The sequence below is a fragment of the Panthera pardus genome, unplaced genomic scaffold, assembly GCF_024362965.1.
Source record: "Panthera pardus isolate Hobbes unplaced genomic scaffold, ASM2436296v1 HiC_scaffold_20, whole genome shotgun sequence".
NCBI classification, from domain to species: domain Eukaryota; kingdom Metazoa; phylum Chordata; class Mammalia; order Carnivora; family Felidae; genus Panthera; species Panthera pardus.
Window position 1 is genome coordinate 74,801,143 of NW_026526766.1, and position 72,089 is coordinate 74,873,231.

Consider the following 72,089-nt stretch of genomic DNA (forward strand, 5'->3'; position numbering starts at 1 on the left):
TAAACAACTTAGCTAATTCCTCTGATTATTTTAAACACTAACTCACAAATGAGGTGGGACAAGAGTACGTTAGACGCTCACACAAGCACTTTCGGCATGCATGTGAGTGCTAGCGTGTTTGTGCTATTATTTGTTTACAGGGCTTAGTATCCAAGGGAGATGTTGTATTGTCATTTATCAAGAGTGGGGCTTGAGTTTGACTCTGGTTTAAGTTTTCCATGATCTGCTCACTAAATTTCTTCCTTTAGGCAGCTCTTCCACAACAGTAAAAGCATTAAGTGACAGCTTCCATCTGGCCAGTCCCAAGTTACTTTTCATATAATTCATCATGGTAAGCTAGCTCCTAACCTAACTGGACCCAGCTTGACAAGCCACGGCTTTTTATGAGACATCATTGTAACTATCTTAGGATCTTAGAAGGAAGAACTCCATAATTATCTTTTATGGAAAGACTCAGGACACACATTTTGAAATTGCATGCCCAGGACTTTATGTGCAGAAGAATCAAGGTTATCATATTATCCAATGTCCCTGGCAAGTCCCTAGGACTATATTTCAGCCTAAAAGATGTTTTTTGTTCATCTCAAAGGTCAGATTTGACCACATTTATTAAATTACAAACTTGCTTGTCTTTTGTCATCAGAAGATGGTATGAATTAAGGCTTCCTTATTCTGGTCACAGTACAGATTAGAGCTGTGCTGAAAACATCTAAAGTAATTAAAGTGACCAACAACACCGAACAACAACAATAAAAAACCATAATAAACACTCACTGCCCTTGGGGGGGGCACACTATTTGATACAGCACAGAAATGTACCATTTGTTAAAATACAAGACAGACCAAATATCAATCCCTTTCTCAAAATAAATCAAGTTGTCAGTAGATAAGCCCCCTTGCCACCAAGCTTGCCTACTCTGGTTCCCAGTACACTTGTCGTGATCTATTCTTACCACTTTTTCAATCAAAAAATTTTGATGGGTTTTCAATGCCTTAGCGAAAAAGTTCAAATGCCTTAGAAGATGTGCAAAGTCTTATCCAGCCCTATATCGTGCTGTTCTTCAGATCCCCATTTTACCACCAAACAAAAAACAACTAAATTTTCTTGTATAAACTATACTTAGTCACATACCTAAGCTTGTGCAAATAAGTAACTCAGCCTCGAATAAATAAATAATCAGCCTTGAATGCCCTACTCTATTTGTCCACATAATGACATCACTTTTTATGATTTAGCTTAAGTATCAAATCTTTTGGGAAGAGTGAATTTTATGGGGTGTAAATTATATCTCAAAATACTATTAAAAATAACCAAACTTTGGGAACTCTTTTCTGATGAACTCCCATTCTTACCTAACTCTACCACATACAGTCAGGTACCTACAAGCAGATATCAACAACACACGTGCACACACACACTACCAGTTTAAGGAATCATAACTGGTCCTCCTCAAACACTCTATATACCTGTCTTTTGTATATGAATTCACTTATTTATTTTTCATCTGGACTTGGCTGTCCGATATGGTAATGACAGGCAGCTGTTGAGCATTTGAAATATGGTGGTCCAAAGAGAGATGTTCTGGGAGTGTAAAAATCTCACACTGAAGTCTTGGTAGAAAGAATAATGTAAAATGTCAGTAATAATTATAAATGATTACATGTCAAAATTAAACTATTTTGGACACACTAGGTTAAATAAAAATATTAAAATTCACTTTATCTTTTTTCTTTACTTTTTAATGCGTCTTCTTGAAAATTTAAAGTTAGGTTTGTAGTTCCTATTATTTCTTTTGGACAGCACTGATCTGGATTGTGAGCCCCTTAAAGAAAGGGATAGTGTCTTGTTTGTCTCTGCATATGGAATCTGGCTCATTGTAGGTGCCCAAGAGTACTCGTGTGCATAAGGTGAGTGAATGAATATGATTAAGTCCTAAGTGAAGAGTGCACATACTGAGAACAATGAGAATATTAAGGGAGAAGATACACACACAGTTTCCATGTAAGGCCAAGAGTGTCTGCTCAAAGGAGGGGAGACTTGAGTCTTAAAGCTGGGAAGAGTTTGGATAATAAAGAAGAGATTGTTGTGTGACTCCCCAAGTACTTCTCTCTGAACTTAGGTTTCCCACATGAAAATAAAAGGACAGGGCAAAATGGGCTTTGATGTCAATCCATCAAGAATCTATGATAAAGATGATATCCAACAGCCAATGGTGACTACTCCAGTTGGAATATGTATGTTACCCTTGATTTCATGTTTCTGATTAGCTCCCAAGTTGTGTAGAGGGTCCAGTTGCTAGTAAGATTTTTTATATACATGGGGTTGGTTCAGCTGATGAGCTGGACAAATCAATCTAATGCTGCCTCTACTTGAACCGTCATGTTCACAGTCTGGATTCACAAAAGCGTCTGTAGGCTGTTCTCTGTGTCTCTGATTGGACTATAAGTGGCCATGTGACCCATGACAGCCACTGGCTCATGACCCAAAGGTGATGTTTTCTAACTAATCCATTCAGACAGACTACCACTAAGATTCAGATTTGAAGATACACAAGAAGATACTATTGCTATTTGTAAGAGAAATCTCTCCTAACCATAAACATAAGTATATAGATATATAGATATAAATATATATAATATGAATTATAAAACAATGTTAACAATAACAGAATTTACTAAAAGTTCATACTGTATTAGGCATTTCATGTCACTCACATTATCTCATTCAAACTCCACAAGAATAAAGTTTGGACTGTTCTCTCATATTTATAGATAATGTAAGTGGCTCAGAAAGCAGAAGCCACTTGGCCAAGTAGTGGAAGAATAAGAACCCATGTCTGTTTTACTTGTTTTTGCCACTATATGATGCTATCTTTAATGTCCCAGATGTAAATCTGGTCCACGTTGTTCTTATTTATGATTTGATAAATTGATCCTTTGGGTGGAAATGACCTACACACAGAATCTCCAACTCGTTCAAGAAAACAGAACCTTGGAACCCCGGGTTTCTAGTAGCAGGGCCCCTCACTTTTCCTCTGGGACCCTGGACACTGCTGGGTCATTCACGCCCTCTCGTGAAGCCAGATCTTTAAGTATCACCTTAGATCTGACCCTTATGTCAGCGAAAAGGAGCCTTCTCAGCTCAGCCCTTCACATTGCAGAGCCAGCTCTTTCTTCATGGGCTCCAGGAATTTATGTTCAACTTTTATTTTTCATTTTGATGGTCATGCATAGGCTGACATTGTGAATTAACACATAAAAGAAAGTGAAAATCTCGTTCTGAACCACATGTCCTAGTCTATAAATGGGACCCTTTCCTGGATGTGTGGAAAATATAACTGCTGTGTTTTTCCTTCCCTCTTGGACTATGAGTACAAGGGTCCTTCTTTTAGAATGGGCAGGGATGTCTATAAGGAGCTTTCTTTATTCCCTCTGACTCTATTTTTTTTCCAGATTATAATTTATATCTGAAAACATTTACTATGCTTTAGAGACATTTTTAGAATTATGAGGGTGGCCTCAGGCAGAATATTAAATACCCTGAATTTTTTTAAACTCTCAACTTCTAAATTTCTATCCTTAGCTTCCAATCTGGACCCTGACCCTTTCACTATCCCAGAAAGCTGCCCTTGTCCCCTCTTAAATGATACAGGAATTGGCAGTTCTGATATCTGTCATTGGTACGTTGCCTCCTTCTGGAGATCACAATTTCATTCTGACTGAAGACTTTTGTGCCTTAAATCAGAGAAGCAACTATTTCCAGGTTGAAGGAAACAGACACATGCAGACTGTATATTTGGGGAGAGGGGAGGGGTGGCACCATACAGTTATTTTATAGGCAGCCTCCTACCTCATCTATAGGCACAGAAAGGCAGAGGAGACCCCTATTGTATAATCTTTATGGGAAGCTGGGATTTTAGCATTGAAGAGATCCTAGACCAATTGCTCTAGTTAATGTGCAATTCCATTATGCAATACCTTTGACAAAGGAGCATCAAGCCTCTATTTGAATACCTCTAGTGCTAGGGAGATTACTACTTTAAAAATCTGGCTGCTACTAGTATCTTGTGCTTCTTATCATGTAGTAAAGTCTTAGAGCCCATGGAGTGCTGGGAGGATCTCAAATCATCTGCAGTGCTCTGTATTCGCCCTCCAGACAGATCACTTTCTAGGCGGGGTCATCATGCCTGGTGCAAAACTGAATAGTGAGAGAACAATATGGGGTTCACAAGCAGTTTTATTCACTCCTGGTAGGATGAGAAGGGATTTTGGAGATCTGAGGCCAAAGACTATTATGTATAAAACATCAAAGTGTGATGGCTAAGGATATGGCCCCAGAATCCAGACAATCTAGGTCTGAGCCTGGCTCTACTGCTTGCTATCTGCATAAAGTTGGCCCTAATTTCAACATCTATTAAATGAAACTAAGAATACTATTTGTTTTTATGGGGGTGTTGAGAGGACTTAATACACGTAAAATATTGAGAACACTGCCTAGCACATAGTAAGCACTCCGTTAAACCTTTGTTATTACTGTTGTTGTTGTTGTTGTTGTTGTTGTCATATTATTATTATTACTCTGGCTCAACCACACGCTAAGGAATCCTAAATTGCTAAGTGCAAAATCGCCTCCTATTGGGAAACAACACTTGGGGGTCAAAGGCTTCCATTTGCAAGGATCTCACTGTGTACTAAGTTGTTAACCTTCACAGTGCCATCTGCTCCTCTCCAACATCCTGTTGCTTAGACTCGTTTTATCCCCCACATTACAGATGGGAAACCTGAAGCCCAGAGAGGTCAGATGCTTTTCCCAAGGCCTCAGCTTAAATGTCACATCTTCAGAGGTAGATGCTTTCACACACCCAATACAAAGCAGCCACCCACTCCTCCTTCACTGTTATGCAGATTATATCATCTGCATATTATTTGCTGGCATCTGGTATTTTCCTTCTGTTTTTGTTTATGATTTTGTTTATTTTCCACCACTGCCTAGCTAGAACATGAGTTCTCTATGTACAGTAGCCCCTTCTGTCTCCCTACAAGAATCAATCCCCAGTACCTAGTTCATTGCAGGCCTTTGGTAAACATTTGTTGAAGGAATATGTGAAAAACAGCAGGAGGCACAAAACAGAATCAAACAGTTATTCTGTGAGAGCCACTGAAGGAGCTGGTTTTGCATTCTAGTACTTGTCCTGACCTTGGGCAATTGACTTCCTGTCTCTAATTAGTGCAGTGGGGAATAATATCTCTACTTCCTTGTAGCTGTGGTGAGGAAAAATAAAATGAAGTTTATAAACCACTTAGCATAGTGCCTGCACATCACGAGGGCTCAATAAATGCCAGCTCTTACTCATCTGAGGAGACAGGATTTGTGGGGTTTGGGTCAGGATCTTTTCTGCCATGGTCTTTGCATGTGTAGGATGAATAATAACTTTGATGGGCACTGGGAAGTTCAATAAACTGGAAAACCATCTTTCTGTTTCCTTTGGCTACTATAAATTTGACAGTTATCTTTTAATGGAGAACTGAACCAAATGTTCTGATTATTTCCCTTCCAGACCAATGCTCCTTTTCAAACCAAGTCTCTCAGTTCCACCTCATATGTAACCATTTATTTCTCCCCACCAGTACAAGGAATGTATGAAAAGGAATCCTAGCACACTACACTTAGTGGAATTGCAGGGAGGGCTTGGAAGCTGCCTGATGTGATTCCTTCCCATGTCAGGGAAACTGAGGCCGAGAAGGGAAGGGATTTACCTCACATGACCCAGAGGACAGGCCAGAACTTGAACCCAGGTCTATTTGATACATTTTCTGCCACATTTTGCAGACATTTCTAGAGGGGAAAAAAAAAAAAAGGAAAAACAGAGCCCAAGCAATTATGTCTCCACCTCATCAGCCCTCCATTCTCCATGACCACTTCCAAATGAAGAACAATGGCATTTACAGGAATAAACTTACTTTTCCATCTTAGACTGCCATTCAGGGACTCCGGTTCCTAACATGTTTATATAAAAGATTAGGCTACCCTCTACTCTAATTGGTCATTTTTCCACTGAGACAGCAGCATCAGTGTTGCATGAGCTCGGCCTGAAGCAGCAGTCGCACTGATACATGTATGTTTTAATTTATCAGGGCCAATATAGAAAGAAAACTGCTACTTACATTTTGTTTTAACCTCACCATTTAGCCATGGCTGTTTGAGAGAGGACATCACTTACTAAACAAACCTCTTGGTGGCATCAATAACTTTTTAGATTTTTTGTAAGAGGACTTCATATGACACTCAATTCTCGATTCCCCAAAAACACAACACAGCTGTTCCTTTGCTACTCGTCTCTCAGCAGGAGCTGCAAAATCATATTTAATCAACTCTGCTTTAAAAGCCATCCAATTTCCTTTAGGGCTCTGGCGTGCTTCCCCAGGCCAGGATGGCCCCTGCTGACATGTCAGCAGCAGCCGCCCAGCCCAGGCAGAAGGAGCTGCCATTTCTTGAGCACTTACTCATGTGCCGGGCTCTCTACCGGGTACTTCACATTCAGGATTTCATTTAATCCACCTTGCAGTCCCATGAGGTAGGGATTATTCTCAGATTTAAAGACAAGGGAACTGAGGCTTAGGAATGTGAAGTCATTTGTCCAAAGTCAAAGCAACAAGGGAGAGAATTGGGATTCAGCCAAGTACTCTCTAATTCCAAAATCGGAGCATTTTTGACTTTTCAGTCTGGCTTTCTACATAAGGAAGTACCACGGAATTATATAAGGATGAGAGCGAGCTAATGTGATCAGCCCATCAAAGCTGTCAACAAGAGTCCCTGACAAATGCTATATGTCCTAAATTCCCTTTAGCTCACAGCTTTGTCTGACTGCAATTAATTTTCTTTTAGAATGGGAATACCTCTTGTGTCATCTTTTATTCAACAATCCTTGATGATGACCATAGATGGTCCACTCTCCAAAGTGAGGTAGAGGGATATAGAGATGAAATGGATATGAATCTTGCCCTCAAGAAGCTCAGTCTAGGAATAGACATGTAATAGCAACATAAGTCATTCTGATGAGAGGTAGGATGTGATAAGTATTATGAGTGTACCAAAGCACTACACAGTCTGAGAAAGAAAACCTACTGCAGTCAAGGCATCATATTAGACTTTATGGATTGGTGTAATAGTCAGGATAATTACCACTAGCTGCTGTGACATACAGCCCCCAAATTTTTGTAGCTTAACATCAAACATCAAAAGAATGTCTTCCTCAATTTTTTTTAGAGTTAAGTAGTGTTTTCTTCTACACAGTGACTCAAGATACAGGCTTCTTGCATCATGAGGCTCACTTTGAGAGTCCTATGCTTTCAGCCAGGTGAGCAGGGAAGACAGAGAGAGTGGAAGATGGGGTAGAAGTTTGAGGGACCAGGCCTGTAAGAGGCTTACTTCATTTCACTCACATTCCAGTGTACAGACTCAGTAACATGCCCTGAAATAACTGCACTGGAGAATGGGAAATGTGTTCTTCCTGTGTACTCAGGACAGAAGGTTCACTGAGCACATAGCATTGTTTCTGTCAGGGATATTGACATAAATACTGTGGAATTGCTAATTGAGCAAGTTGAGGGATAAGCAGGATGTAGACAGTGTAGGGGATGTTCAAGGAACACTTTGATTCAAAAACATTTGCTTTGGAAAGACAGTTGATATGAGATATGGAAAGGCCTGGAGTGACAAGCATTTCCCAAAATGTGTTTTCCTCATTGTTAGTGAGTACAATGTTAAGAATGGCTTGAGTGGGCAGATTTTTGAAAAGCTGGCTTATCAAGTTGTTATTGTTTTAATTCCTATAGGAGTTCTCGAGATTTTTGGAAACAGGTATGGGAAGTCAATTATAGTAAACCTTTTTGACCATAAATCTCTCTTTCACAGAGTATTTTGTAAGATTACTGTCTTGTGAAACATGTTTTGTGTAAGGAATCTTAGGCGATGAAGAGCCATTAAGCAGGAGATAAAAGTGATTAGAACTGTTTTTTAAATATATAAGCCAGAGATGCTTTTCAACTTGATCTGCTGGTAATGGCTGCCACAGTGCTTTTGGGAGAGGAATCAGGAAATCTCATCTGAACTTAGCTGTGATTGATTAATAATGTCTGCTGTGCATTTACAAATGTAAACATGTGATGGCTAATTTCATATGTCAAACTAGCTAGGCTGTGGTGCCCAGCTGCTTGGTCAGACAATAGTCTAGATGTTGGTTGATGGTATTTTGTAGATATGATGGACATTTATAATTGGTATCTTCAAATAAAGATTACCCTTGATAATGTGTCTCACCCACATAACTGAAAACCTAAAGAGCAAAACTGAAGTTTCCCAGAGAAGAAGGAATTCTGCCTCAAGATGGTAATATATAAATCCTGCCTGAATTTCCAGCCTACTGGCCTGCTTTACAAATTTCAGACTCAGTAGCCCCCACAATCATACAAGCCAATTCGATACATATAACCCATACATCATTTTCCTTCCTTGCCTCAGGTGAAGGTAGCAAGTTGGGTAAAAAGAGAGTGTGGGTATCTGGAAGTGGTGTCTACACCAAAACAAGGAAGGAATTCAGTAAAAGAAAGATATGAGTTCTACTTTGAAATTTTGTGCTTTAGATGTCAGCAGGGCAGCCAACCCTTGGAAGCACATTCATTCAGACATAAAGAAAAGCCAGCATTATTTCCAGTGCGTGAACATATTCTGGTGATGAGAGAACGATTCCTTTGGAATCTCTGACAGATAGACCTGTGTGCCCCTAACAGTTTCCTGAGGCTGAAATCTGTAAGAAATGCCTCCATTGACATGGCAGCAAAAAGAGCTACTTTGTTCTGAAAGGCAGCAGGTGTCACTGGGGCTAAATGTCCAAGACACACTTGAGTGAGGTGTGAATTAAAAGAGAGAGAGTAGAGTGAACATTGAGCAAGGAGGAGAGGAATGTCACTAGGGAAAACCTAAGTGCAGCTGAGTCACTGGTCATGACTGAGGCATGACTAGGACCTCCAGGGTGATGGATGAAGGTCTCACCACTAGGAGAGTGGGAGTGATTTATTAATGAATGTGTGCATGCTGAGCCGCTTCTCATGTGGTCATGAGAACCACAGGAAGCTCTTTGCTATAACAGCTCAACAATTGTATATTGATTTCCCATCATGCTGAAGGCACTCACCAGGCACTGGAGCTGTACAAGGGAACACATGAGTCCAGCCTTGTTGTGAATTGGTCCTGTGTTCTGAAAATACCCTGAACCTGACTCTAACTCATCACTCATGGGTGTAATGAGGTAGCGTTGTTCTTAGATGCATTCAGTTAAGGATTTATTGAGATCCAACAATGAGACATATACTGTTCTTGGCATGAGAAACAGATTAGTGATAAAAAGGGACCTTACCCTCATGGAGCTAACATTTTAGAAAATTTCATGATAAATAAGTATAGTATATGACAAGATGAGGTATATTTGAAGAAGGAAAAAAAAAAAAACTAGCTGTATCAATCATGAGAAGCCAAATTATGATGCAGAAATAAACAAGCCTGAGATCTCAATGACTTCTTCTACAGGGCTAATATCCATCATGGACGTTTCCACATCTTCACTGTCTTCCTCACTCTAGGATCCAGGTTGACTGAGCAACCAAAATCTGTAATATTGCTGGTAGCCTTGGCAGAAGGGGAAAAAAAAAAAGAGGTTGTGCTGGGTCCCGCATCGTCAATATAATACTCAGCCTCAAAGTGAAACACATCACTTCCAACATAACTCACTGGACTGAATGGATTACTTAGATTGACCTATGAAATCAGGAAGCAAAGTCCTATCATGTGTCTAGATTGAGGGAAAATCTATAAATTTGGCAAATGACAATACAGCCACTGGGTCATAGTAAAAACATTGGCTTTTCTCATGAATAAAATGAGAAGCCATTGGAGATCATGAACAGAGAAGTGAGTATAGAATGAAACAGACCTATGATGAGATCTTGACTCTGACTCTGTGACTTGGGATACTGGGAACTGGCATACAAGAGCCTACCTTACTGTGCTGGAATGGAGATTAAATTGGATATATGTGTAATGTCTGGGATGGGATAAATTTCTGTAAAAAATGGTGACATATTGATTTACTATATATCAGTTTGTCTCGTTAAATAAAAATTGATTTCTTCAAAAGCAAAAGCCATGTCTTACTCACCAATGAATTCCCAAGGTCAACACAAGGTTTGACCCACTTTATCTTCTTATCATGTGTGCTTAATTCTTCAAAGGATGGATGAAAGTAGGGGTAAGAAGCAGATAGTATCTGCGTGTATGTTCTTTCTCCTAAGAATTCACATTTTCTTGAAAAAAGGGAGCTACTGTCTTGAATACGAAAGGTTAGGATAACAAAACATAAGCCATGGTTAATGATTAAGCTATGGCATTCCAACAGCAGAATCTAGCAGAGGCATGTTCTCTGTGGCCTCATGGCTTGGGGAACTGTTTGGAACAGGGTCAGCTGTCACCTTCCATTTCTGAAATAAGATATGACCTGCCCATAGCTGACATATCTGTCAGCCCCACAGACTCTTCATTCAAAGAGAAAGGCAGGCTAGCAGCAGTAGCAATGCCTAGAGATAGAATTACAAGAAACCTGAAAAATCTTGCTCTGAGTGTGTGTCACCACTATGAATAGAGGCTCCAGGGTCCAGTGTCAAGCTAATGCACAATGGGGAAATTAGGAATTGTTTTCTTATACTCACTGCATGTGTCACCTCTCACTGTGTGCAGTTTCTTTTCCCCAATCCTCCCATCTTGATCTGGCAGTAATGTTAACTTTGATCCATCCAATAGTCTCTTTTCTACCCTCATCCTTGTTTTTTCTCTAGAGACAATCATCTTTTGTATTATTGAACACATTCAACTAGTAACTAAGAATTTAGAGAGATAAGTATATCATAAGGTAAGCAATGATGATCATACTTCTTAGTTTACTTAGGACACTCATGGCTTTTGCCTAATGCTCAGGGATAATTATTAATAGTATCTTCTTTCGTTCTCAAATCTTTCTCAGTTTTGGATATATGTAGGATCATTAATTATAGCAGAACTTTATCCCTTTTTTGGGGTCACAAAAAGACCAAAAGTTATCAAGCCTTTCCAACAGAGTAGTGGTAGAGTTATCTTAAAGGTTCATATTATATTAGAGCCATCAATGTATTGGTGGTCAATCCGAATAAACCCCGAGGGCCCCAGGAGGGGAGGGGATTGTCACAACACATCCAGTAAGGTAGCAGTCCATTATGTTGCCAATCCCAACTGAAGCTTGATCTCCCCATCAAGTTCAGGTGTCACATTCTTCCCCCCTGGGAGAAACAAAGTAGTGGTGATAAAACACCCAGCCTCAGGTCTCTGATGACCCTTGGTTCAAACCTTGACTTTGCCGACTGATTTATGATAATTACCTCTTAATTTCAAGTTATTAACAAGAATAATAGCACATGATTTAGTGAGATTGTTGTAAAATTTTTTTTTCAACGTTTTTTATTTATTTTTGGGACAGAGAGAGACAGAGCATGAACGGGGGAGGGGCAGAGAGAGAGGGAGACACAGAATCAGAAACAGGCTCCAGGCTCCGAGCCATCAGCCCAGAACCTGACGCGGGGCTCGAACTCACGGACCGCGAGATCGTGACCTGGCTGAAGTCGGACGCTTAACCGACTGCGCCACCCAGGCACCCCAAAGAACTACCTGTAAAATTTAATCACATAATGGGTGAAACTGTTTAACGGTTTATTGATAATAATTTAGAACATCTATTAATATTATTGATAAAATAAAATTTACTTTTGATATCACTGCAGATATAAGCACCTGCAGTCTAGAAGTAGGGAGTGTGTGTTGGTGGATTTGAACTGTTGAGGCAACAGTAAACAAACTCTTCATCTTGGATCTGAAATATATCTATGGCATCAACTGGTCCTCAGAATACTTTATTTTGATTAGGACAGGAGGGGTCTTGGATATGAGAAAGAAAGACAAAAAGATATCTGAACACAGTTCAGGCATTAGAATAAGTGATAAGATATTCCCCAGACCTGAGATCAGCATTTACATAATAAATAAATGAATATGCTACCATACCACTGCAAAATAGGCAAGATCTGAAAATGATGCAAGCTGTCTTGGAGAAGTTAGTGCAATTTCTTTTTAGTGTTTAGTAGGAGTTTACTGTGTATATGAGAACAGATCACTGAGAGTGGTCACAGAAGTAGAAGCAGCTACCACTGCAAATGAAAAGGAATTCAATCATGTCCAACTGTTCACAAAAACAAGTCAAGGTGAAACAAACTGAGTTCAGTCTGCTACTATTTTCATAATAGTTGGGTATGCTGAGCCAAGTCCCCGAGGCTGGTACTGTGGGCCATGTTCCACATGTCCTGCACAGTGCTGCAGCAGGGTGGGAGCCCCATCACCTGTGAGCTGGGTCAGGATCTGAGACTCAAATGGGTGCATTTAACTCATGAGCACTCCAGCCCCAAGCACAGCATTTCAAGCCTTGATCCTGCCTCTCTGTGACTTTTTTCCCCTGTAAGTTACAGCCCAGCTTGATATTCTGGAGAGCACACCATGGAGTTTGCTCCTAGGGGCTAAGGCATTATCTCAAATTTGGACTCACCCTCTTTTGGGGAATCATATTTGCCTAGGGAGTTGGAATTTGTATTAAGGAAATGCAAGGAACCACTGGAGACAGACTTCAGATTCTGGTTTTGAGACCATCTGAATTAAATCACTTGGAAAACATCTTTAAGATGCCGATTTCTGGGTCTTCTCACTATCTAAAGGAACCTATCTCATTGGACTATTTGAGATGGGATCTGAAGATTTACAAACTCACATGGTATTGTTTTCCTCATGAATGTTTAGAAACCACTAGGCTAGTGGCTTAATGAACAATTCAGTGTAAAGAAGGGAAAATAACCTTCATCAAGACCCAGTAATGGTAGGTGGCACTATCTTCATTTGACCATTGAGACAACTGAGGGTCAGAGGAATTACTACCAGCACGAGACACAAAGGATTTGGTTACAAAAGAGGGAAACAATTGCTACCTTTCAACTGAAGTGGCAGTAAGATGCTTGCCCCAATTCCCATCTCCCTGAAGCGGTAAAGAACATTTCCATGGCCTGGGGAGGAAAAGAGGATTTAGGATGGAACAACTTGTTTTGACTACTTGGTGAAAATTTTTATTAAAAATATGGAAAAAAAATGATAACCAAGCACAAAGTAACTGTACCACCTTGAATGTGGCCCCTGCCACATCTGATGATACCAAGAAGTCAGAGCATTTTCCAGGGGCAAAACTAAACTGTCACCTCAAGTTTGCATTTTAATTCACGTTAAAGGAATTGGGGAAAACTTAGATTTTCGGGAAATAGTAGCTCACAGGTTACTGAGCAGACGGCAATTTCCCCTCTGCCTCTTGCCTAAAAACACACATCGGGTGCGTCACAAGCAAAGCCCCGCCTGGTTATAGCTCTATTACTCAGTCCTGAAGCATTTGCTTCTGTATTTATCATGCAGCTGAGAGTATAAATATAGATCTTGGACATTTGTAGAGAGGAGGTTTCAGGAGACTGGAGGGGCAGAATATCAGCACAGAATCTGAAGAAAGAGCATTAGTTTCAGGAATAGGTTTGATTTATAGAAGTGGACACTTGGGTCCTTTGTCTTGGAGCACAGGACTCATCGGATCAGTTGGTTTCTTGCCACTTTACAGAAAGCAACCACTCATTCACTCCGTTCTTATTCAATCCCAGAGAGCATTACCTGCTCATTTAGAGCAAAGAGTCTCAAATTTTAATGTGTGTACAAAGCACCTGAAGATCTTGTTAAAATGCAGATCATGATCCAACAGGCCCGAGATTCTGCGTTTTTAACCAGTCCCAGGTGACTGCATGCGCACTAACTGATGGGCCACACTGAGTGACCAGGACTTAGAGCACGGTCACCTGTACAAGTTCACATCCAAACTTTACCACCCTCCAGCTATGAGACCACAGACACATACCTATTTTAAACATTTGTATATAATGTTCACAGATAACGAGAGTGCCTAGCACAGGACTGTTTTAAGGACCTAATAGTGGTAGGTCCTATAGTAATCCATGCAAAGTGCTAAAATAATTTCTTGTAACATCATGTTATATCAACAGACGCTTGCTATCACTATAACCAGGCATTTATTGCATGCCTATCAGATGCCAGGGCTCTAGGAAAAGACATAGAAGATGTGATTTTATCTTCATAGACCTAATAGCCTGGAAGTGGTCAGTAAAATGGATGGGCAATATATAGACACAGAAATCTCCCATAAGTTAGGATGTGGACTAGTACATGGTGTGATGATAGGAATACTGGTTATGGGGTCATGAAGCCTGGGGACTCCTTTCCCTTTGTCATAAAAGATTTTGTGCAAGCTTCCTTCCTTTTCTGGAATGCTGTTTTCCCATTCATAACAGAATACCAGACCGTATAATCCTATATTCCAAGTTGTGACTTACTAGCTTTATGATCTTGGTCAAGTTTGTTACACTCCTAAGCCTTATTCTTATTTATGAAGTTGAGATAACAAGATGACAGTTGTGAGAATTATATATTAGTATAAAGTATTGAGATCATTATCTTGCATCCTTGAACACTCAATAAGTCTCCTACCTCAGCCACCTCCTTCTCCTCCTCATCCTTTACTGCCTATTTTTTTCTTATTCTTTCTTACTAGCTCTATGACCATAGCCAGTTCACATTTGCCACTACATAAGGCTTTCTAAAATTGCTTAACTATATATGGTGTTTATTTTCAACCTTTATTTAGAGTGGTTCACAAAGCCAATCAATTCTTTAAACTAGAGATCACCAGATTTTTTTTTCCTGAAAAGGGCCAGACAGTAAATATTTTAGCGTTTGCCATAGACAATATGTAAACAGATGATTGTGGCTGTAATCCAATAAAACATTATTTACAAAAAAAGAAGGTAGGGTGAATTTGGCATACAGGCCACAGTTCACTCACCCCTGCTTTAAAGACACTGTAAATGTTCTGTGATTTATGAGAAAGTAAGTTTCTTCCAACACAAACCTTTGGTCCGTATAATGCATGATGTTGTAGGAAAGTACATGGCTCTGAGCTCTTCCCCAACCACCTGCAGCCCTGCCTTTACTCTAAGAACTCCACAGCCTTAGAACCACAGAGTATTACTTTAGAGGAGGGATTCAGAGGTCAAACCTCTCCTTTTAACAGCGAAAGTAAACAGGTCCACAAAGGGGAACTCATTTACTCAGTTAACTGCTCCAGGGACGGAGCTAGCACCAGAACCTTAGTCTCTGACTTGAAATCAGGAATTATATATATTTTTCTTTTTAGCTTGAGAAGAGGAAGAAATCATTTCCTTCAGGGAAACACACACACACACACACACACACACACACACACACACACACACACACGCATGCGCACACACACACACCTTCATTTCCACTGGGGTTTTAATACAGAAATGGATTTTTTCAATCTTTCTGCTAATGGATATGCCATAGTCAGACATGAAAACACTACTATGTCTGCCTAATGGAAATACCAGTTCCCTGTCCTTGTCACTTGGAACTCATAGTAAAGGTCTCCTTTCATTTCTAGCAAAACAGAAAAACACCCTCTCCCTCCTCTTACATCTACTCAGGTTCCAGAATCATTTCTCTGGCAGTAAATCAGTAGTGAATGAGATGGCTAATTCACAACCATCCATATCCCATCCCCCAAAGAAGAAATAGGAACAGAAAGCCTTGGAAAAGAAACAGGCTTCCCCCTGCTAGAACCTGAATGGAAATATTTTCTGTTTTTAATGTGCCATTTTTCATTTCTTTATCCTGGCCTTGCTGAGCTGTGCTGGGGTAAAATAAATAAAATAATAATTATACCAAAGTATGATTTATTGAGCATGTAGTATTTAACCAGGCATTGCACTAAATGCCTTTAATCATATGTGGGAGCATTATGAATCTCATTTTAAAGATGAAGAAACTGAAGAACAAAAAGAATAGGAAGAGGATTATTGGAGGCTCAAATTCTGCCTCCAGATAATAGACAGGTACAAAATTTTGACATAGAAATTAATGATGTAAATGCGCATGATTCCATTTACTTGAAATGTCCAGAAAAGGTAAATGTGTGCAGATAGAAAACAGGTTAGTGGCTTCCTGGGGCAGGGGGCGTGGACAAGGAGTGACCATATTGGCGATGAGGATCACCCTTGGGCTGATGGAAATGTCCCGACATTGAATTGTGTGATGGTTGCACACCTCTGTAAATTTACCTCCAGTCATGGATTGCACAGTTGAAAAGAGTGAATTTTATGGTAAGTAAATGAAATGTCAATAAAGCTGTTAAAAAAGTAGTTATGTAGAACAGAAATCAAAAAAGGCTTCTCTCCACTCCTCTCCTATGGGCATCTTCATTTCTCTTTACAGCCACAGGAAAGTCCTTTCTCACCCAGGGTTTTTAGCTCCCATTTCTTCTTTGGTGACAGGACATGGAGGGATGAGTGTTGACCTCTCCTACAATGCTAACTTATCTCCCAAATGATAATCTTGGAATTTGAGTGGGTGCAAGTAGAGGAAGACAGTGCTTCTTTCTTTTAACAGAAACAAAAGGAGACTTTTACTACACATGGACTATGACAAGAATGGAAGATCACTTTTCCCATTAAATGGATACAAGCATATTTTAATAGATGTTAGAAATAGTTATTGCAATAAGCTCATTTATGTATTTGTTAATTTGCTCAGCATATATTCATCAAATCCTTGTTATGTGCCAAGCACCTTTCTTAACTCTGGGAATAAAACAATGAATACCATAGTCAGTACCCCTGTCCTCCTTGATCTCAGGTCCATGAGGCAACCTTATGGTTCTCTTTGTGAAAATCCTACCCTTTCTCTGGCTCTGACTCCATTTGGAGTTAATCTCTCCCAAACAATCACCCACATCATTTTTTTAAAATTATTGAATACATTTTACATGTAACACTGTGTAAGTTTAACCCCACGCCATTTTATCTGCCTTTAATGACTCCAGTCATAAATATATAGCACTGGAGTTATATTTGTTCATTACCAACCACCAGAATCACCTTCTCTATAAGTCTATAAAATCCTCACCAGTAGATGCCATGATTAGTGCATCTCTCTGTCTCCCACAAGACCCATTATAATGTCCTGCACACAGTAGACAACTCAATAAATCTCTTATATGATTTTTTTAATTTGTTCATTAGCTGATTATAATGTATAGCTTTCTAGGTGACAGGTACTCTTCTGGGCATTAGGAAATTTAGTAGTGACCAAGACTTACAAGGTCCCTGCCTTTTAAGAACTTATGTTGGCTTAGAGGAGACAATCAATGAACAAGATAACAGAAATAGTGAGGTCAGATAAGGAGTATTATAAAGTAAATAAACAGAGGGTGAATCACTGGGATGGGCATTAGGAGGCCACTTCTGCAAGGGTGGACAGAAAAAAACCTCTTTGATGACTTAGCACTTGATATTAAATATGAAAAATGAAAGCGTCAGTCTTATGAACAGGGAGAAGAATATTCTAGGTAGAGGAAACATCAAGTTAAAAGACCCAAGGCAGGGATGCCTGGGTGGCTCAGTCAGTTAAGCAACTGGCTCAGGTCATGATCTCACAGGTCATTGGTTTGAGCCCCACGTCGGACTCTGTGAGGACAGCTCAGATTTGGATTGGATTCTGTGTCTCCCTTTCTCTCTGCTCTGCCCCCAACTCCTGCTCTGTCTGTCTCAAAATTAAATAAACATTAAAAATTAAAAAAAAAAAAAAAGACCCAGAGGCAGGAAAGAATTTGGTGTGTTGGAGGGGAGGAAAAAAAAAAGAAGAGGAGGGGGGGGAGGGGGAGGGGAGGAGGAGGAAGAGAAGGAGAAGAAACAACCAGACCAGTACCTGGAGCCTAGTAAGGAAGGAGCTCAGAGGAACAGGGAGGTAGTCTGGGTCAGATCACTAAGGGACTTGCAGGCCACTATGAGGAGTTCAAATTTCATTCTATGTATGACAGATGAAGGGTTTTAAAAATCAATGTGACATAGATCCGCTTTATATTTTAATAAGATCCTTTGTGGAGAATATGTGGGTGTAGGGGAAGCACTAAGGCACTGAGACCATGAATAAATAAATACTTGTAGTGTAAAGTTTCTTGGGTGTAGACTGAAGACCCAGTCCTGGGTCTGGAGTATAGAGAAACCTCAGTGTTATTCGACATGTACATCAGAGTTTACTGTTTTCAAGCCCAATATACTGGCATCAAGTCCTCCTCATTAATTTCATGCATCTTCTTGTGCACGTCTGAAATTATATACATGTGTCACAACCAAGAGTCATCAGGGAGGTCACCCAGAGTTCTGAGGATCTCATGATGGTGTGTCATGTATTTAGGAGTTTCTGCATCTTCCTCCTTTTCCAGGGAATTAGGTGCACTTCATATCACCCTGGCCTAACTTTAGCTGCAGCTCTTATTATTTCCCTTTTATGCTCAAACTCTGCTGGCTTTGGCATTCCACACACTTCCTGTCATTAAGAGGAATCCATTTAAATCCGAGGAGCCTCATTAGAACAAGTATTTTATGGGGGCAGTATCCCATTCCATGCATCTCAGGATGAGAGAAAGATAGAGGACACTGATCTGGGAATTAAGAGACCCGGTTCCGTTTTATACTAGGCTATAATTCGTTATCTGACGACACCCCTTCTCCACGCCCCAGTTTCCCTATTTGTAAAATAAGAAGATTGAACTTGATGAGCTGTGAGGTAGATGTTTCTTTGCTATTCTTTAGAATGTGCTTCTCTTGTTTCCTAACCAGACTTGCTCATGATTGTGCTTCCTTCTCTGTAGTCTTTAGGGCTGTCAGGGGTCATGGCATATTATATTACTTTTAGCAACTACAACAACTCATTGCAAGAATTCTTAATTTTTTTTTCCATCCAACTATCCTGCCAGTGAGCCATGAACTCATTCATTCATTTCAGAAATAGCCTTAGAATGTCTATTGTTCAGGGGCACCTGGGTGGCTCAGTTGGTTAAGCGTCCAACTTCAGCTCAGGTCATGATCTCACAGTTGGTGAGTTAGAGCCCCACGTCAGCTCTGTGCTGACAGCTTGGAGCCTGGAGCCTGCTTCAGATTCTGTGTCTTCTTCTCTCTCTGCCCCTCACCTGCCTAGGTTCTGTCTCTGTCTCTTTCTCTCAAAAATAAATAAATGTTAAAAAAATTTTTTTTGAGAATGTTTATTGCTCATCAGACACTGCTAAGTGGTGGGGATGTAATATAGTATAGGATACAATCTCTGTACTCAAGATCTTCAAAGTTTGGGGAGACAAGGAGCAGACACATCCACAGTATACTGCAATGATTACTACGATGGAGAGAAGCTTAGGATATGGAGGAAGTACAAATACATACTCAAGTACAAAGTACAATACTCAAGCACAGTATAGTGCAATGAGTACTATGATGGAGAGAAGCTTAGGATATGGAGGAAGTACAAATAAGAGGCATTAAAACCAAGCTCAGAGCAACCCAGGGAAAGATTCCTGAATGAGTTGACCCCAAGCCCCAATCTTGAAAGCATAGAAGGAATGAGCTAAGTGAATAGGCAGGGAAAGGTGCTCCAAGAAGAAAATGCATGTGACAATGAGCCAAAGGTAAAATAATCTATAAGGAGGCCAAAACAGCTAGAGGATTGGGTGGATGGTAGGAGCCAAGACTGGAGATTTAGGCAAAGAACAGGTCATAAAGGGCCTCAGGTATGATGCTAAAGAATCAGAATGAAAAAGGGTTGAAGGAGGAAAAGAAACCTCACTACTTACTGGATTAAGTGGGGCAGCACTGTTCACGTGTGATGTGAAGTGTCCAGCACATTGAGGCATGGCAGCCTTGTAGTAAAGCGTGAGGTTTCCTTGAGCAACCAGATCTAGGTCTGAAATCCATTTCCACCACTTACCAGACATGTGAACGTGGAGAAATTTCTTGACTTCAGCAGGGGCCATCTTTCTCATTTGCAGTAGGGTTGTTGGAAAGATTACATATGTTGATCTTTTAGTGCAATGTTTGCACTTGAAAAAGATTTAGTAAACGTTAACTCCTAATGCAAATTAATGTCATGCTTTCCTTCTCCTTCTTCTTCCTCCCTTCCTTTTCCCTCTCTTCCCTCCTTCCTTCCTTCCACAGATTCCTAGATTGACAGACAAGGATGAGATTGAAAATCTCATGCAGTCCAAGCCCTTGCATTTTCCTAATATGCCTACTGATGACACCTTATTTATTTGGTTCATATGTATTTAGTTGTTCCTCCATTCAGCCAGGACTATTTACAACAGTATGGTTCAGGTGTGCAATGATGAGAGTGAAGGGAAGATAGTCAAACCCAATAGAATTAGAGGCTGTAGGTTCAACTCAAATCTTCCCTAATGATGATTCTTCCATGAAGACAGAAGACCAAACCTGACCCTGTTCACATGGCTGGTTTACTTGACTACATGGGTGAGAAGAGGAAGAGAGTGGTTAAATGCAAGGGCTTCCCAGTCAGCCCTGGGCATTCATTTTGGCCCTGGTTAACTGTAGGATGCAGGCAAGTTATTTAACCTTTTGTAACTTTAGTTTCTTTATGTATAAAATAAGGTTATATGTTCTACTTATAGCAACCTGGAGATCCTACAAGAGAAATGTGTAAGTGAGCTTCAACATATGGTGTATGTTACTCTCATCACTTTATCAGTGTTACAATGTTGAGAAGTATGTGTATCAGAGTTATTATTAGTAAAGTATTATTAGTGTCATTAAATTATAACATAAATTTATTGTTAGTGTTACTTAACAATATTATTTAGTATTAGTTGATGATTATTCCAAGTATTTTTGTCAGTGTTCTTATTATTTGTGTTTGTATTATTAAGTAATACAGAAGATAAAATACCTGTGTCAAAATCTATACATAGGCTGATCGATATTCCCATGGTGAAGACCAACAGCTGGGCAGGCTGAGATAATCTTTTGAGAAGATGGACCAGGACCAGGTTTCATCTTCTCTACAAGGTCAATCCTCAGCAAACCAGACTCGAGTTTACTGCTGTATCAAAAGTCATCTGGGGTGGTCTTGTTAGGAGGTGGGGGCCTAGGAAGAAGATTGGCAAATGTGCTGGCTGGATGTGTGGGGCTGCTTCAGGTGGGTGGCCCAGTCCTGGTCCACTTGGAATCATGGCACCTGCCCAAATCAGAAAGCCTTCACAAAGAAACATTTTCCTGTGAGGAAAAAGCCAGTGGGCTCATAAAGGAGGAATGAAGGGCAGGGCTTGGCTATCTGGGTCAGGAAGGATTTGTAGGGAAACAAACACAGTAACTCATGAGACATTAGAGGAAATTATCTTTAAGAGTAGGGCAGGCTTGACTTAACTCATCTTTCCATGTGGTTACATTTTATTGGTGCTTGCTGGGTGACAAATCATCCATTTTTAGATTTTATTTAGCTTTAGTTTTGATCTTATGAGTTAAGAATGACTAATACCCAAAAGGGTATGACCCTGGAGAAAAGCATGCTGGGGAAGCACATTTCTGGGTGCATGTTCCCTCTGTGCCTAGAGACACATATTCAAATAAAAATCAAGACTACTGTCCCACCAGGAGCCATTACTTTGGAAAGTACAACAGGGCTTTTGAATACGTCTTTGTTTGCCATTCTTATTCAAGGTTATCCAAAGAGGAATCTGCTTCAAGAGAGGAGAGAGTAGTAAATTTAATTGGAACTTTCAAACAATGTTCAGCCCAAAGCTAAAATGCTCAACATCGAATAAGCATTTAAAACCACTGGCCAACAAACACAATCAGTGTCTTCAATACGCGTCACTTCTTGAGTCTCAGTGGCTTGGAGAAGCAAGTACGAGGGATGAGAAGTTCTGTTCTTGCTTAATTCCATTAATGGTCAGGCTGCTGGGGAAGAAAGCTAATCATCTCCTATCCTTTTCTGACTATTTTTCTTGCTAGAGTTATGCCCATAAGAAGTCAACCCTCTATGACTGAAGAAGGGAGCATTTTGCATATCTATTTTTGAACTTTGACTTGCACATGCTGTGATGGGCTAGTCAGAGGTTAACCCTAATCTATGGGGCCCCTTCGTTCCTCTCAATGATCCTGGAAGGAAAGCATAGTTATGGCTATTAGCATCTCCATTTTCAGTTGGAGAAACAGATTCCCAAAGAGTTAATGACATGCCCACTATAATACAGTAAGTTAGTAACAGAGGCACAATAGGAACCAGAGTCTCCTAAATTCTAGAATCTATACCATACTTGTTTGAGCAGCCAGTGATCTTTTTCACATTTTCAAAAATTAGAAAAAAATGTTTAGTGACCACACTCTGCATCTGGCTTTATTTACCTTGACCTGTGGGCTGAGTTGTCCACAATCTCTCCTCTTTCTGAGCCACATAGAATTGCCAGCTGGTGACTTCTCAATAAGTATAATAAAAGCAGGTATGTGAGAGTTTACAAACTGAGATGTTTCAGCAAATCATTTGCTGTGATTAATTGCATCCTTAGAGTCCAAGGATTTTGAAGAATGAACAAAGCTTAACCCCCTCATTTTATTTTACAGAAAGGGAAACAGATTTAGAGAAGAAGATATTGCTTGAGGTCACATACTCTGGACCCCTCAATGTCCTCCAAGAACTGATGAGGTAGCTGATAAAGGAAGTTCAGAGAAAAGAGATAAGAAAAAAGAAGTATGAGGGTTCCTTTTTCTCCACATCCTTGCCAACACTTGTTATTTCTTATTCTTTTGATTCTAGCCATTCTGGCAAGTGTAAGGTGGTATCTCATTGTGGTTTTGATTTGTATTTCCTTGATGATTAATGATGTTTAACATCTTTTTATGTATCTATTGGCCATCTGTATGTCTTCTTTGGAAAAATTCTTTTCAGGTCCTCTGACCATTTTTATTTAAAAAAATGTTTTAATATTTATTTATATTTGAGAGAGAGTGAGAGACAGAGAGAGAGAGACAGAGCACGAGCAGGGGAGGGTCAGAGAGATGAGACAGAACCTGAAGCAGGATCCAGGCTCCAAGCTGCAAGCTGTCAGCACAGAGACCAACAAGGAGCCCGGCACAGAGCTCAACTCAGAGCCCGACGCGTGTGGTGTGTGTGTGTGTGTGTGTGTGTGTGTGTGTGTGTGTGTGTATAAAAGAATGAGATCTTGACATTTGCAGCAACATGGATGGATCTAGAGGGTAAAGTGCTAAGAGAAATAAGTCAGTCAGAGAAAGACAAATGCCATATGATTTCACTCATATGTAGAATTTAAGAAATAGAACAAATGAACAAAAAAAAGAGAGAGAGAAATAAAAAAAAAAAGATTATAGAGAACAAACTGGTGGTCACCAGAGAGGAGGTGGGTAGGGGGAAGGTTGAAAGAGATGAAGGGAATTAAGAGTACACTTACCATGATGAGCACTGAGTAATGTACAGAATTACTGAGTCATTATATTGCACACCAGAAACTAATATGACACTATATTAATTATACTTCAATAATAAAATAAAAGAAGTATGTACTTCTATAAAGCAATCCCTGACACTTCTTAGCTGTGCAGCCTCAAATAAGTTCCTTAGACTTTTTGACTCTCAGCTTCCTGGGTGTTACATGGTATTAATAATAGAACCTACTCCATAGGGCATGTGAGGATCCAGTGATGGCGTGCATGCAAGTCTCCGAGTGCAGGGCCTATTCTGTAGCAGGAACTCAACACACAGGGGCTTAATAAAGGCTTACCAGGTCAGAGCATGGGGAGCGGGAGTGGGTTTGTGAGTTAAGGCAGTGCTGGGGGGAGCTGAGGGAGTGATTTATGTCTTCTGTTCCCACACTTGGTTCTATTTGGGAAAACAGAGTGGTGAAGATAACAGGAAAAAGGGGCATGTCCTTGAGTAAATCGTCTATTGTTGCCCAGATGTCACTCTGGTAACAAGGAAACCCCCTGAAATCAGTTTGTCCACAGCTCTGGATATGACTCTCCAGGGCTTTCAGTGGCAAGTGCAGGGGTTCCGAGAAGGAGCCAGGAATGAGGCAGTCAGGGATGGGAACATTTATTTCTTTGGGAGTCTTCCTTTTCGGATGTTCTCAGAGCTTTGGATGCACTGAAGTGATCTTCAGGCTAGAATTTAGTCCTGGAGGGCAGTTTCTGTTCCACCTTGCCCCTGTTTATCTTAGTCTGTCATGGGGCAAGATGCCAACTTTCCTATTCAATCAACTGATTAGACTCAGTGCTTTTTATAAATAGCTTCTGGAGACCCTTTTTGAAACTTCCCTTGGGATTTCTAAACTCTCCTTAATAAGGACAGATTGCAAGAGAAAAGAGTAGCAATTTGCTAAAGGCAAATGGATGGGATTGAAATAGGGGAATAGACCATACATAAAAAATCATAGTAAAAGTGGGAATTTGGGGATGGCCATATGCTTAGGAAAATTTTCTAATTTCACTTTCATAAATGATCACTCAGATAGGATGTGGCTTCGAGTGGCTCCTTCATAACAATGATAATTTTCCCACATCAGACAATAAGATTAATAGAACCATATGGAAAAAATAACCTTGTTTGAAAGAATTCATTTTTTCAAGCACATTTAGGCACTCATTCGGTTTTAAGAAGGTACAAGCAATCCTTATCTAATCAGTTACAAACAATCCTGACCGTGGCAAGTAGTCATATACTTCCCACCTATATCTTTGACACTGGTGTCCTCCCGTTAAGGGTTAGTCTTCAAGTTCTAGGATAGAGTTAAAGTAGATTTGTTCTGCTTTAGGTGGGCAGACTTTCACATGAGGACACAAATTCACAGAGGATGGATAAAGTATAGAAAGCTTCAGTCTCCAATGCTACCCCCTGGAGCTCACTAGAGACACAACAGGCAGCAAAGGGGAGGATTCTTAGCCAAAATGACACCTTAAGGATTACCATGTCTTATTTCTTATCAGTCCAGACAAGATTTGGCAGTTCAAGCTGCGGGCAGTGTAAGTGGAAATGTCAGACAGGCTAAGGATTCTTCGTTTCCTGATCAGAGAGGAGACAACTCTTTGAACAGAAGGTCTCAGCAGGTACAAGAACAGCAGTACAGGCCTGGTTGCTTTGGCTGTGTCACGAGAGAGCTCTCAATCCTCCTCTGTAGGGCCTCTCAATAGGACCAACTAGGTGCAGTCTGGCTCTTATCAGGAGTAGCCACATGCAAGCAGTGGACAGACAGCAGGCCCCCAGACAACTGCCCCAGGGATACCTGCTAATCTTTAATCAGAAATCAAATCAGAGTAACATATATTTTCTGTATAAGAAGCAGAGTAACCAAACCATGCCCCTAGATAAATATCATAATTAGCGCTTCTGTTGTTAAAATTATTTCCCTTCATATAATATTTCATACCATATTCCAGTGTTTATAGCAATCTTTAAAAGCAGATGTAATAGATATGTGAAAATGCTCATTTTGCAGAAGAGAAAATGAACTGCTGAGGCAAAATGAATCTACCAAGATCTAGAGCTGTTGCAAACTCTAGGACTTTGAACTTGTTTTGAAATATACACAAAGTGTCAGGGCATTTTAACTGCATGGATTCCATTCAGTCACATAATTCCCTCATTCATTCATTCCTTTAGCAACTATGATTTGAATACCTGCCTCATTGCAAGCACTGTTCTAGGCACTTAGGGGATGTCACAGAACAAGATGGACTGAAACATCTGTCTCTGCAGCCAGATACAGAATAAAACATGTACAACGTCTCCCCTACCATCATGCACCTTCTTGTGCGACGTGACTTCCAAATCAGCATGATTATTGTCTAGGCGGGGCGTGACAACAGACAATAATAATATGAGTTTAAATACTAGATAAAAGGTGGTAAGTGATCTGGAAAAAAAGAAGCAAGGTAAAGGGGATTAGAAGTATTGGTAGAAGGGAAGTTAAATTTTAAACAGGATGATCATGGTGGATCTCATTGAAAAGGCTAATTTGAATTTGAAGGAGGTAATGAATAGAGTTATCTGGGTTAGAAGCTTTCCAGGCAGAGCACATACATAGCAAAGGAGGAGTCTGGCATGGGTGGAGTATGTGGGTGAGAGGGAGAGTAGCAGAAGTTGAGGTTAGTGAGATGATGGGGGCCAAGTCTTGGGGGGCCATGTGGGTCACTGTGAAGACTTTAGCTTTTACTCTGCAACAATGTCTGAGCCTCTGCAAAGTTTTGAGCACAGAAATGGCATAACCTTATTTTTTTGTTTTTAAATGATTCCCTTGGCTTCTGGTTTGAGATTAGGTTTAAGGGGAGCAAGAGCACAGCAAGAAATCCAAAGGAGGTATGTGGCAAGGACAATGAAATATGTTCATGAAACCTTTCAAGTCTGTCCTAGACACACAAGAAGACATTCTCTACTCTCTGTGGTAAGGTTAGCACGATGTGACCAAGTTTTGTCCAGATGTGATGGCACCACTTCCACGCCTGCCCTAAAATCTGACATATGATGTTCCAAACTCTGCTGCTTCTGTAGCATTCATGAAGACCCCATGTTGAGAAGAGAAGCAGTGAAAGATGGAAGGAGCCTGGGTTCTCAATGAAGGCATGGAGCACGGCTGCTTCCTCCCACACCAACCACACTGCACTGGGACTTGAGTATGTTTGGAAAGTATGAAAAAGAACAAAGAATTCCCAATCCCACTCTATTTATTTCAGCCTTGTGACTAGTGATGGTTAGACTTACTTCCTGTTTTGATTTTCTAAAACAAGAGTGCTATGCCCAGATTGGCTGTACTTTTTTCCTCCTCTCAGTAACACCTGCTCAAAATCACACCAGTACTGCACACTTCTCAACATCACAGCATGCAGCAGTGACCTGACACACTTAGGGCAATGCTGGATGTGGAAAATAAGACAACAATACAACAACAAAAATAACTAAATTAAAACAAATTTACTTTTCCTTTTTTCTTTAAATACTAAATTTGTGGCAGTATTTTCTTAAACATTTTAGCGTTTTTACTATTTGTTAGCATTGTTTAAATAGAGCATTCACTATTTCAATCCCTGAAAAATATTTAGACACCTGACTGCTAGCCTTTTTCTTTCTTTCTTTCTACCTACCTACCTACCTACCTACATATGTCCATCCATCTACTTATTTATCTTCTTTTATCTTCCATCGATTTTGTGATGTTTTATAAAATATCATTTATTAGACAATTCTTGAAGCCATAAATCTAACTGGCCTAATGACAGGCAAACAGTAAACTCTGCCCAAAGATACTCTCCCTTTGGACATAGGAAAGGGGAATGAAGGTTCATATGCCTTCGGTCTGACAGGTATTTCCCCGAAAGTATTATTTAAAATGCCTCATCAGGGGCGCCTGGGTGGTTCAGTCAGTTGAGCGGCCGACTTCGGCTCAGGTCACGATCTCGCGGTCCGTGAGTTCGAGCGTCGGGCTCTGGGCTGATGGCTCAGAGCCTGGAGCCTGTTTCCGATTCTGTGTCTCCCTCTCTCCGACCCTCCCCCATTCATGCTCTGTCTCTCTCTGTCTCAAAAATAAATAAACGTTAAAATAAATAAATAAATAAATAAATAAATAAATAAATAAATAAATAAAATGCCTCATCAGCCGCTTTGGGATAACTTTCAGCAGGTGGGTGGTTAAGGAGGAGGGAGCCATAGGGGCACGTGGGTGGCTCAGTCGGTTGAGCACCCAACTTCGCCTCAGGTTGTGATCTCAGTTCGTGGGTTCAAGCTACACATCTGACTTAGTGCTCACAGCACAAAGCCTAATTGGATTCTCTGTCTCCCTCTCTCTGTCCCTCCCCTGCTCGTGCTCTCTCTCAAAAATAAATAAACATTAAAAAATTCTTTAAAAAAAGGAGGAGGGAAGGGAGCTATAGCAGCATCTCCCTCTGACTAATGAGTTAATAGACTCAAAGTAACCTGAGTGTCACCATGCCACCAGGCACAGCTCAGAGAGTTCTGAGGGACAGAGGGTCACCAAGAACCTCCACATCACTGCAGATACTGCCTCATTTTAAGCTGGTGAGACTGGAGGCTGACACTGCAAAACCACCCAGAGCAAGTGAGAGAAGCACAAAGGCCTGGTGGTTTAGGAAATGAAGTCTGGATTCAGCTAGAACTGGGTGTGGAGCCTGCTGTTGTCACTTTCTAGATTGTAGTCCTTGACAATGCTGCTTAATCCCTCTTACTCTTTGTGTCCTTAAATACCAGTAATGGCTATAAAAAAGTTATTAGTACAATACTCTGTCTTATAGTAAGAACTCAAGCTGTAACCACAGTGGTTATTCTAGTGCCACTATCTCCTGATTCAGAAAGGAGCATCCCAAGGGCATTGTTAATTTCATTTGTAGATCTGTAAGACATCACATTTACAACCCCAGCATCTGCTAAATGCTCTCAACAGGAAGTGATTGTGAGTCCTCCTTGCTGAAGGTTATAACAGAGCTAGGCAAGGAAGGGTCTTCAGGGGTTCAGATAAGGAAGGTGGGCTGGTTCCTGAAGGCAGAGAGGAGGCCACCCCTGGCCATCTCCTGAGTTTGTCTCCATTCATATAAGTGGGTATGGGAGGGAGCAGCAGCCTTGTCCTCTCCACACATCCTCCTGCCTCCCAACATGGCCAGGGATGGACAGATGGCAAGACAGGCACATGACAGCCAGGGTAGCCTGGTCAGTTATGTATCATAGGTAGTCTGATGAGTTTCCTATCAGAGGCAACGCAAAAACAAAAACAAACAAACAAAACCTAAAATAACAACAACAACAACAACAACTAAAACCCCCAAGTTTTTCATCTTCATCTCTGTCAACTCTGTGGTGTTAGAAATGATCTTCCTCAAAGATTTTGAAAGGGCGGGCCTACGCCGGCCAACTCCATCTTGTTCTGTGTCCTTCACCTTGACCACACCTCCTCCCCTTGAGTAACCCCCCCCCCCTTACCTGCCTAACAGGACTCGGACCCTTCCCCAGGACCCTTCGCCAGCCAATCGGCTGAGGCCATAGCCATTACCTCACCAACTGCCCCTAGGCCCCAACAAAACCTTTGTTCTTTTGAAACCCGCTCTCTCTCCCTGGTATGTCACCGCTGTGTTGGTGCAGGTAGGGGATTGAGCTCAAGCTAGCTCGAATAAAGGCTCTTTGCTTTTGCATCTGACTCGGCTCCCTAGTGGTCTTTGGGGATCACGAATTCTGGGCATAACAATTTCACATATTGTACCTCTTACAGGAAACAGGGATTTCCATTGCATCGGGCAGGTAGGTTGGTGGAAGAAGAAAGGGAACTAATAAATTATACACATAATAAATTATAAGCTAGCGCTTAGTGCTGATGAGGTTTGGGGGTGATGGTGGGATTTGTGGGGTTTGGAGCTAACAGCCAAGAAAGAATTCTTGAAGACATCTTTGGTGCAAAAAGGTGATTTTATTAAAGCATGGACACAGGACCCATGGGAAGGAAGAGCTGCACTGGGGTTGTGGGGGTGATCCTTTTGTAGAGTCAGGAGAGATAAAGTCAAGAGTTTCCAAAGAGAGTTTCTTATGCTAAAGACTCACAGATTTTTGGAGGCCTAGCTATTGTCAAGCTAAGGTTGTTTTTCCCTCTGGCAAAGCATTAACATTAAGACAGTAGGGAGTTACTGGATTTAAGGCCATGGATGGGATTGCCTTTTTGTTGTAAGCTGGAAGAGACTCTTATCAGCTTAACCATTAGTTTTTTTGTCCTTCCCCTTTTTTGGGTAGCCTGGAATGCCTGAGGAATGTCATGCATATCCCATCTTAGGGGGAGGGGTGCTGTTAGCCTATACTTTGCCCTCAGCTTCCCCAGGCTTCCTCCTCAGTGCCACTCACTAATGTGCATCTTACTTATATTATCTCATTAAATCTTTACAAAAGGGGACTATCCCCTGTTTAGGGATGAGGGAAGTGCTTTGGAAAAATTACACAGCTCAGAAGTGTCAGAGCCCAGAATCTACCCAGGTTTGTCTACTCCAGTCTCCACCCTTATCACTCCAGATCTAAAGCAAAGGCTGTGGCAAGTGGGGCTTTCAGCGCTTGCTGTTAGGACCCAGGAGAGAGGCCCCACAACCAGAGAGCCTGTGTCTGGCCTTAGACTGTGTAGGAGGAGAAAGCGCACATCTGTTCATCTTCAGCACGCAACACTGAAATTCTTGTAACAAGAGTCTGGTTGGAGCTGGTGTTCTTCTCTGTGCGTGTGTTTCAAGAGAGAAACACACCAGGTTCCCAGGGAGGCCACTGATGAACAACTAGTCTTTCCCAGAACTGCCCCTCTTTCCCAGCCTCCTGTGGAAGGAATATAGTAAAGTGGTGAGGCCAGAGGGACAGTCTATGTAGACAGCTTCTTTGTGTCTCTATTATCATTAGGCTTTTGCTGATACCTCCTACAGGGAGGGAGGTCTGTAAATCATCAGGTGGGCCCTGCTATAAATGGAGGAGAGGATTTTGCTCTATCTCTGGTTAGGTCCCAAGCTGCAGAGGGGCTTGGTGATATACCTGGCTTAATACTAGTGTTTTGAAATATGTCATCATTTCAGCCTGTGAGGCAGATAGGATCATCCTCATTTCACAGAGGAAAAGAGAGAAACCTGGAGCCTAGAGATGTTTGCTTGTGAGTCTCCTACAAATTTCAGACTAGAATCCAAATCTCCTGATTCCTGGGCCAGCGCTTTTCCAACATGGGATTTTAGGCGTGGCACTAAGAGATCAAAAGGCCTTCAAGGCTTGAACAAAGGCTCAGGGAATGGGCTTTCAGCTAGTGGACAGTCCCTTTCTAGACTGATATTTTGAAGGGTTAGTAATGACTCACAATTTATGAGCCTCTCTTCCCTGTGTTCTAAGTAGTGTATAAACATTCTGAACTTGCTTACCTCAAATGCAGGATCAAAACAACAACAACAACAAAATGCTTGATTATGCTTTGGGAGGAGACTTGAGGACAGCACATATATAGGCAGGGTAGTTCCATAATTAATCAAATCTTCAGAGGTCAAAAGTTAATAGTATTGGCCATCCACAGTTTAGCCATAAACTCAGACGTTTGAAAAAGCTCCTGACAATGGAAATATCCTTGTCAAAAAACTACAGCTCCAAGACAATGTGCTTTGCTGCCCAGGGCAAGCTGTAGCCTATGGATTATCACAAGGCTTTACACAAAGAGTCTGGTGAATATTTGTAGATGGAATTTAATGAATGAAGAGGCATAAACCCTCTGGCTCTCCTACCAGGTCTCATGAAATCTTATTAAATACACTTTAGGTACCAAGCTTTGTTATTTGCTTCTCTCTCTCTCTCTCTCTCTCTCTCTCTCTCTCTTTATTCCCCCAACAGATTGATATAATGATTTAGAAAAGGAAGAGGAGTTGGCAGAAACAGTGAAATGTCAATAGAAGACTTGACAGCTTGAAAATAGGAGAGGAAAAAATAAAAGCCAAGCAGACAAAGAGACCTACCTCCCCCACGATATAACATTGGGTTGCTGAACCAATGAAAACTAAGTTTAGGATCATCAGAGATGTGCACAGACTATTTTAGACTGACTTTTGCCTACGATAGTTTACTTAGAAATGTTTGACACTGGGGCACCTGGTGGCTCAGCTGGTTAAGTGTCCAGATTTGGCTCAGGTCATGAGTCTCACAGTTCGTGATTAGACAGTTCGTGATTTCTAGCCCCACTCTGGAGTCTGCTCTCAACACTAAGCTGGCTTCAGATCCTCTGCCTCCCTCTCTCTGCCCCTCCCTTGCTCTCTCTCAAAAATAAATAAAAACAGGGGTGCCTGGGTGGCTCAGTCAGTTACGCGTCCAACTCTTGGTTTCAGCTCAGGTCATGCTTTCATGGCTTCATGGGTTCAAGCCCCAGGCTGGGATCTGCACTGGCAGCACTGAGCCTGCTTGGCATTCTCTCTCTTCTTCTCCCTCTGCCCCTCCCTCCCTCACACTGTCTCTGTCCCTCTCAAAATAAATAAATCTTAAAAAAGAAAAATAATAGGGGTGCCTGGGTGGCTTAGTCGGCTGAGCGTCTGACTTCAGCTCAGGTCATGATCTCACAGTTCATGGGTTCGAGCCCTGCGTCGGGCTCTATGCTGACAGCTCAGAGCCTGGAGCCTGCTTCGGATTCTGTGTCTCCCTCTCTCTCTGCCCCTCCCCTGCTCATGCTTTGTCTCTGTCTCTCAAAAGTAAATAAATGTAAAAAAAAATTTTTTTTAAGAAAAATAATAATAAATAAAAACATTAAAAAATAAATAAAATTTAAAAATTTTTGACACTTAAAAAAATTAAAATGTTGGACATTTTAAAGAGGGTGTCAAGCCTCAGTTATCACTTAACAGAAGGGTCTCTGTCTATGAGAAGGTATGCATGAGCTTCCTCTGTCCATTTTACCGGGCTTCCCTCTATGTGTACAACTTGGAACTATGGAAGACCGAGACCTGGAAGGCCCATATGGCATGTTTTATATCTTGACATTGTTTTCTATTCTAGATAGCATGGTGAATTTGCAGTCAGAGGCAATGCAAAAACAAAATGAAAAAACAAAACAACAAACAAAAAAAAAACCTCCTCTTTTTCATTTCTTCTCTTTAAGTCCATCATGGTGTGGCTATCAGAAAGAACTTGCCCCACAGATTTCCTTTATTACCAGCTTTTACAGTGAGTGGAGTGGGTTTACCATGGTCTAGTTTGGCTTCAAGATCTGGTCTTACATTCTTTATTCCTTTTGTGACAAACAAAATACTAAAACAAAAACCAAACCAGCAAACCAAAAACAAAAATGAAGGAACAGACATGACTTATATATAAAGATGATTAGATACATAGATAGATAGATGTAGATACAGATATAGAATGATGGCTGTTAGCAATGAATGACGAGCAAAGTAAAGAATGCAAAAGATAGAAAGAAGCCCTGTTTCCATGCTGGGCTCTCTGATCCCTAAGTCTATAGCATGTATCATTGGTCAGTCTCTGTCCACCTGAAAAGCTGTGTATCAGCTGAGACAGAAATTCAATGTGTGGCTCTAATCTTTCCCATGAATGAGTGGATAAATGACACTCAAGTGGACCACTGGGGGCCATAATAGATTAACTGTGCTAAGCCATGAGGGTTTCTTGAGAGTTAATCACAAGAAGGAAGTTAAATATTGTCAATAATGGACATAATGATGGAATAATGATGTCAACGGTGTAAATAATGATGGCAATAATAAATAAGAATGACCTTTTATTAGACATCTCGTCTTTGTCTGAAAGCACTCTGATCACTTTACCTGCACTCTTGCAATTAATCCTCACAAGAACACATTGAGAGAGAAGTCATTAACTGCACATTTTTGATCAGGACTTGAGGTTCAAGGAGGTTAACTCAAAATCCCAATTCACACAGGTAGTAAGTGATGGGGCTAGAATCCAACCCTAGATGTGTCTGTCTTCAAATTCCAGTCCCAATCCTCCCTGCTTTCCCCCCTTTTCCACCTCTATCCTCTTCATCCTCCAGTCTTTAAGGCTAGCTAACTCCACAGATATCCTCTTTGATCCATTACTTCCTAATACATTTTTTTCAGGAGTAAAAGGATTCAAAATAATGATATAAGTTTGTGAGCACCTACTTTTATAAGGCACCGTTGCATAAAAACTCACAGTTTACAAAAGAATGGAGGAAATGAGCATGTATTTATTAAGTGCCTGTGATGAATCAGGCACTATATATGTTATTATATTCCTCTTAATTTTCTCAACCACAGTATGCATCTCACTCCCATTTTACAAGTAAAGGGACTAAGTTTAAGGATGAAGCTTATCTAGAATCACACATCCAGTGGAAACTGACTTGGATATATATTCACCAATCCAGGCCAGGTAGCTGGACCAAGCTATATGCAACCTGAACCTCAAGACATCGGGGCTTGAAGAGCCTCTGTGCTCAGACACATGCCCAGCCTGAAATGGAACATTTTCCAGACATTCTTGTATTGCACGCGAAAAGTATAAATTCTGGAGGGCACTTTGATGATAGTTTTCATATACATGAAGGAGAGTAGATGTTGAACAAAACATATTATATTTTTACAAAGAATAGGACAGATACTAAAAATGCACATCTCTAGTGATCCTTGTGAGATATAAGCCTATCGACCCAATCAAAGGAGGGACAAGGAGACTCCAAGCACAGTGAAGTGAGGCTTTAATCAAAGTTCTTGCAAGAGCAGGTCTCTGAGGGACAGGCATACTCGGGGCAGTTACAGCAATTCATCTCCTTGCATGCAAGTCCCTGCCCTGGTTCCCCAGGGGCTGAGTACTACAGAGGTTACTGCCTTACCCAGATATTGCCTATGCCCCTGTAAGGCAAAAAGTAGTCTGACTGGAACAAATGTGCATTCCCTGAGGCAACGCAGAGACTTTCAGTCCCTCCTCCCTTTGTTCTTTGGCACATGCTCACTGCAGAGCCCACGAAAATGAGCTCATGAAATGACAGGGGTAAGAAGAAGCAGGAAGTGAAGTGTCTAAGGGTTTGGGACTCCATTATGGAGGGGGGAAGGTTCATAAATATTTCCAATAGGTTGTAAACCTACTGTTAACTAGACAGCACAGCTTTTATTTGGTGTTTCTGAAAATGAATCATCTCCCTTACTTCTCACAATCCTCATCATAAGTGCTTACAAGAATAATAGTAAAATATAATAGCATACAGTAAAAATGTAAGGGGACCTGGGTGGCTCAGTCGGTTATGCCTCCATCTCTTGGTTTCGGTTCAGGTCATGATCTTGTGGTTCTTGAGTTCGAGCCCCTCATCGGGCCTTGTGTTGCCAATGGAGACCTGTCTGCGATTCTCTCTCTCTCCCTCTCTCTGCCCCTCCCCTGCATGTGTGCTCACGCTCTCTCTCTCTCTCTCTCAAAATAAATAAACTTAAAAAAATAAAGTAAAAATATAAATATCATAAGTAATATCATTAGTAAAACATTGTTGCCATACCATAGAATAAAATTCCGCCATGAAAATGATGAATTACATTTACATTTGTAGACATAAAAAGATGTATAATATGCAGTCCAGTAAAAAAGTATTTAAAAAACTATATATTCGATGCTAAATAAATCCCTATCTCTGAAATGGAACTCCCCTTCCCAAAATACATATAGACCTGGAAAAAAAGGACTTATGACCTTAATTCTAGTTTGCATTAGATAGTAGAATAAAGGATAATCTTTATTTCCTTCTTCAAATTTTCTTGAAGTTTCTGAATTCCATTCTGCAATAGTAACAACTTGTAGAAAATGAATTTAAAATTTTGTATGCCTATTGTTCGATGTGAGCACTGTTAAATTTTTCTAGACTTAGTTTGCTATACCCTAAGATTATGAAAATACTTACTAACCAGCATTTTCTCGCTTCTGTAATCTTGCTTGCTTAACACATTCTTCCCCTTCCCCCTTTTTCTCCCGCCACAAGTAACGGACAAAGCCTTCCCGCCAAAGGACAGACAAAGGACGCCCAATCAGAGAACAACAAATGTCTTTACTTTAAAATTAACCAATCAAGCCCCTCATAACCTGAAACCTCCCCTATGCTATTTGTCTCTGTCTATAAAAACGCTGTACCAACCCTGATCAGGGCCTCTCAGCATCACTGGCGACGAGTGTGCAGAGGTCCAGGTTCGAACCTGCAATAAATGACCCTTGCCGCTTGGCTTTGACTTATGACTCTGGTGGTCTCTTGAGGGGGGTTCGCAACCTCGGGCATTACATTTGGAGGTCCCACCGAGATCTCCCCCGGGCCCACCAGACTTCTGGTCAACGGGTCATCTCCGATTCCGATCGGTAAGTAAGCCGGCTCTATCTTTTTCTCTCTGATCAGTGTTCCTTCTCAGGAAAACCGGTTCTATCTGGAAGCTGGTGTGACCCTGGCGGACGCGCTATAGGGCACCCAGCCGGCGTCAGTTGGAGACGTCCACTGACACTGGGGCCTTTCTGGCCCATCAGGGGGCCTTTCTGGCCCATCGGGGGGGGGCTTTTTGGCCCATCAGGACTCTTTCCTGTGGGCCACTCACGCCCAACGCGCTTGTGAGTTACATGTTACAACCCCCCATGCCATCGAGGGAGTCCTCAAACAACCTCCTGACCGATGGATAAGTAACGCCCGACTGGTTCACTACCAGGGGCTATTATTAAATCCCCTCAGAATTATTTATGCTCCCCCCCGAACTCTAAACCCTGCCTCCTTGTTACCAGGCCCGGACTTAGATATCCCCCTCCATGACTGCGCTAAAATATCGGCGCAGGTTCATGGAGTTCGGGAAGATTTACAGGATCACCCTCTACCAGACGCTGAGGTCACCTGGTTCACTGACGGCAGCAGCTTTGTACATCAGGGTCAAAGGTACGCAGGGGCAGCAGTCACAACTGAAACTGAAACTGTTTGTGCAGAGCCTTTGCCAGCTGACACCTCTGCCCAACGGGCTGAACTTGTGGCCTTAACCAAGGCACTGACCTTGGGAAAAGACAAGAGACTAAATGTGTATACCAATAGCAGATACGCTTTTGCTACGGCCCACATACATGGAGCTATATACAGAGAGAGGGGGCTGTTAACTGCAGAGGGGAAAACTATCAAAAACAAAGAAGAAATATTGGCTCTTTTAAAGGCACTCTGGCTGCCTAAACGACTAGCCATCATACATTGCCCAGGCCACCAAAAACCGATCACACCGGTGGCCAGAGGAAATAATTTGGCTGACCAGGTGGCCCGAGAGGTGGCCTTACAGGTGGACTGTGCTTTAATGACCACCCTACCAGACCCCGGTTCAGCTAGTTTACCAAAAAATCCCACCTACACTAAAGAAGACCTAAACTGGATCCAAGAATTACCTTTGACTCAGTGCCTTAACGGATGGTGGAGAGCAGCAGACTGTAGCATAATTCTCCCAGAAGAAATGGGAAATAAAGTCTTATCCAAGATGCACCGAGCCACTCATATGGGCACCAGAAAAATGCAGGACTTAATAAGACATGCTAGGATCACCATTAAAGACTCCAGGACAAAAATTGAACAGATAGTTGCTAGCTGTAAAGCCTGTCAACTAACTAACGCCACCAACCACGGAAAAAACCCTGGCTCCAGGATCCGCGGAACCAGGCCGGGAGCCTATTGGGAAGTAGACTTCACCAAGGTAAAGCCTGAAAAATATGGGTATAAATATTTGTTAGTGTTTATAGATACCTTTTCAGGATGGACAGAGGCCTTCCCCACCAAGCATGAGACTGCGCAGGTAGTAGCAAAAAAACATGTTAGAAGACATCATGCCCAGGTACGGATTCCCTACCCTAATAGGATCAGACAACGGACCAGCATTCATTTCAAAGGTAATACAGGGGATAGCGCAGTTTATTGGGGCTGATTGGAAACTACATTGTGCATATAGACCCCAAAGCTCAGGACAGGTAGAAAGAATGAATAGAACTCTAAAAGAGACCTTGACTAAATTGACCATGGAGACTGGCGCTAACTGGGTAGTCTTACTCCCCTACGCTCTGTTCAGGGTGCGGAAATCCCCCTACAAACTGGGATTAACCCCCTTTGAAATCATGTATGGAGTGCCCCCCCCCCCCATAATTCCCAACCTATAGTCTAATGTGTTAACTGAATTTGATGATCATAAACTTCTTATTTCCCTGAGGGAACTCCAGCGCACCCACCAGGAAGTTTGGCCCAGACTGAGAGCCATTTATGAGACCGGGCCCCCTCCTGAGCCACATCACTACCGACCCGGAGACTGGGTGTATGTGTGGAGACATAAACAAGAGACCCTCCAACCACGGTGGAAGGGACCCTACATTGTGATCCTCACTACACCCGCCGCTCTCAAGGTCAACGGGATCACCACCTGGATCCATTACACCCACGCCCGACCAGCTGATCCATTTGCGGTTCGAGAAGACTTCATGCCGGAAGCCAACACCACCTGGACGGTTGACCAGAGTCAGACCCATCCTTTAAAATTGACTCTGCGTCGAAAACCTGACCCCAGAAACCAGCTAAGACCAAAGGCCCGGGTGTCCCATACCAAGACAGCTACAGCAACTCAGGACCCACAATGATCAAAGGAACACTCACTAGCGTGCTCCTGCTCACCTCCTATGGACTGATAAGTATTGAAGGCAACCCCCACACACCCTATACTTTAACTTGGGAGGTTTCTAATTGGGAAACCCATGAAGTCTATAACACCACCACAAAGTCAGACACGCCACTAAATAGCTGGTGGCCAGACTTATACTTTAATTTAGAAAAAGTAGCTGTCTCTACTGGATTAACCCCCCTCGACAAGCAGCGCGGGTCTGCTGCAGCGTACCAACAAAATAAGTTCCGAGACGAGGGGTTCTACGCCTGCCCCGGGTTCAGAACCGGAGCAATGAGAAAAACCTGTGGAGGGCTCAAATCCCTCTACTGCAAGGCTTGGAGTTGTGTCACTACTAATGATGGGAGCTGGAAATGGCACGTAAAGCCACAATATATTAAAATGTCATTTATTAAGCCATGCAACAAAGCCCAACGCGGGCACACGGTAGTGAACCCGGCGCCCATCCGCGATCCCGATTGCAACCTTGTCCAAATCAAATTTCTAGAAGATGGAAAAAACGAAACTAGATGGACCACTGGGCTTAGTTGGGGAATCTATTTATATCAGGGACCACCCTACTATGCAACTGTTATTCAGATAAAACTAAAGGTAGAGCCCAAGGTTCCACCAACCCTAATAGGGCCAAACCAGTCAGTATGGCCCACAAATACGCCTAATACTACCCCGCAGTCCACAAATAAGAGTACTAATTCTCCGGTCACTCAGGTGGTCACTGTAACCGGGACTACTCCAAGAAAACCCCAAAAAATTCAAATCCCATTCAAAGATGACCCCTTATGGGTAATGATGAATACCACTTATACGGCCTTAAATCATACTAAACCCAATGAAACAGAAGCTTGTTGGCTGTGCTATTCCACAAAACCTCCATTTGACGAGTCAGTAACAATAGTAGGAAATTATAGCACTGCAAACAACTCAGACACTTGCAATTGGGGACAGAGAAGACCCGGCCTCACACTACTGGTGCTTACGGGAAATGGAACATGTATAGGAACAGTGCCAACAAAATATAGCCACTTATGCATAAGTAACAGGAACGTATTCAATACTTCAGAAAACTGGATTATTCCACCAAATAACTCATGGTGGCTTTGTTCTCATGCAGGGTTAACCCCTTGCCTCTATAAGGATATGTTCAATCAGTCAGAATTCTGTGTAATGGTAATTGTGTTCCCAAAAATCATATACCACACAACTGAGTATATAGACCAGATGTGGATAGCACCAAAAAGAGTAACTAAGAGAGCACTCATTACTGCAGGGGCTCTAACTCTAGCCACCATATTCGGACTCGGGGCCATCGGAACAGGGACAGGGATCTCGGCCTTAACTATACAAAACAAGGGATTTAGTATATTTAGAGAAGCGGTTGACAAAGATATAGAAAGAATAGAGACTGCCATCACTTCGCTTGAAAAGTCCCTAACCTCCCTCTCGGAAGTAGTTTTACAAAACAGGAGAGGATTAGACCTGCTGTTCCTACAGCAAGGTGGTCTCTGTGCAGCACTAGGAGAAGAGTGTTGCTTCTATGCTGACCACACAGGAATAGTAAGGGATTCTATGGCCAAGATCTGAGAAGGGCTAGCCAAACGAAAAAGAGAAAGAGAACAGGAGGCAGGGTGGTTTGAATCCTGGTTCAGTGCGTCCCCATGGTTAACTACCCTGCTCTCCGCTTTACTCCGGCCTCTGGCCATCCTACTTCTCGCTCTCACATTAGGCCCCTGCATCATAAACAAAATTATTAATTTTGTCCAAGATAGGTTCAATGCTGTACAATTAGTGGTCTTACGAACTCAGTACCAACCGCTCGAGACATTACAAATAGAAAACTGAAGATCCAAGATTGGCTCTTCAGGCACAAGGAAAAGGGGGGAATGTAGAAAATGAATTTAAAATTTTGTATGTCTTGCCTATTGTTCAATGTGAGCACTGTTAAATTTTTCTAGACTTAGTTTGCTATACCCTAAGATTATGAAAATACTTACTAACCAGCATTTTCTCGCTTCTGTAATCTTGCTTGCTTAACACATTCTTCCCCTTCCCCCTTTTTCTCCCGCCACAAGTAACGGACAAAGCCTTCCCGCCAAAGGACAGACAAAGGACGCCCAATCAGAGAACAACAAATGTCTTTACTTTAAAATTAACCAATCAAGCCCCTCATAACCTGAAACCTCCCCTATGCTATTTGTCTCTGTCTATAAAAACGCTGTACCAACCCTGATCGGGGCCTCTCAGCGTCACTGGCGACGAGTGCGCAGAGGTCCAGGTTCGAACCTGCAATAAATGACCCATGCCGCTTGGCTTTGACTTACGACTCTGGTGGTCTCTTAAAGGGGGTTCGCGACCTCGGGCATTACATAACTCACATTGATTCAGTGCAATTTTACATTCTTTTCCTAATCACAATGATGCTGTCACAATAATCCCACTTTATAGATGTGCAATTTGAAGCTCAGAGAGGCTCATTATTTGCATAAGGAATCGTGGAGCTGAGATTTAAGTAGTTTTCTGACTCTACAAACATATTCTCCTAGCTTCACCATCCTATACTATAATAAATATGTATCAATTTTGTTAGTAAAATACAATGTAACTGTAATAATAATTTAGAATTTTTTTTCTACAAAATGCACTATTATCTGTGTATTTTGCACAACCTATCAAACTGTGTTTCAATTCAACCATTCTTTATTTTCAGGTGCTTCCTTTTCCTTTATTTCTTATAACACGCCTCCACTAGCTGGTTAAAAAAAAATACTGTCCAGGGATGCCTGGGTGGCTCAGTCCGTTAAGTGTCCAACTTCAGCTCAGGTTGTGATCTCACAGTTCATGGGTTCAAGCCCTGCATTGGGCTCTCTGCTGTCAGCACAGAGCCTGCTTCCGATACTCTGTCTTCCTCTCTCTCTGCCCCTCGCTCTCTCGTGCTTTCTTTCTCTCTCCCTCAAAAATAAATAAACATTAACAAAAAGTAAATACTGTATAATGTTTCCTCAATCCCTGAGAAAGACTGTTTCACAGGAATTAAAAGTATCCAAGTATTCCAGAGGTAGAGTATACAGGACTGGGGTCGGTCACACCCAAACCTCATAGAATAGGGATAAGGAAGGGAGGAACAAGGAGGCAAAAACACAGGTCCACCACTCTACTCTACCTTTAGTTCTTAGATTGTACTCACAAACATGTCACTGTTCCTGGCCGTCAGGCCCCATATTTTTATATCCAGTAACCATGCAGGATTCTATGGCTCAAACATCATAATAACCTGCAAACTCCCAAAAGGCAGTAACCTTGGGCTTGAGGGAAATTTGCCAAATATAGTTCCCCAGCCCTTCCTAGCGCTCCCCACCCCTGCCCATGCACACCTCTTCCTGCCCCCTAGTCTCCTTCCAAGGTTACCCATCAAAACCACATTGAGCTGAGAAACAAAACCTGCTCTTCAGTTCCACCCAGACTTTTAACAATTGAAGAGGGACTACTGTAGTCAACTACAGGATAAATAAAGGGATTGCTAAAGCCATAAGCTCAGCAAGACAAATTAGCAAGCACATGGCCCTAGGATAACAGAGAGCTTCCCACCCAGACTGAATCACCAGCTCACCGTTGGCAACGATTTATTTGATGCAAATGAAAAACCAAACATTTATAAATCAGCTAAACAAGAAGCTTAGGGAGAGGGCTTCTGGGACTCGGAGGGGAAAAAAAAAAAGATTTTATTCTCCATGGAAATTAGAGGATTGGAAATCTGTCAGGGCTTGGGACATGCACACATCTGGTGTGTATTGCTGGGACAGTGACTAACTGTAAAGCCTTGACCAGTGTGAGGCTTTTGTTTCTAGGCCTTGCTCCCCGCTACCCTTCCAACACCTTTCCCCTAATGCGAGAAGGACACACTGGAACTTTTAATTCTACCTCTCAATGCCCTCTCCAAAGTCCATTCCGTTGCTCAGACAAGGGTGTGCAGTTACCAGTTAATGAGTTTTCTTGCTTCTTTTAAAAAATAAACACTTTACTTTGGAATAGTGTTACATTTACAGAACTGTTGCAAGATTAAGAGAGTTCCTGTAGATTCTTTACCTAGTGTCCCCTAATGGCACCATTTGTCAAAACTAAGAAACTAACATTGGTGCACCTACTATTATCTAAACTGCAGACTTTGTTCAGATTTGAATGATTTTTACACTAACGTCTTTCCTTCTGTTCCAGAATCCAATCCAGGATAGCACATTGTGCTATTATGTCTCCTTAGTCTTCTCTGCGGACAAAGTGTCTTAAGTCTTTCCTTACTTTTCATGTCTTGACCATTCTGAGGAGTACCTGAGGTCAGGTATTTTGTAGAACGTCCCTCAATTTGAGTTTCTTTGATGTATAGCTTCATGATTCAACTAAGGTTATGAATTTAGTGTAAAAATTCCACAGAAGTGAAGTTCCCCGTTTATCACACACACATATCAAGAGGTACTTATTGCATAGCCTATCGCTGCTTAGTCTGTTTGGGCTTCCATAACAGAATACCAGAGATTAAATGGCTGATAAACAACAGAAATTTACTTCTCACAGTTACAAAGACTGAAAGCCCAAGATCAAGGTGCTGGTAAATAAATTCAATATATGATTAGGCCCCACGTTCTGGTTCATAGACAGCTACCTCCTCCCACGGTAAGGGAGCTCTCTGGGGTCTCTTTTATAAAGTCATGAATTCTATTCATGTGGGCTCCACCCTTATAACCTAATTGCTTCTCAAAGACCCTGCCTCCAAATACCACCACATTGAGGACATATGAATTTCAGGACAATACAAACATTTAATCTAGAGCAGCTGGTAACATTAACCTGGATAGTTTGGTTAAGGAAATGGTTTTCTAGGTTTCTTCCTGGTAAAGTTACTATTTTTCCCTTTTCGATACTCTTTGTAGGTGATTGAATCACTAAGAACAGACCACACTCAGGTGGTGGTGGTGTGAACTGGGGGTGGGAACTACTTCCATTGGGCCCAATGAAAATCCATTATATACACCAAGTGAATTGAGGGAAAAAAAAATGAGGGGCACCTGGGTGGCTCAGTCAGTTAAGCTTCTGACTTCAGCTCAGGTCATGATCTCACAATTTCTGAGTTCAAGCCTTGTGTAGGGGCTCTATGCTGACAGCACGGAGCCTGCTTCAGATTTTGTCTCCTTCTCTCTGCCCTTCCCCTGCTTCCTCACTTTCTCTGTCTCTCTCTCTCAAAAATAAGTAAGTTGGGGCGCCTGGGTGGCTTGGTTGGTTAAGCGTCCGACTTCGGCTCAGGTCATGATCTCGTGGTCTATGAGTTTGAGCCCCACGTAGGGCTCTGTGCTGACAGCTCAGAGCCTGGAGCCTGTTTCAGATTCTGTGTCTCCCTCTCTCTCTGCCCCTCCCCTGTTTATGCTCTGTCCCTCTCTCTGTCTCAAAAATAAATAAACGTTAAAAAAAAATTAAAAAAATACATAAATAAGCATTTTCAAAAAATAAAATAGATTTTTAAAAATGAGATCAGGCAACACTCTTATCTGACACCTTTCAATGCCTTCCTACTGTCCTCAGAAGAAATATCATATTCATTCTGCATCATCTACTGGGGGCTGCCGTAGAATTGACTGATATTGAAGTGAGTTCCCCGTATTAACACTTTTATAGATGTAGTTTTTCTTCATAGAGATAATTACAACTTACCATAATTTGTAATTGTGTATTTATTTAATGTCTGCCTCCTCCCCAAATTTATAAGTTTCATGTAGTCAAGGCCTGTGTGATGCTCATTAGTTGTAGAACAATTAGTATAAACAGGAGTCTTATGGAAGCAACAGAAACCAAGTCTGGAGATTAAGCAGGAACAGGAATGGTGCTAGAAAATCATGCTCAGGCCTGAAGTTCCAGAAAAAAACGCTCCAAACCATGGCACAGAACTGGGATGAGAAGCATACCTCTGTTCCTACTGCTGTCCTCTTTTCCATAAAGAAAACCACCAGACTTGATCTTGAAAATAATCCCACTACCAAAAACTGGGTGCCTCTGAGATCACACAGTAGACAAAAAGGATTTTGAGTGGTACTTCCTTCCATAGTTGCTGACTTGCCCATCAAAGTTTAGTAAATGTGAATCTCATTGGTAGAACCAGATGACCTGGGGAATTGAATTCATTCCATTCTACCTTTATGAGACAGGATTCAGAAAGCCAGAAATTTCCAAAAATGTAAAAGGTACTGGTAGCTAGAAAGTATAAAAAAATGTCCCATTCACTAATACATCATTGATTCTGAATATCTGTCAAGGGAAGGAAGGATTATAGGATTACAGGATTTAGCAAATAAAAATATAGAATGCCCAGTTTTATTTGAATCTCAGATTGAACGATGAATACTTTTTTTTCATGTAAGTATATCTCATGCAGTATTTGGTACATACTTATATTCAAATTTCATTTGTTGTTTACCTGAAATTCAGATTTAATTAGGTACTCTGTATTTTATCTTGCAACCACAGGAAGAAGGAGGAAGGAAGGAAGGAAGGAAGGAAGGAAGGAAGGAAAGAAGGAAGGAAGGAAGGAAAGGGAGAAGGGAAGTGAAGGGACGAGAAGGGAAGGGAAGGGAAGAAGGTGCAAGGGGGCAAGGGAGAATGGAAGAAGATATGAACCAGGCTACCTTAACTTTGCACCACTTGACTTGATTCATCTGACTTCAGTTTTACCAAAAAAACATATGTCTACAATTTAACATTTCATAAGGAATTAGCCAGTAGGGAAGAATAAACTGGTCAGACTGCCTGGAATTTCTCACTGTTAACTGATAAATTGGCTTTTGACTAAGATGTGGTGTACCCTTTAGCTTGGTACTAGGAAGGAATGTACTGACTTCAGGGATGGTCATATTCCAGTCCATGTGACAGTCAGATTTCACAATATAAATTAATCAAACACAATTCCAACTTTTACCCTATTCCTGAGAATTCAATTACTGTGAGGCCAACCTTGAGATAAATTCAGTCTCCATGGGTATGCTCCAGGTGGGGAATGCAAGGCTCTGTAATTACGTCGGCCATGTCTTATTTCTCAGAGGAAATGGTAGGTATACTGGTGTTATTTTATTCTTTACAACATTTTGTATATCAAAATATTGCATAAGGTATTTTCAAACAAAAAAAAAAGGATGGATTTGCTTTTAGAACATATTTGCTTGATCCCAGATTACCCACTGTGCCATTTTCTTCTACTTTATCCTCCAACAATGTTGAGTTACACAGATGGTTTCCAGTTACCATCTCAGATTATGCCACCTCCTTTACATTCCCATGCCTTATGCTTTGCCTTTTGTCTTGGAAAGCCTTCCTTTATCTTTCTTCCAACCACTTCTTACTTTCTTTTTAAAATGACCAGATCTAGGGGTGCCTGGGTGGCTCAGTTGGTTGAGTGTCTGACTTCAACTCAGGTCGTGATCTCGCCCTTCATGAGTTCGAGCCCTGACATCGGGCTCTGTGCTGACAGCTCGGAGCCTGGATCCTGCTTCAGATTCTGTGTCTCCCTCTCTCTCTGCCCCTCCTCTGCTCGCACTCTGTCTCTGTCTCTCAAAAGTGAATAAATGTTAAAAAAAATTTTTTTTAAATAAATAAATAAATAAATAAATAAATAAATAAATAAATAAAGTAAAATGACCAGATCCACAATCAAAGGAGACAATGCAAGGATTTTTTTCTTTTTTCTTCCTACTGGCAAGCATTCTTTCAATCTTCCTTCCCACCACTTACTGGAAGAAGGTCTACTTCTGCCTCTGCCTTATTTCTGTCTCTCCCAGGCAGCTGTATGAGGTCCTTTGTTGCTTCCACCACATTGTGCTGAGATTATCTTTCAACAGGTCTGCTTTGCCACCAATTAGGAAGTCCTCAAGAGAAGGAAATTGAGCCTTATTCATTCCTCTATCTCCTGAACTTAGCAATATGTCTAAACCATGTTTACTCAACTGAACTGACCCTAGGAAATCCTGTCTCATAGCCTTGGTTTTTAAACTCCATTATAAAGTTGCTGTGCACACACACACACACACACACACACACACAGAGCAATCTAAAGTAAAAATTTCAGGGGCACCTGGGTGGCTCAGTTGGTAGAGCATCTGACTTGAGTTTGGCTCAGGTCTTGATTTCATCATTCCTGAGTCTGAGCCCCGCATGGGGCTCTGCACTGACAGCGCAGAACCTGCTTGGGATTCTGCCTCCCTTTTTCTCTGCCCCTCCCACTCTTGCTCTCTCTCTATCTCTATCTCTCAAAATAAATAAAAAATAAACTTAAAAAAATAAATAAACATTTCTGCCACATATTGGTTGCTTAAAGCAAAGCTTGTTTTTCTGTGTTTCCAAAGCGTTAGGGTTAAGCCAAGTTCCTACTTTTAACAGTGAGAAAACTAAGACCCAAAGAGGTAGAATAACCTGTACAAGATCACACAGGAGTCAGTGGTGGTGGGGAGCTGATTCAGAGCTCGAACTCAGTTCTTTCTCAGAGACACCTTTTGCTGGGTGATGACAAGCAGGTTGTCAAATTCCCTGGCTTCTCTACTCTTCAGAGAAGTTAGATGGAAGTGGCTCTCCCTGGCACAGCCCCTTGGCTAAACCAGGTCAGACCGCCAAAAAGCAGCTTGTAGAAATGTCCATAGTGAGTGGCCATTAGCACAGCATTTTCGCACTTCCTACTGCCTGGCCCGCCTTAGCAGTCCTGCTTTGTTTTGGTCAAAAGTCTCACTGGCAGACACAGTAAGTAATATCTGTAGACTCTTTGAAGGCCTTTTCCCTAGAGCCTCGTTAGCCATGGCTATTGGAAGCCTTGGCCAAGGTCGTCCGTTCCATATTCTGCTGACCTGGGGTTATTGGGTGTGAATGGAAACAGAAGAACTGGCTCCCTAGAAATGCTTGCAAAAACAAGTTGCTTTCTTTTCAAGCTGTGGATTCCATCAACGAACTGGAAGGGCCTTCATGTATTTGGCATCAGATACAGGCTTGCCCTCCCCCTGCCCCTTCAGTTTTGGAGGTAAGAATGCTCTACCCTCAGGGATTTCCAAGGCCAACGTGGAGGGAACATTCCAGTGTGGATTTCCCAGACTGGCTGTCCTCTCTTTTGGAACGTGTAATCCGATTTATCGGTTGTCCCCAGTGCTATGCTGGTAGATGCATCACCAGTTAATTTCTTTCTCATTCCTTCTCTCCAAGTTCTAAAGGGGAACTCCAGCATAGCTCCTTCTGTTCCAGGTGGACCCAGAATAATCATTCCCAGAGCTATAAGGGCCTTTTGACTTCACCTGGGGGAATCAGTAACCTTTACAAATGGAGAAACAAACTGAATAGGGATGAACTTTGACTAAGTAAGTACTCAGCATATTAGAACTGGGGCTAAATTCTGGTTTTCTGGCTTCTTTCTATCCTTTCTGGCTTCCTTTCTATCCAAGTCTCAAAACTTCAAGACATTTTCAGACAACAAACAAACAAAAATAAAGCCTCAAGCATTGATACTATTTATCAAAAACATCCCCCCAGTGTGTTCCTTCAGATTCCCACTCTCATTCTCTTTCTCCCTTTGTTTATCCATCTGTTTACTCTTAATCTTTCATCTTTGTTTCCTTTGTCTGAAATCTTTTCTTTATCCCCTTTTAGCTTGTCCTTCCAAACCTAGCTCTGTAAAGTTGTGTGAAGTAAATGGAAGGGAGAGAGTTTGGCCGATTGTATTATTGGTCTCAATTCTTCATTCTCCTGGATCAGTATTAACCTCCCACAACCCTGCTATGGCTTCACGGCAGCTGAAGCATATGCTCTCCTCCACAACTTCAGGCTGTTGGCTTGTCATCAACATGCCAGGGCATGCCACCTTCTGCTTCTGTCATCACTATGAACACATGGCCTGGGTGTCCACTGCCCCATTAGGCTGGGCTCAGAATGAGACAGGGAGAGCAGACCTGACCCAGACCTACAGCTAGAAGCTAAATCCAGCAGAACCAAACAGAGCCCAGCTAATGTCACAAAGTGTGCCTGGAAATGTCTGGGAAAAGCCTCTGTCTCAGAAGGGAGAAGTATCCAACTACACTAAAAGGGTGATAAAATAGGTTTCAATATTTATTCATTCCACCACTCATTAAGTCACTTGGCATATAACCACTGAGTACTAACTATGATACAGTTTAGATCTTAGATTCTTAACTTTATGAAACTATATGTCAAGATTTATCCATGAATGCATTTTTCTGAGCAAAGGGTTTATGACTTTCCTCAGCTACTCAAGTAGGTCCTTAACCCCAACCAAATGAGTAAAGTACCTTGATATCAGGGTTCACTTGGGGTTTGATTTATTTTCCACAAAAGGTCAATACTGAATAGTAGCATTATATGATTGTTCACCTATGAGTGCAGACTGAATGAAAAGTTCTGCTCAAGTCATTTGAATATTACTGAAAGGGCTCACCAGAGTGTTGAATTGTAATTTGCTAATTACTCAATTAGTGCATTAATCTTTTGCAATGATCATCCATACCATTTGTAATTGACACTCTAACCATATAACGTGTATCCTAAAATTAAAACAAAAATACTAAATGTTTATAGATACCATCTTAAATTTAACCATCACATTAGTAATTTTGCAATCAGGGTTCTAGTGTCTTTCTTTCGGCACCGTAGCAACGTGTGCTTTTGTAAATGTTTTCTATTACACTAGTACGGGCCCCCCAGACGTTCCTTTATGACTCCTTTCTCTCTTTCTTTTCCTTCCTTCCTTCCTTCCTTCCTTCCTTCCTTCCTTCTGTCCTTCCTTCCTTCCTTTTTTCCCTATATAATGTGATTTTAAGATCCTTTCCTATTATGGTTTATCTGTTCTGCATTTCCTAGTTTGGCACTGATCCTCTTAAATACATTAGCCAGAAGTGACCAGACTCCAAATGCAATCAAATGCTTACCTTCTGTTATGGACTGATTTATCCTCTCTCAAATTCATATGTTGAAGCCCTAACCCTCAATGTGGTGCTATTTGGAGATGGGACCTTTGGGAGGTAATTAAGTTTAGATGAGGTCAAGAGGGCAGGGCCCTGATGATTGGATTTGTGCTCCTATAAGAAGATACACCAGAGAGCTTGCCACACTGTCTCTTGCTGCCATGTGTTAAGGCAGCATGAAGGCAGCCATTTGCAAGTTAGGAAGAGATCTCTCAGCAGAAAGAGACCATTCTGGCACCTTAATCTCAGGCTTCCAGCCTCCATAAATTTCTGTTGCTTAAGCCACCCAGTGTTCTGTCATGGCAGCCTGAGCAGACTAAGACACCTCCCTTCCTGTTCCCCACAGTGTCTAACATGCTGCTTGGCTTCCACGGCGTGGCTGACAGACTGGCCCCTAGGATGCCAGCCTTAGGAGACCATTCTTGGTTTGCCCAGAATTGACACACTGATGAGCCCAGCAGGTCTCCAAAATCATGCCAGACTTTTCCACTGTTGGTCTGGATTTTTGGGCTTCCAACACTTCCTTATCCATGCCAGCCCCTGGGGAGCCAACGACTTCTTGGGTATGATACCACATGCATGAATAATATGACAACCGTCTGAGCTGGCAGCAAGGGGTGGCAGAACTTTCCTAGAGATGAGGCCAAGGCTGGCAGGTGTCCTGCCTCCATTCAGTTCTTGGAGGCCCAGCAGATTCACGTGGCCATGTCTAGTGCTCTAGGACTCACTGGTGGGAAGATGTAGGCACAGCTGGGATAATATTCTCCTCCGCAGCCACTGAGCAACCTACACAGTTCAGTTGTCCTTAGGTCTCCCTCAGGAAGGACTGTTTCACCCACACTTGCCATTTAGCTGCCTTGTTCTACCCACAAGAATAGGTGAGGAGTATAACTGAATTTCTTTGATTCCCTCACCTTCCAAATGGGGATCACAGCAATAACAAATAACACTCAGGATTGTTGTGAGAATCACGTGAGGTGGAGTGTTCACACACAGAGGCCGAAAAGTTAGAACTGCTGTCACTGGGCTCTGTTCTCAGAACTGTCGTATATTGTTTCCTATAAAGCCAACAACACTCTGAGATAGGTTGTGTTATGTACATTTTACAGATGAGTAAATTGAGGCATAGGGAATTTATTGACTTGCATGAGCTCACAAAGCTAGTGAGTGTGAAACTTGTTTCCCAGTGCTTGGCACATAGGGAGCACTTAATGGGTATTTATTGAATCAATAGAAGTACCAGCTTTTGGGGGCGCCTGGGTGGCTCGGTCGGTTAAGCGTCCGACTTCGGCTCAGGTCATGATCTCACAGTCCATGAGTTCGAGCCCCGTGTCAGGCTCTGTGCTGACCGCTCAGAGCCTGGAGCCTGTTTCAGATTCTGTGTCTCCCTCTCTCTCTGCCCCCTCCCCTGTTCATGCTCTGTCTCTCTCTGTCTCAAAAATAAATAAACGTTTAAAAAAAAAAAAGAAGTACCAGCTTTTGTTATTTAATTCAGAGTGACTCCATAGTCCATGTCACCAACATTCTTCTGTATTGCTTATCTCTAAACTGTAGAGTGTTGTCTGCCTATGAGAAACTGTTCCCATCTGGTCATCGGTTCTGATCCCCAAACTGCCCTGTGAGTCGGATCCCAGGATCTTACATCCTGTCCATTCACATTTTTTGTGTGTTACAGATCTGGTATAGGTTTCTATGGGAGCCAAAAACAAAGGACACATTAGTATTGACACTGTGCTTGAGGACATTACGCAGCAAGGGAGGGAGGGGAATAGGAAAATGACATTCAGACCATACATCATAGTAGCTACTCCCTTATTGAATGTTTATCTATAGGAGACACTTTGCTACACATTTTATATATGGTATCATTTTATCCTCACACAGCTTCATGAAGTAGGGACCCTTACTGTCTTTTTCAGATGAGGAATTTGAGAGTATCAATATAACAACTGTTCCATGCAGGTTTCTGGTCCCTTGGAGAAAACAAACATGGTCAAGCCATGTTCTCGGACTCGACAGTCAGAATTTAGCAAAGTCACTGGCATAATATAGAGGCTGTGTAAGGGCTCTGGTCCCTGGGAGTCCTGAGTTCAGAACCTTGTTTGTTGGGGAGTCCTCATGATCCAAGCAAAGGGGCTGCCTTCTCTGAGTGCTCTCACATGCAAAAATGATAATAGTTATACAATAAGATGTGAGATAGCTGTAAAAATTACATTGGATAGTGTACATAAAGTACAATCTGCCCGGCACAAATTAGACACTTAATAAATGTTCACTGTTAACATTATTATGCATATGTCAGAAAAAAACCCAAAAACACAGTAAGCCAGGGCATTCAAAGTGCAGATGAGGATTTCAGACAGTGAATATTTTCAGAGCATTAGAAGCCACTTCCTTACAGCTTGGGGTGGGAACGGGTAGGGCTATGATCACCACCAAAGACCAAGAAGGTCTCAAGGAATAACCATCAAAGAGTTGCTCTTCTGTTTAAGGCCCTGAGGTCAAGGAGAGGCAAACAGAGGAACAATGGGACTGTATCTCCCTTCTTGTGCTCACAAACTTAGATGACAATATGTCTGAAGTTTTTATTGATTACTGGTTTGGAGGGTATAATAGTACTGCCTTATATACATTCATCGCTTTTACTGTTCCCAAGGTTCTCTCAGAGGCATGATGTCACTCATGTGGGTCCCTCTCCAACCTTGTGGGAGCCCCATCCCCTCCTCATGAGATGCAGTAATTTGTCACCCAATTCACTTGTGTGGTAAGTGGCCAAGTCAGGACTGAAACTCTGGTCTGCCCAACACCAGCTACAGTGCTCTGTCAGCTTCTACAATGTGACAGTGAAGTTGTCTGAGTGGAGATAGGAAGGTTATTCAAGGAGTTATCCTCAGAAGAGAGGACACTGAGCCACAGTGACCCCACCTGCCACAGATGTATCCTATGTGGCGACATTGGCTGAGCAGTCCCTCACTTCAGGGCACAGTGAACAGGGGCAGCGTTGAGAGAGGATCTTTTACTCCATGCTTTTGCTCCAAAAGCAAGTGTTCCCAAATGCACCATTTTTATTTTCTTGATTCTGTAAGTACTGGATATCCTGTAGTGAAAAACTGAGAAGCATATTCATGGAGTGAAAAGAATGCAGGCTTTGGAATTAGAGAGATGTGACTTCTAACATGAGCTCTGACACTTAACAGCTCCGTGACTTTGGACAAGCCATTAAGCCACTGGAAGCCTCTGTCTCTTCATCTTTGAAATGGAGGAAATAAGACCTACTTGCATGATTGTTGAGAGGATTAACTTATGTAATGCATTCAAGGTGCTGAAATCACATTGGACTCTTTAAAAATTCTTGATTTTTTTATCATCATTTTTATATTAGTTAATTAATAAGTTGCAGTTACAAAAAAGACCTGCTTTCTAGATCCAGCGGCCTTCACACATACTGCCTAATGGTTACAGTATCACATTGCCAGGAAGTTAGCTTTATGCACAGCTTCAAAAGAAGGTAGGAGATAGAAAGAAAATCACGCCCCAGGCTGGGCAAATATGTAGTCAGTCAACATGTGAGTAAGAGGAAAGCTAGAACAATGAAGAGAAATTTTTAGATCTCCTAAGAGTACTCCAGAGTTTAAGCCATTCCTTAGGCAACTGGGGATCATTTCCAAAGTAAGACATTTGTCACAGTTGTTTCATGCTTTATGTATCTAGTACATTGTTGGGACATTTGTTTTGCTTTTACTTTAAATTGGTGGTGTTGAAAAGGTCATGTCACCCACAATGACACTGAACAGAATGCATCCTTCATATTCTCAGATCTCTGCTTAGGACAGTAGACTTCAGACTTGGTCAGACTGCTGGATAGAGCTCTGAAGCTCCACAGGACCCTTATATCTGAAATGATCCACCCGAAAAGCAGTCCCAGAGTTTGAAATTTAGTGGGAGATACACAAGGAAGAGGGCAATTACAACAGAGTCCTGACAGTGCTGTACCAGGGTTTGCAGGAGGTGCTGTTGGAGCTGACAGGAGGACTACTTAATTCAGTATTGATGATCAGGCATTACCCATTAAAACTGTAACCATGGGGTGCCTGGTTGGCTCAGTCAGTTAAGCGTCCAACTTCAACTCAGATCATGATCTCATAGTCCATGGGTTGGAGCCCCGCATCAGGGTCTGCGCTGACAGCTCAGAGCCTGGAGCCTGTTTCGGATTCTGTGTCTCCCTCTCTCTCTGCTCCTCCCCCACTCGCATTCTGTCTCTTTGTGTCTCTCAAAAATAAATGAATGTTTAAAAAAAGTTAAAAAAAAAACAGTAGCCAAGTGGAGGCAGTGGAAGGAGGGAGGTGGGGGTGGTGAAGACAACATCTTTGGATAAAGGGACAGCATATATAGACACAGAGATAAAAAAAAAAGAGCATGACACATTTAAGGAACTGAACAAAGGTCATGCGGTAATGGAATATACAGTGGTTGGTGGGAAATGGCAAGCGATGATGATAGAGAAGGAAAACGGTCTAATAAACTATAAAGGTATAGGCGGTCTGGTAAATATTTTTATTTAAATGTGTGTGTGTGTGTGTGTGTGTGTGTGTGTGTGTGTGTGTGTGTAGGCTCCATGCCCAACATATAAATGGTCTGATAAACTATACACCACACAAGAAGATTGGACTTCATCTCTGAATGGATGAGAAGTGTCTGAAGTGTTTAGCAGGAGCATGCAAGAGTCAAATCTTCAGGAAGTAATATAGAAAGTAGATTAGAAATGAGACAGCATAGTGATAAGGATGACAGCAAAGAAGGAGGAGAACCACCAGCATCAACACCACCATCACCAAAGTGGAATACGCAGCCAAGAGTTCAAGAGTCTCTCTTGTGGCCTCAGATGACTCTACTCCATGCAATCAGCTCAGCACATGAAAGGAACTTGATACGTGAACACCTAGTGGTACATTTGATTGCACGGCTCTCCTTGTGATGGCTACTACAGAACTCCCCGAATGTGGCACTAGAAGGGTGACTGACCTACAAGAGTTAAGCACTGGGGTGCCTCGGTGACTCAGTTGGTTGAGCGTCTGACTCTTGATTTCGGCTCATGTCATGATCTCGTGGGTCTGTGGGATTGAGCCCCACATCAGGCTCTGCTTGGGATTTTCTCTCTCCCTCACTCTCTGTCCCTCCCCTGCTCTCTCTCTCTTTCTCAAAATAAATAAACATTAAAAAAGAGTTAAGTATCAAGCAAAGTAATGTATTATTCTTGAAAACCACAAAATAAGTTGTGGTTTTATGTTTTGCAAGAATATTTACAAATGAGAGAAGTGTCTGTTTAGCCAAAGCTGATATTCTCTCCCCCATCAAACAGACCTCATTGCAGGCATTGAAAGGCAGGGTAATAAGAGGGACTGTGGATTATTCTGTACCATGTATTTACTGAAGAGATGGGGAAATCATTTCAGAGATGGGGAAGGGACCTGTTCATGGTCATAAAGCAAGTTAATGAAAAAATAGTAGTAAGGCTTTCTGAATTTCAGTGTTTAATCCTTTTGATTATATCTGTAACTTTACCATTTACAAAAGTGATGAATGGATAAATTATCATGATAATCTATTCCCTAGGGTAACATACCTCAGTGGTATATTCACTAGTATGCAGCACTGACAAACAGTAGTAGGTGTGTGTGTGTGTGTGTGTGTGTGTGTGTGTTGGCAGTGGGGGGTGGGGGTAGGGGGAGTTCTACTTTCTTCATATGTTTGGAAATAATGGTAAAAGCAAAGCTAGGTAGATTTCTCTATTATAGTATGTTTAAGAACTTTTAATAACCTAAGATAGATACCTTCAGAGATCCTAAAAGGAAGATTTCCATCATCCTAAGGTACTCAGTATAACTCACATTGACATGTTTTTCATAAATTATATTCATCATATTATTTCTTTAGGGTCTTCAGGATTGACATTATAATTCTATATTATATGAAAGACTCTTAGAGTTTTATCTGCATTTCCCATTATATACTTAATTTAAGTATGTATCTCTAGAAGTTAATCTGTTTCTCTTGAAATTCAGCTGGAAGCTTTTGACAGCTAACAGTTCAATGCCTATATAAATCACATCAACTCCTTCTAGCTTTCAACATTTTACGATCTACTTCAAGAGATTTGGCAGTGTCTACTACCTTAAATTGGATTAGTTTTCTTGTGACTGTCAATCTTCTGCTTTCATAAAAATGTTTCATTTCAATGCAACATTGAAGTGTAATCTCTTATAAGCAAAAATTGAGGACCAGAGTTAAATTTAGCCTCAGGAGGTACAGGAATGCAAATAACTTGACTGAAGTGGTTGTCGGACGAAAGGGCCTTCTCCATGCACAACTTAGTTCGTGCAGGCAAGGCCTCGTGGCTAACAAACATCACCTGACATTGTGTGACAGGTAGCCTAGTTTCAGAGACCTTAAAATGCAGGATGAGTATGTGTGCACTGAATGAAGAATTAAGAAACAGAATATTATGCAGCTGTTTTATAGGCCACACTCCAGGAAATGCTGTTTTCCTCGGACAAGAAACAATGCCCTGGAATCTTGCCAAGCTCTCCTTGCTGGGTAACCAACCATTCCAACCTGATATGCATAGATGTTTTAGTCCATTCAGGCTGCATAACAAATTACCACAGATTGGGTGATTTACAATCAACAGAAATTTATTTCTTCCATTTCTGGAGTCTGGGAAGTCCAAGATCAATGTGCTGGTGGATTCCATATAGTGAGGGCCCACTTCCTGATTCATAGATGGCCTCATCTTCCTGTCGGCACATGATGGAAAGGGGGAAGGATCTCTCTGGGCTTTCTTGTATAAGGGCACTAATCCCATTCAGGAAAGCTGCACCCTCATAACATAATCAGCTCCAGAAGGCCCCACCTCCTAACAGCATTACACTGGGAGCTGGGATTTAAAAATATGAATTAAGGGAAGACAAACCTTCAGTCTATGGCAAACATATTCAGTTAAATCTTCAGGTCATTCATTTCTCAAAGGCATTATTACATTCCCCCAACCACAGTCCGATCTGAGGACTCAAGCTATTGCAAGTTTGAAATGGATGAAAATGTCTTGAGATTTTAAGGTTTCTGATACTCAACAGTGTATGAGCTAAAATAAATGTAAAAAAGAAGTGAGGATGTATGTTCCAATATTAAAAGTAATATACAAATCTACCTTTATCCTTAAAATTTATTTCACTGTTCATTTTAAAAATCTTTTTACTCATTTTCTCCACAGTTTTATTTTCCCCTTGTTGCCAAGTTAACATCTGAATGACATTTGAAAGCCTGTCAAGAGGGAAAACTAAAACATACGATCTTAATTAAGTTTAAATGAGTGTTCTGCCAATTCAAAGTTGTAGTTAAGAAAGTTAGTATTTTATTTTAGAGAGGGAAAGTGGAAGTTTACAAGTCAATTCTATTCCTGCTCTGTTAAAGTCATAAGCAAGTCTCTCGAGCTCAAAATCACTTATCTCTGTGGGTCAGAGTCTTATATTTGATAATAGCCCCAGGACATTCACTGTGAAGCACAAGACAATCAGCCCCATTGTAAGTCAAACTATTTAGGATTGTATCTTAACTACTACTAAATTTCTTATAAAAACCTGAAAAAGCAGCACCTGGGTGGCTCAGTCAGTTGAGCATCTGACTCTTGATGTCAGCTCAGGTCATGATCTCCCAATTCCTGTGATTGAGCCTGTGTTGGGCTCTGTGCTGACAGCACAGAGTCTGTTTGAGATTCTCTCTCCGCCCCTTCCCCACTCATGTGTGCTCTCTCTCTCACTCAAAATAAAGAAACAGTTTTTAAAAACCTGAAAAAACTTCTCTAATTATTTGCAGTGAGTTGAATGGGGGCCTCCAACAACATTTTTCCATGTCCCCAAACCTGCAAATATGACTTTGTTTGAAAAAAGCTCTTTGTGGATGTAATTAAGTTAAAGACTGTGCGATAAGATCATCCTAAATTACCAGAGTGGGTACTACCTCCCTTGATGGAGGGGAAACATGTGGCCACAAGCCAAGAAATGCCTGGAGCCACCAGGAGCTGAAAGAGGCAATGAAAGATCCTCATTTAGAGCCTTCAAAGAGACAGCTGACACTGTGATCTCAAGCCTCCAGAAATGTGAAGGAATACTTAAGCTATAGGCTTAAGATTCCACAAATGTGGGGGCAATGACTTCAGTTTTTAGTAATTTTGTCAGAGAATGGGAGTAGGTATTCTTTCTGTTTTTCCTGAGATTTTTGGTATGACTTTTATTTTTTTTTAATAAGCACATAGTGAATCTTAAGCACTATATACAAGCAATTTTTAAATTTTTTTTTAATGTTTTTATTTATTTTTGAGAGATAGAGAGACAGAACAAGAGCTGCGGAAGGGCAGAGAGAGAAGAGACAAAATCTGAAGCAGGCTCCAGGCTCTGAGCTGTCAGCACAGAGACCGAGGTGGCGCTCGAACTTGTGAACTGAGAGATTGTGACCTGAGCTGAAGTCGGATGCTCAACCAACTGAGCCACCCAGGCGCCCCGACAGGGCAATTGTTAAAGCCTTTCTCTGTGCAACCGAACTTAGTGCATCATATTTTATTTTGTCTTATTTACAATTCATTTATCAAGTGTTGTAGAACTTCCAATAAAAGATCCAGTGAGATGAAAATGCCTGATAGCTTCTACTCTCCTCACTGTGTCTCAGTTTTCTCATCTGTAAAATGGAGATCATATGATAATACTGATCTTTTGTTTGTTTGTTTGAGAGGCTGGACTGAATTAATGCACATAAAGAATTTAGGATACATAGTAAGGACTGTATAAATAGATTATCAGTATTAATATTATCATTTTTATTATTATAATAATTATTATTAATTAACCAGGAACCCAATAACTGTGATCTCAGTGAGTACCTAGTCTATGTTTGGTTTAGCTTGAGTCTCTCTAAATTGAAAAAGTCTAAATACCTATTAGGTATTGACAAACTTTTATGGTCTTTCTTCAAACTACAAAGTGTGATGGCATCTTTGTGTGGTAAAGGTATCTTGGACTTCTGAGCTCAAATCCTTGTTCTGCAGTGAATTTGCTTTGTAACCAGAGTCAAATTACTTGTAGTAAGTATGTCTTAGGCTGTGGGTTCACCCCTGCTTCTCTTCTCTACCCACACACTAAGGGTCCCAACAGCTGTGAACTTTAGTCAAGAGATCACTGATGATGGAATCAAAGGTGAAGATGTAACGTAAGCTGAGTCATCAGAGTACTCAGAGTACCTTTGTGGGGATTTAGAAAGTTACCAAAGAAAAAGAGATGAATTCATTTCCAGGATATGAAAAACCCAACAGTTTGTCTGGAAGAAGGAGGTGGGGAGAGAGGAAACAGTAAGGAGCATGAGATAAGACACCTTACATGGAGGAGAAAGGAAGAGAAGGCTTCTTGGACATCTATGAGGTTGGATGGGGCCTCTGTCCTTAGGTTCCATGAAACACATTTATTTCTATGCTTATAACAAAGTTCACCTCCTTATTTCTTTGTTTTAACTGGTAGCATTTTGCTGCTATTATTGTTACAATTTTGTTACCTGTAGCTAAAGGAGTCCTAAATAATATAATATGTATTTCACTTGAGTTTTGTTCTTTCCTTTTAAAAATGAGTACATGAATATATCCCATCATGGTGCTGAGAATTAGAGATTGTGCCCATAAAATGTGCAATTCCCAGTCTAAAATAATACAAAGTCCTATTATTGGTTATCTTACTCCTGCTTCTCATTTTGCTTCTTCTTCATTATCTCTTTATTAGGATCATGGTCCCTTTCCTCTCACATACAGAAGAAGACGAAGACGAAGACGAAGACGAAGACGAAGGCGAAGAAGGAGGAGGAGGAGGAGGAGGAGGAGGAGGAAGAGAGATAAGAAAGAAAGAAAGAAAGAAAGAAAGAAAGAAAGAAAGAAAGAAAGAAAGAAAGAAGAAAAAAGGAAACACACACGAGTACGTTGGTATTTGGACCATGGAAGGGACATCATCATTTTTAAATAAATATGCAGACACAATTTTATCAACTCTGTTAGGCTTAATAACTGCCATGATTTTATTATATCGTTTTTCCCCCTAAGAGTTTCAGTTAGGATTAGAATATATCAAAACATTTAGTGAACTATATTTTTTCTACAAGGCTCCAAATGAGCAGATGTTCCCAAGTCTTCTTCTGAGACTGTTTTGATACATGCACACACCCTTGGCTGCTAGACTGATGGTTGCGATTTGTCTGGTCAACTTAGTCACATAATCATTTAGTTAAGCAATCAATTGGCCTATTTCTACTCTCCCTTCCTTACCAAATTGAGTTAGTTGATTATATTGTTTATCAGTTTTACATTTAATCTTCATGAATTTCCCCTTAAATAGACTGGGACATTACAAAGCATAACATACTTTTCCCAACACAAAATAGGGATGCAGCCAGGGGTAGATCTGAGATTTTCTAATCTTCAGAGCAGCTACCTTTCCTCCACAACACCCCCTCCCCAACACACACAGGAAAGAAGCAACTACCTTTGCGTTGAAGTATATCAGGTTATCTCCACTTTACAGGTGGCAAAACTGAAGTTCAAAGAGAGGTATGGTGACTTCTCTGGTGTCACAAGCATTAAGACACAGGCTATTCCAAGGGGCCAAGCTGTAAAACCATGTAACAGGGATCTGGTATTCAGGAATAGTACCTAAATAATATCTCACTGATAGCACATGATGTGGGGCTCCAGGAAACAGTTTTTCCCAACAGTATTAAGCCATCAAAACTCTGGTGGATAGTCTTTGACAGAAGAAGGACTAGGAAACTCACATTAGAGAGGGGAGGTCAATTCTGTGGCCCAACCATAGAGTAGAAAGGCGAGGTCACCTTTGTGGCCCAAGCATTGAGTAGAAAGAGTATACGAAGAAAAAACAGAAAAAAAAAAAACAAAAAACCAGATACTGAAGGAGAAAGACTGCTCCCTGCAGGCTGCCTCCTTTAGCTTTATTGAAAAAAATAAAAAATACAAATACAATCCAAGAATGAATGGGCCATTTGCCTAGAGCTAAATAAGCCAACTCAGAGTGTTTTGTTCACTTTGAGCCACTTTGTATAAATTAATGTTTTCTCCAAAGGCTTTTAGGAGTCAGAAAACTCCTTGTGTCAGAGACGATGTCCTCTTTGCTATATCCTTGGGCTTAACAAAGAGTGCACAGAATATTTGTAAGATGCTGATTGGATGTTTAGGTATGACATTCCCTCAGATGCAAAATTGTTTCCCTTGCTGCTAACTCTAAAAGGTCCAGTGTAAAATTAGTATCTTCAAGGAACCTTGTCCCATTTTCACCATTTCTGCATTAAAATCAATCTCTCTCCTCCATCAGAGTGTTGAGTGGATACCTTTATTGTAAGTATTTTGTTCTGTTTAAACAGTATGTTAGTTAAATGACATGAGAAAGACCACCTATTTAGCTGTAAGGTCCCAGATGTCTGTAACTATTCCCTACTAAACTCAGTTTTGTTTTGTTTTGTTTTTAAAGATTTTATTTTTAAGTAATCTCTACAACCCAACATGGGGCTTGAACTTCCAATGCCAATATCAAACCAAGAATTGCATGCTCCACTGACTCAGCCAGCCAGGTGCCCCTACTAAACTCTGCTTTACCCTCAGTACCTAAGATAGTGATTTTCACTCAGGAGAAAAAAAAAATTTTGATAAATAAATAAAAGCATATATGAATATGGCTATAAATGTGCTTGGCTGGCTCTAGGCAAACGGTGATAGAGAAAGTTTACTCTTGGTATTTCTTCTCAAAGACTCAGTATTTATTACTTTCTCTTACCTCCCTGATTAGTGCTTGTCTGCTCTTTCCCCATCGGGGATATTCTCCTGAGACGATAAAAATTAAATCATGCCAAGACATAAAGGACTGAAAAATCCCAAGGGAGTTTCATTTTCGACTGGAAAAGGTATTAAGTTGAAGAATGATGATGTCATTGAGCTAACCCACATGACCTTACTTGGAGAGGTGGATCAAGAAAACAGTGCTTCTTAAATTCCTCTATGCCTGCATTTTAAAACATGTTTTACCCTGTGAAAGAAGTAGGTATGGCTAATTATGATTAGGAACGGGGTCACTGGAATCCTGGGACTTGGATGAGTCTTGGCTCTGTCAGTCCAGTAGCCCTGGATCACATAAAATGAGTTAGATTCCACATCTATAAAAATAACTCTGAAGTCTTCCCAAAGTTTTTTATTCACTGTTTCTAAGATATCAGTTGAAGACAAAGTTTTTAAAAAGTTGCTCTGGAATCCAGGGCTAGAGCTGAATACCAACCAGGAATAGTAAAAACAAACAACTAAGCAGATGATGTTAGGGATCATCCTGACACTTTATAAAGTTTCTTTCATATTCTCTCTCTCTCTCTCTCTCTCTCTCTCTCTCTCTCTCTTTTAGTGCAAATCCAGGATTGAGATGAGGATAAGGAGGGAATATAAGAGTATAAGATATAACACGTATCCAAAATTGGGGATAGTTAGGCAAAATATATGGGAGCCAGTCATTATAAAGAAGGAAGGAAGGAAGGAAGAAAGGAAGGGTGAGAGAGAGAGAGAATATGAAAGGGAAGAAAAAAAGGGGAGAGCGAAAACATTCAAGAGCTAACCTGAGCACTTTAAATACCACATGTCATTAACTGTTGGAAAAATAGACATATCCCACAAAACCCAAGTGCATAGTAACCGACATAAATATTTTCTGCAAAGATCCACTCCATCCTGGGTTCATGTCTGTTTATGATTGATGACAGCTACATCTTGGCCCTAAAGGACAATCTTTATTCACATCACTCAGCTAGACTGCTTTTAATTGCCTAAATATAATTCAATCTTCAGAGTATATTCTTAACTAGGAAATGTCAACATTGGACTTGGCCAATGAAACATCAATGGAAAGACAGCAACCCTCCTTCTTAAACTTCTTGTAACGTGGATCATAACCAGAACCTTCTATTGACTTTGGTTCTCACTTTTTTCTCCTCTTTGTTTTCCATAGGATAATACAAAAACAATATACTTACTAGTTATTTATTTTCATCCTTCACACTGATTTATAGTAATCAGAAAAATTTTAATGTTAATTGGATACTACTCACTGTTAGTACTTTGATCTATACAGAGGGCCTAGAATTTTTTAGGCACATGCAATTTAATTTTTATTATTACACTGATCCAATCAAGGCAATTTTTTTGTCCCTTCCTCCACACCTCTTGCCACCACATCTTACAGATGAAAAATCTGAAGCCTAGGAAATTAAATTAATTTAATTTAATCCCAAGTTTGTAAATGACAGAGTAAATATCTCAGTCCATTGGCCAATATTAATCACATGACAGCCTAACTGTAAGAGAATCTGAAAAATCTTCCTGCATTCTCAGAAAGAAGAAAATCAGATATGGTAAACATTAGTAATTTCTTTTATAGCAAGCTTGTACCTTTTTATTTTCCATTTTGCATACCTCTATGCCTCCTTGAAATGTCTGCATTGCTCAGTATCAGAAAGAGTCCAGTCCTATGGATGGTCATTCACAAGCAAGTGTAGGTACTATAGTTATTTATTCTCTGTAGATCATCCTGAGTTGGGCATTGGTAAATCTCACCTTCTTTGTCTTTCCTCTTTCTTCTTCTTCCTCTTTCTTTTTCCTTCAGCATCCCCAAAACATTTTATCAACATCTGTTTTCAGGCTTCTCATTCAGGTTTAGCCTAGGTCCTCAATTCTTTTCTTTAGACTGGCTTACCGACAATATAAATGAAACTCTCTAGTGCTATATTAATAACCTCCCATAAGCATAACCCTGGTGTGTCATTAACTTAAAAAAAGTCTCACAATCAGAAAGGACAGGAGGAAATAAACGGTACAAAGACAGAAAAAGGCCTACCTCCCCACCTACAAAAAGAGAAGTAAGATTCTGTGGTTTGAAGGAATTTGCCTAAGGTCTCAGAGCTGTTTGGTGTGGCTGGTGCAGGGATGATGTTTACAAGCAGAGGAAGGGAAGGCAAGGAGGGCAATGACCTTTGGACTAAGTCCTCCTCAGCAATTCTAGGGTTGTTTCATGTTATGGAAGAAGAGATACAGTTCACTTTTGTACTCTTCAAAAGCATGTTTTGGTGGAAAAATAAAAGGATAGCTCCCACCATTGTGCAAAGATTTCTTTTTCTTGAAGTTCCTGCCATTTGCATATATTAACCTCTACCTGGTGAGGCAGTATCACCCATCACTTATTTTTTCCAACAAATGTTTTTTGAGCAATTGGTATGTGGAGGAATTTAGGCGCTAAAGATACAATGCCCAATGAAACGACCGCCCTTCCATTTTTTCACCGGAAAATGCTGTCTACAACATCTCTAAAATCTCCCATTCAGCTCTTTCTCCTTAATGTACCTTAATTCACTCATGAAGAAGTAGTGCTGCTGGCTGACCCATCTCCCACCCTGCCCCCCAACTCTTATCTCAGGTAGGACACTTCTCCTTCCCCGTCTCTGCCAAGGAATGCGAGAATTCCCCGAATGAACACAAGAGTAAGCACAATCAGACTTACTCAAACTCAGGAGAGACATGTTTCTTGCATGAAGTGGTGGAAAATAAAGTTAATCCAACTGCAGTCAGATTTCTAAAGTCAAGAACTAAAATGTCAAAGACAGGAAAAAAGTGTTATCCCCATGGCTACTGTCCTCTAGCTGAGGATGACTCATGAGTGGTTGTGTGTGTATGTATGCGTGTTTATTATCTCCAGATCATTGACAAATTACTAGAACTAGAAACTTGGAAATCGCAACCAGAATATGTGGACTAATTGAGATTTGAGTTCTCCTTTGGTGGTTTTGAAAGTTTCTTGAAACATGTACAGAAGTAAAAATAAACTGCAGACATAAGTGTTCTTTTTGTTTTTTGTTTTGTTTTGTTTTTTTGGTCTGATAGACACTTTTTACATAGCGTTGTTTTGTTTGTTAGCTTTCTTATTTCCACCTTGCCATGATTAAACTATTTACAAGTAGGCTAAAAATCTTTTCTAGAAAGTAAGTTTTTATTTCAAAAGGTGAAATTTGCTAGTAGGTAAAGATTTTTTTCTCCCTTAACCAAGGAGTTTATCTATTTGTAAATGGTATATGTTTATTTCATTATTTCAAATCAGTGAGGAAACTATGTATCACACAAGGCATTTGGGAAATTAGTTTTAAAATACATCCCCTCATTTACATGTTCTTTTCTTTACTGAGCCAATTTCTCTTTCCTCCTCTTCCTGGCTACTCCCTCATGCTTTCTCACTGAATCTGGAAAATTCTTACCAGCCATCTTTTATGCGCCAGGCACAGAGAATTGAAGAATTCTTTGGTGCTCCAGAATTAAAGTTCTCAAGTAGCTTACTGTGGGGAATAAGCTTAGGAATTCCCTGAGCCTGCACTGATGGGTTAACAAGGCATAAAGAATTAGAAAGCCATAGGATGTACACAAATTTGGGTATACAAGATTAAGTAACTGAGAATAGGTAAAGTAGGGCAAAGGTCCCAGTACAGGACAAAGGTATAGGAATAGGGATCTCAGTATGAAAACATCCAAGATGAGGTAAACAAGATTAGGTATTCAGGGCGGAAGCATCCCCCCCCCCCCCACACACACACATACTCCAACTTAGTACTATAGCAGAAAGCTTCTGTCACAAGAAGTAAGGACCAAATTAGGTAAATAGTTAAATAGGGCTATAGACCTCAGCAGGGCAAAGTTGCCCATAACAGAGCTAATTAGCAAAAGAAAGGTGCCTTGTTGACCCTGAGGTAGCAAGCTCTGTCTTTCTTGTCCCCTAAACCAGTTTAGGTAAACAGAGGTGGGGCCTCATGTCTGCTATAAACAACCTTTTTTTTTTTTTTTTTGGTTTGTATTAACCCAAACCCCTAACACCGCCTATCTTCAAAACCCTCTTTCCCTCAGGCCCATGAGTTAATGTTCACGATTTCACTGTCTCTTTGTGCTGGTTTGTAAGCCTTCTGATACTAATAAAAACAGAACAAGGACCTTTATTCTGGGCTCTTGTCTTCCCCAAACATTAGCCTCTCTCGCATTTTTAATCCTGCATCCCGCTTTCCTGCTGGACAAGAAAGAACTCCAGACCCAGAGTCTATGACGGCTTATCACTGTACTAAAGAGGAAGTTATGAAACAACAGGACAAGTGCTGTGACCTGTGATGTGAGAGACATGATGAATAGAGGAGAACCTAACTCTGCTTAGCAATTTGGGGGACTATTTCACAGAAGTGCAACTCATGTCATATTTTGCAGGAGGAACAGGGCTCTCTACAGACAGAGCATGAGGAACTGCAAGCAACTGAAATTGCTCTACAAGTTCACAGACACAGGAGAGTAAAGCACAGACAGAACACAGAGCAGATGGGTGAGGAGGCAGTAAGGGGAACAATCACGAAGAGCATAGCGGGCCATAGGAAGGTTTTACTTGTGACTCTGAGTGTGTATTTTGGTCTGTCTTCTAACCTATAAAATAAAGCAACAGAAACTGGGTATGTTTGAAGATAGGAGAAATAAATGTGGTGTGTTCATATAACTCAAATGGCACACTACTCAGATGATAAGATTTGTGGTTTCCCAGGGAGCTTTTGGTAGTGAATTAAATAAAATGATTTGCTGAGTTATACTGAGTACTTTCCTATACACCCAGCACAGATTCAGCGGTTGGGGCTAAGAAATACCAAGTAAGTTTTATTCAAGGCAACACATTTATTGATCCCCAAGACTATGCAGACCATTATGCTAGGCATAGAGGGTACAAAGATGAGTAACTGCCCCTATCTCCAGGAATCTTAGAACTCAAGGCACAGAATAGAAGTGATGGAATGGTTCCAATTCCTTCCATTACTTATGCCATTTGTTGAGTTTCTATTGTATGAGACCTAATGTGGTTGAAGTAAGGAAGAACAACCTTTGTATCTACTGCATCATTTACCAATGAACCACCTGTCTTCAAGAAGCTCATGGGGTACTGCCTAAATAATATATACGAACAACAGAAACATAAGGAGAATTACAGACAAAAAAATTTTTGTAAGAGTTTCATTCAGAGTAATTTGGATGGAAGGAAAGGGCTGAATATTACTGACCATCCACTATAAAGCCAATTTTACAAATATAGTCACATCTTCATGACTCACCAAAACAGACATCCTTGTCTCCATTTACATGTGAGGAGATAAAACAGAAGTTAGAGTAACCTGCCCAAAGATAGCCATTGCTAAAGGTAAGGACTTGTAGGAGGCATTTCTGGTTACATAATCATGTTTTCTCGACCCTTTCCAGGCTATGTGGAATTAAAAATAGCTCAGAGAAAGAAGTGGCATTCAAGGAAACCTGATTCTCACGTTCTCATAAAGACACAGCCTTGTACCAGAGGCTTGGTGGAAGCTGATCAATCTTCTAGTGGAAGCTGATCAATCTAGCTCATTATCCAAAGAGGCCAAACTTGGATAGGAACAGAGCAGTGGACATTTCCACACTTAGTATGTTCAGATGGTCTTGTGTGCAGACATAGGAATGCCATGGCATACACTTTGTATCATCTGGCACCAGTTATATGGCAGGAACCCATTTGCAATCATTCGTATTTGTGTTTTGAACATTTATAATAACATTGGGTAAATGAATATTAGCCCATGCACTTTGTTCCTTGCCAGGACATAAATCAATAGAAATCTTCAGGAATCTAATTAGAATTTTGTTTGAGAAAACTTCTCATAGTCTCTGGTATTAAAGATGTTAAGATTTGAAAGCTCATGACATGACAGAACAGAGCATAAATGATTTTGGATGGGATGCCTGTCACTTGAAATGTGGATAGAACCATCAGAGGCCTTAGCGAGAAAATAAACTTGGGATTGTAAATAATGCCTGACCTGACATTTCCCTTGTGGGGACCCCAGTAATGGGGCCCAGCTGCCAAACACGATGCTCCATTGAGTTGTAAGGGAAAATAACATTTTTTCATACTGATATTGTGAGTTAAGATCCATGACTGAATGCCATTTGTTTTTGTACTTTACAACAATTCAAACCAGATTATTTAATAGTGAAGCCACAGAAAAACAATCCCCACTGCCAGCCCCCATTCTTCCTCCCTCCTGATGGATCTGTTCTTTTGTTCTCAAAATACAGGTTGGAAATAGGGCTGTTTACTGAATTTTTCTAACTGAGGTTGCAAGATGAAAAGCTTTCATAACTGAGCCTGAAGTGCTAGGATGCTTTTAATCAGTGTGTAGGATTTTAATTAATCCCAGGGTTGCTCCTTCTCCCAGAAGTTCAGGTGCAAGGTCACATTCTTGAAGGGTTATGTTTAAGTGCAGGCTAAAACACCCTCTTAGAAAAAAAGGATAGAGAATACAGATATTTGTCCTGGGAGACAGAAGACTGGGTTTTATCTCATTTCTGTTATTCTGGGGTTGTTGCCCCATCAGTGAAATAAGGGCACTTAAGAAAGAATGACTTCACAGTTACTGGTTATATACAGAGTATTGTGAATCTATGCAGAGATGTTTTGAATTTAAGCTTATCTATATGTACTTTGTAATTACCCAAGTCAAAGACTAATCATAGTCTGTATGTTCTACTCACAGTTTTAGAATTTGTATAGTCAAATCTAAACAGCTATAGTTAAATGGGCCATTCAGGCAATTCTGTCTCAGTGCCCTTGTTTGTAGAACAAAAGGATGGGCCTAGGGGTCTTGGCAGAGACTCTATGGCTTCCAGGACAAAGTAAAAACTCCCTCGCTTGGCACTCAAGTCCCTTCATGATCTGGCCAGTTGACACCCCTCCAGACATACCTCCTGCAAGCTCTCTGCACATTCCTATGTCCTCAGTCTTGACTCTAAAAGTCTATACTCTTTTATGCTTTTATGACTTCTTATAAGTTATTGCTTCTTCTTAAAATTTCCTTACTTCTGTCATTAAGTCAGAGTAACAAATAGTGTATTCTGTAGACACTGGCATTTTTTAAGTGCATTCCATGGAACACCAGTCTCATAAATGCTTTTCTGATGTGTTGAGCATGTGTTTTTGAGAGAAGGGGAAGAGGAGCTAAGTCTCAGTGATCAAGATATTAGGAAGAATGTTGTTTATTCTACCAATCTCTTGAAAATCCACAAGACAGAAAAGTATAATAAAGGTTCTGAAAATCCTTGAAAAAGAGAAGTATATATAAGCCAACACTTTCCAAATTCATATGATGACAAATTCCTTCTCCTATACAATAGCTACAAATACCCTCCAGATCACAGTGGGAAACACCTGTTCATATTAACATCGAACACATGTCACAGATAATCAATTTTCAAGGAATTATGATATAATTTATTCTTATCAATAAATTTTAATAAACTGCTTTATACTGAGATAATTACAGTTATAACATGAAATTGTAGGAAATAATAGACACATGCACACTTTACCTAGTTTCTCTCAACGATACCATCTTGCAAAACTATAGGACAATATCACCTCTAAGATATTGACATTGATACAGCAAAGATAAAAAGTCACCTCTGCCTTCTTAATCCCTGGCAACTAATCTGTTTTCTATTTCTATAATTTTGTCATAACAAAATGGAATAATACAGTATATAATATTTTGAGATTGACTATTTTAAACTCAGCATAATTTAACTGTAGTCAGATTGTTTCATGTATTAATAGTGTGTTCCTTTTTTTTTGCTGATGAATATCCATTATGTGGCCATACCACAATTTGTTTACACATACACCTGTTGTAGGACATCTGGATTGTTTCCAGTTTTAGGCTATTATGAATAAAGATGCTATAAACATTAGTATGCAGGGTTTTTCTTTTCTTTTTCTCATAAATTTAAGTCTTCACATCTTTGGGTTAAATGCCCAGGAGTGAAATGGGTGGGCAAAATGGTAGTTAAATGCTTAGGGTTTTAAGGCTTGTTTTTTGTTTGGTTGTTTGTTTGTTTGTTGAGGAAACTGCCAAAACGTTTTCCAGAATAACTAAGCCATTTTATATTTCCAATAGCGATACATAAGTAATTTAGTTCCTTATCCTAGCCAGCGTTTGATATTGTCATTATTTTTACTCAAGCTATTCTGATAGATATGTAGTGATACCTCATTGTGATTTTAGTTTGCATTTCCCTAGTTGCTAATGATACTGATTTTTTCATGCACAGATTTAACTTTCTGAATGTTTATAAGGCTCCACAAATTATCTATTTCACAATGGATAATAATTTGGATACTAATTTATGTGTCTAGAGTTGTTTATAGCCTTCCTTTATTATATTATCTTTTTGATGTCTGTTCTGTCTTGTTCTGTGGTGTTATCCCCCATTTCATTTCTGGTATTTGTAATTTGTCTTCTCTCTCTCTCTCTCTCTCTCTCTCTCTCTCTCTCTCTTTGTCAATCTTGCTAAAGTCCTGCTAATTTTATTGGACTTTTTTTTAAAGATTTTTAATTGATCTCTATACTATTTTTCTGTTTTCAACTTCATTCATATATTTGATTTTTGAAGTTTTCAACTTCATTGATATGTTCTTATTTTTTCCCCTTCTTTCTGTTTCCTTTGGGTTCAGTTTGGCCTTTTCTCTTTTCTAATGTATTCACTTAATGTTATAAATTTCCTTTTTAGCCTTTTTGTAGCTGTGTCCCACAAATTTTGATATACTATATTTTCATTTTCATTCAGTTCAATGTATTTTTTTTTAATATTCATGAGACCTCCTTATTTGGCCCATGAAATATTTAGATGTGTATCATTCATTTTCCAGGTCTTTAGAGATTTTCCAGTTCTCTTTCTGCTTTTTATTTTTAGTTTGATTCCGCCCTGGTAAGAGAAAATTGAATGATTTCAATTATTTTAAATTTGTTGGGGTTTGGTTTTTGTCCCAGGAGATGGTCTATCTTGGTATATATTTCTTGGGTACTTGAGTATAATACCTATTCTGCTGTTGTTGGTTGGAGTTTTCTCTAAATGTTGATTAGATATTATTGTTTGATGATGTGAATTCTTCTATATGCTTCCTGATTTTCTATTTGACCAATCACTTGTTGCAAAAGAAGTGTTGAGTCTTCAGTTTTAGTTACAAATTTGTCTATTTTTCTTTTCAGTGCCATCAGTCCGTAAGGCTCTATTCACCTTCCTTCTTTCCTTCCTTCCTTCCTTCCTTCCTTCCTTCCTTCCTTCCTTCCTTCCTTTTAGATTGCTGTTTAGACTAGGAAATTTCTACTGTTCTATCTCCCATTTACTGATTCTTTCCTTTGTGTTCTCCATTCTGCTTTTGAATCTATCCCCTGATCTTCCCATTTCAGGATTATATTTTTCAGTTCTAGGATTATCATTTGTTTCTTTACTTCTATTCCTTTTCTAAGTCTTTCTCTTTTGTCATTTGTTTAAAGACTATTTTTAATTTCCCATTACTGTATTTCTATTAGGGCTGCATTAAAATCTTTGGCAGATAATGTTAACATATCTGTCACTTCAATTTTGGCATCTATTGATTGTCATTTCTCATTCAAGTTAAAATCATCTTGGTTCTTGGTATGAAGAGGATTTTCAATTGAAATCTGGAGATTACATTGTAAAATTTGGGTCTTATTTAAATAATAACTGGATTTATCTGATACCGTTCTGGCCAGGGAGGGAGAGGAGTAACAACTTTGTTACTGCCAGATGGAGGTAAAAGTCCAGGTTCCCCACTTGGTCTCTGTTGATAACCAAGATTTGAGAGGTTCATCATTATTGCTAGGCATAAATTTGGCTCCTTATGCTATTTCCATAGTAACTTCAGTGGGGGTGCCTTCACTATGCTGGGTGATGAAAATCCTGACTCCCCCCCACTAGGCTTCCTCTAGCATTATCCTGGTAGGGAGGAGAATGGTGAGTTGGTGGAGAAATTCAGGCTTCCTGCATGGTCCCAAGAGACATAAGTAGGATGGCTCTTAATTGGATGGTGGGGGATGAAAGGCCTTCTCTGATATCACCCCAGACTTAGATGGGGGTGTTTTGTTACAGTACTATGAGGATGGAAATCTAGGCTGCTCCTTGCTTGGCATTTGTTGGTGTGGGTGTCGGTGTGCCATAGTTTTTCTGTGGTGTTTGGCTGTAGATTTGTTATTGCCTAAAATCTTTACATCTTGCTTTCCTGTCCCTTTCCTGGTCCCTTGACTGAGAGAATAAGCTTCTGTTGGGGCTGTCTGGTCTGTGTCCATTGGCATTTCCAGGTTGCTGGTTTCTTCATCTTCCAGTTTTATATAGAGGAGGCAAAAAGAAAATCCAGCGTATTCATCATCCTATTGTTCCTTTGAGTCCTGAGGTCCCTGGTTTGCCTGCCTTCTCATCTTCAACTTTCAGAATGTTATGTTTGTCTTATGTATAATGTCTAGAATTTTTAGTTGTACTTATTAGGAGAAAATTAGGTCTAGTCTATCTTGCTACAGGTGAAGTCCTCTATCAATAATTTTAAACCATTATTTTTTTTGAAATTTTTATTACCTCCAAACACAATACAATATTCTTTCTTAGACTTGATTTGTTTGGAGCAGTTTTAGGCAACATGATATTCTTTGTATACATTATTTTATTTTGTTCCTATTATACAATGGGTGAAATATCATTATCTCTATTTAACAGGTGAGGACTGAGGTTCAGAGAGCGTAAAGAACTCACATAAGCAAAACACAAAATCAAGATTTAACCCTAATACCTTTTCTCTTCTA